Below are 72,089 nucleotides of genomic sequence, written 5' to 3'. Positions count from 1 at the left end.
TCGGGAGAGATGGGTGGCCCTGAAAAGGGCCGTTTTGATGATTACATGCAGGTACACGCAACGGTGCAAAGGCACGGCGGACAGTCATTTGGTGTCTGACAGGACACTTACTGGTGTGCGTGAAACGACGCATGTAGGTGTCCTTCAGCACAGTGCCGCAAAAAACGCACTTGAAAGTCCCATCCCGTGCCCTGTACCAAGGGCATAGACAGGCAGGCACCCTTGGCATCTGGCACATTGCCATGGTGGAGACAATGGTGGTGATGTTTCTTTCCACAGGGGCAATGGCTGTGTCACTGTGGCGATCTCTAGATCCCAGTTTTCAGACATGTTGTTGCTGCTGCTGCTCATGATGATGATGATTTCTTTTTACAAGGGACACTGATCCACTCGAATCCACTCTTGTTTTATAGGAGGCACTGACACCCTGCTTTCTGGTTGGTTCGCCAGGCAGCAGCTCCGATTGGTTCGTTCCGGTGCCTGGTCAGCACCTCTGTTTTCCAAAACGGACCGACCCCTGTGTTTCTTTTCGATAGGAAATGGATTTTACCATGGGAGAGAAAGCACAAACCCCGGTTCGGCAATTCAGAGCCAAGCATGGCACGAGCGCCGCCTCTGATTGGTCGACAACCCAGGCTTCGGATTGGTCCGATTTCGATCCGGTTTTTTTCTTGCGTAGCCTTGGTATTTTTTAGATAGACGGTCGTCTGAATGCTAAAGGTAGGCATGAACGTGGGAATGCCTACGTGATGTATGTTGTGTCACCCCCATGCCAATCGGAATATCATGTGTGTGTGTGTGTGTGTGTGTGTGTGTGTGTGTGTGTGTGTGTGTGTGAGTGTGTATGTCTTCAAACAGACGTTGACGTTGATCCATAGAATGATGATGCCATGCCTACGCGATGTACGTCATGTTGCCAGACACGTGTTGTCAGGCAAAACGTGATGTCATGTGTGTGTGTGACTACAAACATTGATTTAGTATTGAGATGGATAGAGAAAGATCGATACACATGCGTGACGTTTGCACACGTGATGTACTTCGTGTTGACACTCGTTTAGGTCCACAGACGTACTGTGACGTGTTTTCATGCACGCGTGTTGTTTGACGTGGTGTACTACGTGTCTCTATTGATGTATTTATATATCTATTTATTTTATTTTGAGACGTACCATGGTGATGTCACGCGTAGACGTATGCCTCCAAGAGACCTAGGGCAGGGTGTGGGTTCTTTGTTTTGGATTGTGGGGTTGGCAAAGCAAAGGATGAAAGTTGTCTTTTGGGTGAGATGGGTGGCCCTGAAAAGGGCCGTTTTGGGGAAGAAAAACTTTTCTGCTGCTGTCCAAGAAGAACCATCATGTCCAAGCTTAATGACAAGACAAGGATCGTCGAAGCGGTACTTGTAGTCATCTAGGTATGTCATCTGGGTGCCCTACGTGGCACCACTTGTGGGCCCAACAAAGAAAATAAAATAATTCTTGAACAGGAACTTGAACGGGAACATGAACAGGAACTTGAACGGGAACTTGAACAGGAACGCAGGACACGGAAACGTCCTCCTAGGCAGCCGGTCGTGCTACGTCATTCGTGTACCTCTGTTTCTCTTCGCAGAGATAGTGTAGTTGTAGCTTCTTCTTGTGTTTCACCAGACCGGTTAGCTTGAGGTAGTCGCAGTCTGGGGACCACTTGTAATGTGCCGCCCAAGGATCGTCGTGGGACGCCCATTGTCTCAGCCGCACACCACATTGGAAACAGCACACGCCATCGGCACCCTGAGTGTAGACAAAGCCCGCATGGGCCATCTCTTCAGCAGTCTGATACATTTGCGTTGGCCACGCCTCAAACGAAGCGAGCCTTCTTTCAAAGCGTAGATAATAGTGCGATGGCGTGTGACTGAGCAGTGACAGCGCATCCTCAGCATCCGTACTCTTACTCCAACATCCACAAGTATCTGCATTATCCATCACCACATCTCCGTCACGAGTCGTCGTACCACTCTTCTTTGTTTCAAGCATTCTTGATTTTATAAAATAAATTTTACAAGTGACACTGATCCACTCGAATCCACTCTTGTTTTATAGGAGAAGAACCGGATAGAAAATCGCCGCTTCCTGGTTGGTCCAAAACGCAATGCACTGATTGGTTTGTTCCGGTGCCTGGCCTGCACCTCGGTTTTCTAAAACGACTCGACACTTGTGTTTCTTTTCCATAGGAAATGGATTTTACCATGGGAGAGAAAGCACAACTCGGCTCAGGTGCTGTCTTCTGATTGGTCGGTGCTGTCTTCTGATTGGTCGACAACCCAGGCTTCGGATTGGTCCGATTTCGATCCTGTTTTGAGGAAGGGTTGTCCATAAATCAGACGTTCAGTCCATCTTAGAGTACAGACGTTCATCAGACACGCATCGCTATCATGACGAGCAACCAGAGTACGCCCTATCGTTTTGAGAGGAAAGACACCATACGCTCCAGACGGTTAAGAACTGCTATTCATACCTATCGTTTGACTTCAATCCAGACTACTTGGACACTATACCACCGGACCGCGTTCCCATGGAACTGCCGGCTTTATTTGACAGAGTGATCGATGACTTTTATCAACAGATGTCAGGACATGTCTAGGTATCGATCATCCCGCTTTAGACACTCCCATACGGATTCCCTTTCGTCGCTTTGAAGATCTCCATGGGCTAAATATTTTGCATGGCGTGTAAAAAGTCCAACAGTCCAACAAAGACCTGAACATCGATGCCACCATGGTTGTGACTTAAGAACACGTAGCAGATCCCGACAGGCGAGGATCGGGCAGTGGTGCTCCCCGGCTGAAAAACGTGATTGGACTCGAAGCTTTTTTAACACGCAAAAGGTGCATTGTACGGATCAAGAACGAAGTTCAATCCTGTTTGGCACGGGCCCTGGTGGTGGCACAGCATTATGCCCAGAAGCCCCACCCTCTGACCCAAGAATGGAAAACCCAGCGAGTGAGACTGACGAGAACGGATCGCGTTGACGTTCAAGGCATACCGGCACGGGGCTTGTTTCGACGCCTTGGCCTGCCTGAAGGTCCCTGTCAGGGCCTGGATGACCTCGCACGTGTGGGACGGGCCTTGGCCCACCTGAATTATCATCTGAAAGTCTACAGTCAAGAGGTGGACCAGAGACTGTTGTACAAGTGTGATGAGGCTCCACCCCACGCCACTGTGCTACATTTATATCATCATGATCAGCACTACGATGTCAACACTTCCATGTCACCTTTTTATGGCTCTAACCATTACTGCGAACACTGCAACAAACGTTACGACCATCCCGAAAAACACCCCTGCACCAAACAATACCACTCTAGCTATTGCGGACCCAAGGAAGAGCACGGGATCCCTTGCTTGACATGTCAACGTTGGTTCCCAAACCAACAGTGTTATACCCGACATCTCCAGTCACCGTCAGAGGGAAAACCCAGCGCATGTCAATCGATTCACAGGTGCCCGACCTGTTTTCAGTTGGTCCGCATCTTAGAGACTCCCATGGTTCATCACGAGTGCTCAGATGAAGAACATCCCTGCTTGGTGTGCCGAGAACCCATGACCCCAGACCATCGCTACATGACACCTCTCCGTGAAGAAAACGAGGATGAGGAAGAGGAAGAGGAAGAAGGGGAAGAGGGGGAAGAGGAACAACATCACCTACGAGACAATCTCCAATACGTCTTCTACGATTTTGAATGCATGCAAGACACGGGGGAACACATTCCAAATTTGTGCATGGTGCAGTTCGGATGTGGACGGTGCATCTGTGAATTGAGCAAGGACTTGTGCGAACACTGTCCATGGAGAGAAGAAGGGTATGGTCCCAGCCGTGAGATCGTGTTTCGAGGCCCCACCACGCGACATGATGTTTGTGTGTGGTTGACCACGCTGGCTGAAACACCCAAGAAGAAGAAGAAGAAGAACCAAGAGGAAGAGGAGGGCAGCACACCAAAGGGCACAACAGCACGCCTTGGGAAAAGAAAATGGGATGGAACCCCCTCAAGAAACCATGCTCCAAAAGGTCAACGACATTCATCACCCCAGCAGGAGGAAGAGGAAGAGGTGGAGGGGGAAGATGTCATGGAAGTGGAGAAAACAAAGAAGCCAAAGAACAAGAACACCAACACCAATACAGTCCAGGAGGAGGATCGCATTTATGTGATGGCCCATAATGCACGATCCTATGATTTACACTTGATCCTAAAGGGTCTGTCCCCGCTCCTGGTGAAACTCCCCACCAAGATTCGAAATGGTCAACAAATTTTGCAGGTGACCCTCGGACGGTTGTGTTTCGAAGACAGCTTAAATTTCATACCTTACCCCCGGAAAGCCTTTCCCAAGAGCTTTGGGCTGAAAGAACTGAAGAAGGGTATTTTCCGCACTTTTTCAATACCGAAGCCAACGAGACCTACAGAGGTCCCTATCCACCAGCCGTCATGTACGATCCCGATGGCATGTCTCCCGCGGAACGCACAGTCTTCCTCCAGTGGCATGCCCAAAAAGTGCAAGAAGGAACCTTGTTTGACTTACAAGGAGAACTCTTAGCCTACTGTCAGAGCGATGTGGACATTTTGAGAGGAGGATGCGCTGAGACTCTTGAGTCAACACCCTGAGGTGAAACGGATCGTCACCCTGTGGGAGCACGAGTTTATGAAAATGCAACAGGGGGACTCTGCTCTGCGTGCTTTCTTGCAGGGGTCCCACTGTATCCACGTCCCTGGGCCACTCAACACTCGCGACGCACCTATGGAGGACGCACCAATGCCACGCGATTATGCTACGAAGCCCAAGAAGGTGAAACCATCAAATACATCGATATTTGTTCCCTTTATCCATTCATTTGTAAGACCAGAGCATTTCCCACGGGACACCCGACCCTTCTCCATCAACCCCCTGTGGACACGTTGTTTGACCTGAAAGGCCTGATCCAATGCCGTGTCCTACCCCCAAAACGACTCTACCATCCGCTACTGCCTTACAGATCGGGTGGCAAACTGCTCTGTCCTTTGTGCCGTACGTGTGCCGATACCCGGTCAGACTCCCCCTGCAAGCACACGGACGAAGAGAGGTCATGGGTGGGTACGTACGCCACCGTAGAACTCCAGGAAGCCGTGAAGAAGTATAACTATCAGGTGCTTCAGATCTATGACGTTTGGCATTTTGACACCTTTGCACAGCATGACCCCGACACCCAGCAAGTAGGACTCTTTGATACTTATATCGATCGACATTTTAAGGAGAAGCTCGAATCCAGCGGATACCCCGAAGATGTACGGATCACGACGCTTACATCCAGGAGATCTACGACAAAGAAGGCATTGGGTTGGACAAGGACCGCATCCAAAAAAATCCCGGACGTCGCACGATTGCCAAGATGCAACTGAATTCGCTCTAGGGCAAGTTTGGACAACGGGTAGACTGCAGTCAGAACATCTATAAGAACGATCCTGTACAGTACTTTGCCTTGTGGAGGAATGAACGCAATACCATCGAGGATGTTACCGTTGTCAACGAACACATGGTGGAAGTGACCTATACCCAGCAGAAAGAACTCCATTCTCATTTCAATGTCGCCATCGCTGCTTGGGTCACCGCCCAAGCACGTCTCAAGCTGTACGAGACCCTTGCCCTGGTTGGCCGCAGGGTCTTGTACTTTGACACGGACAGCGTCATTTACATTTATCGACCCCACGACGCGAATCCAGAGCTGGGCCATTCGTTGGGTGAGTTTACAGATGAACTGGACGGAAACACCATCAAGACCTTTGTGTCAGGAGGCCCCAAAAACTATGGCTATGAGTTAATGAACCCCAGATCCGATGGAACGTGCACGACCTGCAAAGTGCGAGGGTTCACTTTGAATTACCGAAACCAACAACATCTCCACTTTGACACCATGAAAGGACTGATACTGGGACAACGGCCTGGGAAAGAAGGGGGGAAAATCAGTTTGGATTACCCTCATCAGATCATTCGTAAAGGACCTCGGCACGAAAACGCTCTTGTGACCCGACCCACTCGAAAAGACTATCTTACCATGTACGACAAGCAACGTCTCGTCTACGATGAAACCACAGGGCTGCCTGTAGACACGCTGCCCTTTGGGTACAGAGACGACTTTCTATTATTTTTTCATGACAGCAGATCGAAACTGAATCGACATTGACCCCTACAGAAAAAACGGATCGAAATCGGACCAATCAGAAGCCTGGGTTGTCGACCAATCAGAGGCCGCTCGGGCCATGGTGGGCTCTGATTGGTCGAACCGAGGTTGTGCTTTCTCTCTCACGCTACAAGCCTAACCCTATGGAAAAGAAACACAAGGGTCGGTCCAGTTTGGAAAAATTGAGACTCAGACCACACACCGGAACGGGCCAATCAGAAACCAGGACCTCCGTGGCTTTTAATACGACCAACACTCTCCGGTCATCACTTTTCACTGAACGGACCAAGCAACAACATCGTCCCTCTGATTGATGATCCTCACGTTGTGTTGGTTGTTGGCGTTTTATCTGGAAGAAACACGTGTTTGGAGAGAGTACCATCAAGTGTTGACACACATCCGTGAAGACTTGGAAAGAAAAAACAACGAACAGAAAATCCAGACAACATCATGTCGAAACGGTTGAATGCCAAGACACGGAGCGACATGGGTGGTAAAAGAAGCAGGGGAGATGAGAACGTTGACATGACTGCTGAACTGTGGGGTGAAGTGTACGACATGTTGTGTGGCAAGATAAAGGCCGACGACGTGTACGCCAAGATACGTTCAAAGATGAGGAAGCTGACTGAACCCAAGAAAGTAGCACCGAAGAAGACGATAAAGAAGATCCAGAAGAAAAAACCCAGCAAACCAGCAGCAGCAGCAGCATCCACCACCACCACCACAGCAGCTGTTGTCACCACAGCAGCAGCAACACCCACCACCACCACCACCCTCACAACAGCACCAGTCACCACCACTACAGCAGCAACAACAGCAGCGGCAACAGACACCGAAACGACATCCTTTTTGAAACCTGCAACACCTGCAACATCTGCAAAAAGACGATCACGGAAGAAATTATCTCTGAAGATCTCTCCTCAAGAACAGCTGTAAGTACCATGCTCTTCTTTGTCTCAGTCATTCTTGATGTGACGATGATGTTGATGTTGATGCCGATGTTGATGATGAATATGCCTATTCATATGATTGACTCTGTCCTATGATTGACAGGACCCCTGATGTCAGTTCAGCCCAGTCGGTGCTAGAACAGTGGTGGGAACAAACCCCTCGGGAGCCTACCTATTCACCGAATGCACCTGTGACGATGATGACGGGTGACAGTGATGATCATGAAGCGCTCAAGCTGGCAACTCTCCCTTCCATGGAATCTGGACACCCACCCCCTGCTTGATGCTTCTTGGTCACCAGCATCACCGGAAGATGTTCATGTCTTCTCCTCAGGTTTGCCCATGGTTTGCGACGATGACAACGTTGACCAGGATCCTTATGGAGAAGCTCAACTCACTCCCCTACAACGTGAATGTAGTGTTTGCCGACACAACAACATGTTAAGATACATCAGCTGCAACAGCGGGCAAGTGATGTGTCATGTCTGTTGTCTGGAGGCCATAGACTGTACTTGTTTTACTGATGGACCTCTCGCATGTTCGGGACCTGTTTGGGACAGTATGATGGAGGGTCACATCTTATGGTGATCCTCATCTTCACTCGAAGAGCTTTACAACACGTAAGCTGCAACAGTGGTCAAGTGATGTGTCATGTCTGTTTCAGGGAAGCCATAGACTGTACTGATGGGCCTCTCACATGTTTGATGGAGGACCACATCTTATGGGATTGAAGATAGAAGAGCTTGAAGATGAAAGAGGAAAACGTTGTCGCGTTATTGTTGTTGTAGGAACATGCAAAGCACTCCCTCCTCCATTGTCTTTTCGTATTTCCAATGTATCTGGTTGTGATTGTTCATTATTAAACAGTGATTGATTGAACTGACTCTTTGTGTCTTGATTGATCTCAACTCCAATAGAGTGCCAAACCAAGGGTAGAGGTTGAGTTGAGATGTCGTCTACGTTGTCTGTCTGTCTGTCTGTCTGTGCACACCAAAGTGTAAAAGAGAACGATAAAAGAGAAAGGCCATGCTTGAAAGATCAGCTGCCTGGTGTCAGTCATTCCAGTACACATCACCACTACCACCGGATGACGTCACGTGATGAGGTGGAAGAGGTGGAAGCTAAGGTCATGACCTTCCGTTGAAGGGGGTAGGGTGGAGAGTTTCATAAAAGCAGGCGAACCCTCAGACCTTCTTTCAGTGAAGTCACAGTCATCATGGAGCAAAGACGGTCTATGAATGCCATGTCATCCTCCCGAGATGTCGTCCCCGATTCCGAGTGGGTGTCTGAAAAGGTGGGAGAACAAGAAGCGAGAAAACGTCCACTCTTTATGGACGACACAATCTTGATGGATGACACATGGCGACTCAGTGACATTCTGGAGAGACCTTTTCCATGACATGGCCATGGCTGTCTATTTCTATCCAGGACGAGGTGACTGTGTTACCTGTTATTGCTGCGGTGTGGCACTCCGCCAGTGGGAAGCCACAGACCAACCCTGGAAAGAACATCTGAAGCACGCCAAAGTCCCCTGCGAATACTTGTGTGTGTTTTGTCCTGATGGAGAAGTGAACGAAAAATGCAGACGTTTGGTGTCCCAAGAAGCACGGAAGAGAAGAGTCGAGTGTCTTGTTCACCCCAAGTGACAAAGTTTCTTTTTTTTCAAAGTGTACAGACGTTCATACCCTCGTGGTCACCCCCGTGGTCACCCCTCGTGTTCACAAAAATCACAGGGATGTCCCCCCTCATCCTGTGACTTTTGTTTTGTTGTGTTAGTTCATGTGATCAGGGGGATTAAAAAAAGTTGAACCCATAGTAGTGTTATGTTGTGTGTAGGATGAAAAAACAAACAAACAGGATCGAAATGCACACCCCGATAAAAAACGGATCGAAATCGGACCAATCCGAAGCCTGGGTTGTCGACCAATCAGAGACCTCGTCTAGAGAAAAGAAAACAGAAGCCCCTCAAGAAAACACGCTTCAAAGCGCCGACGACACCTTCAGTCCGAGGATGAGATGGAAGTAGAGGATGAAGAAGATAGATCATCTGAACAAAGTGACTAACGCATGGGCCATGCTGCTCCACTGTTTTTACCCGTTTCCCATCGATTGCAGTTTTTCCAGTGTTCCAGTGTTCCAGTGTTCCTGCCGTTTCCTGTCATTTCCAGTTTCCAGTTTGTTTTCCAACGGCCTTTTTCAGGGCCACCCATCTCTCTCGAAAGAACGCTTTCATCCTTTGCTTTGACGACCCTCAAACCCCCACACCGTGAACCCGCATCCTTCTTCCTTCGCTTCCTCCCTCCCTTCACCACCACCCTCCCTTCACCACCACTACCACCACCACCACCACCAGTCTATGTTTAGAACACGACAACAACATCAAAACTCTTTTCTTGTTCACCTTTTACGACAGCTCCCTGGGGTTTTTTCCCCTTCCCTCCCTCCTCCTCCTCACCCGGAAAACGGAGGCAACGTCCTCTTGGAGGTGCACGCACCACCGGACACGGAGGCGACGCCCTCTTGGAGGTGCGCGCGACACCGGACACGGAGGCGACGCCCACTTGGAGGCGCACGCCACCGGAAACGGAGGCGCAGCCCTCTTGGAGGTGTGCACGCCACCGGAAACGGATGCGACGCCCTCTTGGAGGCGCACGCCACCGGAAACGGATGGGACGCCCTCTTGGAGGCGCGCGCCACCGGAAACGGATGTGCCGCCATCTTGGTACTGTAATCCTGAGCGGTACTGTAATCCTGAGCGGTACTACGCTGATGTAGACAACTACTTACACTGATGGATCCAAGAATCCTATCAACAACAGTACTGGTTACGGGATCTATATCCACAGCTACAAACCCCAAGCACATTCGGTCAGCATGCCTGATGGTCAGTCAGTAATCACTGTTGAAATTCAACATACCGGCAATTCATACCGGAACTACAGGTAGACAAAGCAGAGATACAGCCTATTCCCTTTAGTATAGAAGAGATAAAGTGCAAAATCAAAATCAATGCCTCCAAAGCCCAAAGATGGCAGGCCCAGTGGGACGCTAGTAGGATCGTCAAAATTCAACCCAAGATCCACCAAGAGCCAAACTCACACTCCAAAGAAAGGAAAGCTGAAATTGCCGTCTCGCGCTTCAGACTCGGTCACAAAAAGCACGATGTCCATCAGGCTTAATCCATTGCTCACTTGTAACTGAAATGTTAAGACCAAGTCCCATCCGGTGCTCGGTCAAAACAAGAATTGCCTTTAGTTCCTCTATCTGTCGTAGATCACCCAAAGCCGAGAGATGCAAAAGGGAAGGCCAAACTAACTCTATTTTTGAGAGATGGACAGCTGCTCGAACGTATATAAACAGAGCAGCCAACGACAAAAATGAAATTATATCAACATACGAAAAGAGAAATCATATCAATACAAAAACAGAAATTATGTTAAATCTGAATTCACAATAGATATGTGTAGTTACTCAAATACATGACTCCCCAAAGAGGGACAGGTCAGTCGAAATTGCTAAGGCAGAAGGGGACCTCTTAAACGCTTAAAGCAGCAACAATAACAACAACAATAAAACCTTGACAGCAAGAGAGGAGGATACTTAACACAAACCCAGCACTTCATGAGAGGACAGTTTACAAGAAGAAATTACGACAGGAGAGGAGATCGGTTCAGACAACACATTGACTTTAGTATAGGTAAAAGTAAGGAGTAATAGATCATGTCTTAAAGAGAGAAGAATGGATAACAAAACACAAGGCATTCGGGGGAGGAGAACAATCAACACAATATACCTGGCGGTATGAGGAGGGGAAACGGTAAAGGAGATTTGTTAACACTGCAGCAGGTCGTCCTGGAGGAGAATAGTTAACACGACACATGAGAAAGTATAGTTAACATAAAACCTTGACCAAAAGAGACGAGAATACTTAAGACAACACTATGACTTCATTAGAGTGAGAGACCCGTGAAGATCCGGGGAAGAATTTGTCTTCCGGTAAATGGCTACTATGCTTGTCGTAAAAGGCGACTGGCGGGATCGGGTGGTCAGGCTCGCTGACTTGGTTGATGAGAGGAGAATAGTTAACATAACGTGTTGACTCGAGGAGATGTGATATAAGGTGAGGTGAGGTGTGATGGTGTATAACGTCGCGTTCAAGATTATTACACTTACATAGCGACGTGTATGTACGTGTGCGTGCGTGTGTGTGACTGCTTGTTCCAGTCCGGATTAATGCCTACGTTATAGTGCGAGCACACTGAGATACCATGCCACAGTATAACATGAATACCCCACTCAGACACAGTATACTGACTCCGAGCTGACCAGTCCTTGTTTAAGTCCCTCAATTCCGAGCGCAAGACACGGTGCAACAATATGTACCATCTTTTGACGTTTTTCGATATAACGTGGCTAGGAATGGAACGCCTGACCTTCCGCTCTGCCGGCAGATACTCTATCCACTTTAACACTGGACCATAAGAGGAGGATTGTTAACAGAACACCTTTATGTCACAAAAGAATAGCTGACACAATACCTTGGAAACACAGGAAGTCAGGAGCATAGAATACTTAACACAATACAAGACACCCTCTTAACTGGAGGAGAATAGTTAAACTACCCTTGGCCATCAGAGGAGATAAACAGTTATCACATCGTGACTTCAAAAGTGAACATAAGTTAACACTACAAACTGACTTCATGCGAGAAAAACACCTTGTGGACAGGCTAGGAGAAACTTTAACACTGCAGCAGACCTTCATAAGAGGAGAATAGTGAACACGCCACCTTGACATCACAAGAGGAGAATAGTGAACACGCCACCTTGACATCACAAGAGGAGAATAGTGAACATGCCACCTTGACATCACAAGAGGAGAATAGTGAACACGCCACCTTGACATGACAAGAGGAGAATAGTGAACACGCCACCTTGACATGACAAGAGGAGAATAGTGAACATGCCACCTTGACATCACAAGAGGAGAATAGTGAACATGCCACCTTGACATCACAAGAGGAGAATAGTGAACACGCCACCTTGACATCACAAGAGGAGAATAGTGAACACGCCACCTTGACATCACAAGAGGAGAATAGTGAACACGCCACCTTGACATCACAAGAGGATAATAGTGAACACGCCACCTTGACATCATAAGAGGAGAATAGTGAACACGCCACCTTGACATCACAAGAGGAGAATAGTTAAAACAACACCTTGACGACAGAAAAGCAGAATAGTCAACAAAACACCATGGCGAGAGGAGAGGAGAATAGTTGACACAACACTGTGACCTCGTTGTAGGAGAATAGTGACCACGGCTAATGGACTTCATGAGAGGAGAACAGTTAAATCAACGGGTGGATTTCAGGTGAGTAGAATACTTAACATTACATCATACCTTCTCGTGACATTAGGAACGAAGAATGCTTATGTAGAATCAGGGATTGTAATCAGTCTTACCTTTCCAATATCATGGAAGAACACCACCAACGTATGTTATGTCTTTTGTTGTGTAGAACGGAATAATATATGGGTAGGGTTGCACAGTGCACCGCGATTGGATGGTAAATATGAACAACAGCTTGTCGTTTCAGACTAACTAGTCATATAATATCTATGTTCATATCAATAACACACGAAAGAACATTAATTTATGATAATTTCACGTCTTTATTTTAGCGTAATTCCTCCTTTTTGTTACAGATTATTGTAGTGTTTGTCAAGCAAGGCTGAGCAATGTTTGTTTGTGTGTTTGTTAGAGTGACGCCGCACTCAGTAATATTCCAGCTATAAATGACTATTTATGATAACTCCTTTTTATACTCAAACGCAAAAGCAACGCAAGTGGTTTTAAGCAAATAGGTAACAAACCCGGAACCATAAATTGATACGAGTTTTAGCATGTAGTGAAGCCTGATGGTGTTATTAATATTTGTGGTTGCATTTTGGAAGCCCCGAGTAAAAACGCAACCTAAAAAAACAATCGCCGAAACGCACCATTTAAATCAATATGTGGGTATCATGCACCCATTTCTCGCGAAACTGTAGTGGGTATAAAACTGTGGCCGATTCTTAGACCTACCACTCCTTGGTCAACAATGCCACGCCTAACTCAAATTCAGTGAAACCAGGCTATCGGACGTTTGGAAGATGGAGAGTCTGTCCAAGATATTTCCCGTCATTTCAACGTTAACATTTACCGTCTCCTGCATCGATACAATGCTACACAGACCACAAATGACCTTCCTCGGAGCGGTCGTCCTAGGGTCGCCACACCTCGACAAGATCGGCAGATTACCCGTCAACACCAGCGACATCCGTTCCTAACTGCAAGTGAAAGTGCTGACAGACCATAGGAACACATAATCGACACATAAGCCGGGACACTGTGATCCGACGTCTCCGTTTCAACAACCTCAGATGTCGCCGACCAGCATGTCGTCCTGTTCTCCAACCACTGCATCGACAAGCACGACTTCAGTGGGCACAGGGCCTTCACAATTGGCGTCATCGTGACTGGAGGCGTGTCATCTTCTCTGATGAAAGTCGCTTTTGTGTCTCCCATGCAGGCGGAAGAGTCAGAATTTGGCAGTGTCGAGGTGATCGCTGACAGAAACGTTGTTGAAAGGGATCCATGGGGTGGACCTAGCGTCATGATATGGGCAGGGATTGGACTTAGTGCGAGACTCGGACCCATGTGCTTTCTAAATGTTGGTCAACAGCACAGCATCAACAACACATTTTCCAGCAGGACAACGCTCGTCCCCATGTTGCCAGAGCTACCATGGCCTTTCTGCAACAACACAACATCCGTGTTCTACCGTTGCCAGCCCTCGGTCCTGATCTGAACCCCATCGAACACTCATGGGATGAGGTTCAAAGGCGTCTGCAAAATGTGCGCCCAGACACTACAACTGCCGATGAACTACGCACAGCTGCTCTGGGTGTGTGCAGGAGGAACCCTAGGGCCTTCACAAATCGTCGTATCCACTCAATGTACAGGAGATGTGTGGCAGTGATCAATGCTAATGGTAGTCACACCAGGTATTGACTGACATTTTGGGTATTGACCCGAAACTGTGTAAGCCCTTAACATTTGAAAAAAACCCAATTATGTCATCTGCCTTTTAATCCATTAAACAGTCTTCAGTCAATTTTTTGTCAATCTTGCCCTATTAGTATTTCTGGTCTTTACTGTTGAAAATAAATAACATGTTTATTGCATACTCGACTTGCGTTTCTTTTGCGTGTGGGTATGTTTTAAAGTAATTCCCACTAAGTACAGATACTTGTTATGTTGTCAAGCAAGGCTGAGTAATGTTTGTTTGTTTGTTTGTGTGTTTGTTAGTGTAACGCCGCACTCAGCAATGTTCCAACTATATTACGGCGGTCTGTAGATAATCAAGTCTGGAGCAGAATATCCAGTGATTGACAACATGAGCATCGTTCCACGCAATTGGGTTGGTTGGTTTGTTGTTTAACGCAGCACTCAGCAATATTCCAGCTATATATGACGGCAGTCTGTAAATAATCGAGCCTGGACCAGACAATCAAGTGATTAATATAACACTGCAAACGCGAAAACGTCGTTTTTTTCCGTATATGGTCATTGGACGGGAAAACGACTAAAAATTCATTAAAATTGATTAATTGGTCAGCGTCTAGAAAGTGTCCAGAAAAGCGTCGAGGTTTTCAAGCGTAAAATGGACGGAACACGATGCTGTTTGCTCCGCCTTGTACAACTGTTAACGGCCAATCAGATGGCGCTCGTCCCCCGACGCACGTGATGTCCAAGACTTCCTTTCGGAAGCTTTAGGCTTCGTATTTCTGGCATACCTCGCTCTAGTATCTCTTGCGCGCAGTGCAGCGAGATTTGCTGATAAGCTAGTTTTAGGATATGCTACATGTTAATGGAATTCAGACACGCGCCAAGAAGTCAAACCAAACAATGTTACTAAGTTTATTGTGGTAACGGCTATGTACAGTTACCCCTATCGGATAATGGGTTGTGTTTCATTTGGTTATAACAATAACTATTTTTTTAATGTGAAGTTTACAAGATATACGACTTGGACGCGAGGTCGGTCTCATGACGTTCTTCACGTGACTGTATTCTTGAAAATGCGTAAACACTCACTACTTCCACATTCCTGGGGAAAACCCTTGGAATTCCCTGGTACGAATTCACACAGAAGCGTGGTTGCAAGCCCATTTAAGGATACCCTCGCTACAACCCATCCCAGAGAGAAAAAACACGAAAAAAAATCCAAACTGTCGCAGTGACAATTTACAGAAATCTATGAATTTACCTTAGTATCTATTTGACACATCTTCACAAACACCTTTCAATGATCGGCCAATTGATCAGTGATGCCCAAGGCTTGAAATAGCCACAGGTTAATTAACAACTTCGAAAATATCTCCCGTCATGTTGTCGTGTCGGCCATTTTGACGTATAGTACTTGATGTAAATGTATTATGACGCTCTGTCATTGTAATTGACTCACTGAGGTAATTCTGTAAAATATCTTCTCGTCTAATGAGGATATTGTTTGGAATATATTTCTTGTAAACATACTAAAACATATGTTCCTCGCTTTGGGGGGAACTATTTTATTCCGGGGTGGCCCATTAAATCTAGTAGTAAGTCAAGGCACCATGCGTGATCTGTTATTTTATGTGTTTAAATTACGATTTGGGGCGTTAATAAAATACACTGACGCAAGTATATTCTATTCAAATCAATTGGCTAATTGAATATGCTTTCTTTATGAAAATATGAACAGTTGCAGCAACACACTACGGTAATCGCATTAAACATCATTTTCAACTGTACAGTATATCAGTATTTCAGTTATACCATGGTGTATCAGACTGATGTGGGATAAAAATCCGAAGTGGTTCAGGTCATCCAATGGGTGTTCGGGAAAAGGTGAGCGTATCCTGCCACACAAGTGGCACCCGTCACAAACACATGCAAGGACAAGTGAACTGTTCACCTGAACAAAGCACGGAAACACACAATGATGCCCGTCCTCAGTTTTACCGAGCATGTAAATTATGTTGTCCGTCAAAAACATGGACGAGTATAAACAATATGTTCATTCACGTAATACATGTCATACATTTGACAAAATGTATTGACTCGGAGCATTATTGTTAATCACAGCGTATGCAGTTGAACTCATCACCCATCCCATTATTGATAACCCTTCTTGAAGATCTATGAAATCAGAAGCTGCAACACTCTATCTTTTAACTGGCATGTCAGGCTTCTATTTCATTACTCAGTTTTATTTGCACGGATTACTATGGAAGGTACATTGTCTCGTTGTCGCATTGTCGCATTGACGCCTTTACAAAAACAAGCAAAACGTGTCAAAATTAACAAAAGCGCGACAATTGACCATTTGTCGCATTGTCGCTCTTTGATAATCCTTTTCTTTATTTTACAAAAGGGCGACGATGCCGTAACGCGACATTTTCAAGGTCAAAATATGTCTCGTTGTCGCATTGTCGCCCCATCACAAAAGGGGTAAAGTTCAGTTATTGTTACAGTTAGGAAGTTCAACCTGATAAATATACGTCTTGAAATGAAAACACAAGTCCGTCCGCGAGTCCATAGCGTTTTATTGTGAGCTCTTCTCTAAAAGTGCTTAGTGTTCAACTCCCAGTTCCAAACACGTAGTACCTCCTCAATAATCCACATACCTCCAGTGAAGTGGTCTTCCGGAAGATCTTACTCTTGACCGTATTAGACAACTGACGAGGGCATTGCCTAACATGTAACATGTAAAAGAGCAATCGTTAAACGAAATAAGATTTGAAACGTATCAAACCCTTCTAGCTCTCGCGATACAAATTTCCATCTGTCGGCATAGTGTTTATATTTATAGGATAGTACTATATCTATGTAAATACCACTTAATAATGTCACTGTTCATCGTGTATAAAGCAGACACGTTGGTTAAAGTAGACCTCTTCTCCCCATACTCTCAACAGTCTCACAAGTGTTCGGTCCGACTTGGCCCGGGCTGTCAAAATCAACTTAAACCTCACAGATGTAACATGAAATGGATTCACACCTATAGATTAGTATTATATCTACCTAAATATCTCTTTATAGTGTCTCAGATCGCGGTTTTTAAAGAAACCAAGGTGCTCAAAGTGAAGCCCTTTTCCCTCTACATTCTCAACATAGTCTCTATCAGAAGGTTACTCGGTCCGACTTGTCCCGGGCTGTCAAAATCAATTATACACGCAGATGTATCATCAAATGTGTTAATATCTGTAGCTTAGTATTGTATCTACCTATAAAACACTTTATAATGTCACAGTACATCGTATTTAAAGAAAACAAGGTGCTCAAAGTGAAGCCCTTTCCCCTCTAGATTCTCAACATAGTCTCTATCAAAAGTGTTTGGCTTGTGTTGGGTCCGACTTGGCCCGGGCTGTCAAAATCAACTTTAAACACACAGCTGTATCATCAATGTAGAGGGAAAAGGGCTTCACTTTGAGCACCAAGTTTTCTTTACATACCGCGATCTGAGACACTATAAAATGGTATACAGGTAGATATTATATCATTTTGTCTTGGAACATCAATAAGATGTACAGCTACATGTATTTACCAAAAGAAAGAATCTACGTCTTTACTTCATTAAATAAACATTCACTCATTGAACATCTCCAACAGTTTTGTCCATGTTGAGATCCACTGAAATGGTTAGTTCACTTGTTACATTTATATAGAACATAACGATATTTGTGATTAAATATGATTGTGGATACATTTACCTTGGCTATATTTTAAAATTCAACAATAGCTTGCGTGCGGTTTGTTTGGAAGCATAAAATCAACTATTGTTTGTAAAAAACATTTGTGTGTGTTAATATATATGTTTTTTAAAGGAAGAGGTGTTTGAATAAATAATTATTTGTGTGTTCACAAACCCCTATCATGTAATTATATTTTCCTGAATAACATGTTGTTTGCATGAAAAATAAATGTCCATGTTCACCTTTGTAGAAAGTCGATAAGCGAAATAAAACTGAGTAACAGACTGTGTATTATAGATCCATAGAAATACGATTGCATAGACGATCAATTCAGAATACAACAGCTGTAAGGTGTGGCTAATTGACATGTATCTCGATGACTAATTGAAATGTATTTCGCAGGTAATAATCAATAAACATTGTGACAGAAAAACAAGTGAAGGATTGAGTTGAATTTTAGTTTTGCGAAAAAGGTCCCTGGTTTCTGTGGATGAAACTTAGTCTGACAATGTTGCAAATGATCACTTTCTTTGACTTCATTACGGATTCCTCAACCTGTATCGAGGAGAATTGTTTACAGTTAAGAAAAATTCTAATTAAGATTTCTTAAAGCTGTCACGGTGGCAAATTCAAACTTCGATATCATGGTACACAGTTCTATTGTAAAGTCAGATTGGGAGTTCGAATTGGCGCTATGTATTTTTATCTCGAATTTGAAATAAGCGGTTAAATTTATATGTTTTGTTTGTTTGTTTGTTTTTTTGTTTAACGCCACACTCAGCAATATGCCAGCTATATGACGGAGGTCATACAAATAATCAAGTCTGGACATGACAATCCAGTGATTGACATCACGAGCATCAATCCAAACAATTGGGATAAGATGATATGCATCCAATCAACCATCTATCGACAACCATAGTCACCTTTTAATATAAGCATTGGTTGCTGAAGATCTGTTCTAACCCTGATCTTCACAGGTCCAAATCTATATGTATTTTTATGGTGAGGCGGTCGTGATCGGAGAATAGGTTCGAGCGTTCGGTACACACATTCGTGGTCAATATCTCGGCTTGGACACTCGCCCCCTGCAAACGTGTCCTTCCAAGCTCGCTACCCACGCTCAACTATGAGAGACATCGCTCTGTCGCTACCGAGGGAGCTAGTTGCAATCCTGGAGCCCTTGCTGGCTTTCAGGGTTGGGGACTACTCCCTCAGGACTTCCTACAAGTCCAACTCCTCCACCCTCTCCATCTCCTTTGACTTAGGTCAAAGGAAAAGACCTCTGGTCAAAGCTCCGGCCAAGACCAAGCCTAAGGAGAAAACCACCCCGGCCCCTGCTGCACCACGCCCACAGTGAAGAAGGTTCCACCAGTCGCCGCCATGGAGATCCAGGAGAGCCTACCCACCACCCCTCCGCCCCCAACAGCAGCATTGGAACTCGCTCCCCTCGAATCCAGAGGGGAGGAGCCCTTTCGCACGCCTGTAGGTACAGGACACAGAAGGATTAAGAGAAAAAGGAAAAGTATCTTCACCCCTGATCCCCCCCCCTCCCATCACCACCTACAAGCAAGACCACGGAAACACAGACCGCCGTAACACCAGGCCCCTCCCTCAACACCAGCCAAGTCCAAGCCGTCCCGGTTCCGGAACCAGTTGTTGAGGAAGACGTCCGTGTCGACCTTGCCCAGAAGGCCAGCCTCATCCTGGAGCAGCACAAGGTCCACCCTAACCCCTGCTACCAGCATGAGAGCGGCAAGGTATACCCCAGCAACCGCCAACCCCCATCCATGGTGCTGGTGCAGTACTGGGGAGAAGAGAGATTTGAACATGAAATCCACAGCTACCAGGATCTCTCGGATTTCCTGGTCGACTGCGATCTTCAAGTCATCACCAACGCCGCCGCCCGCCTCACCACCGCACTGTTCCAAGCTCTCCCTCCAGGGGAGCTTGACCTAGACAGGAGGCTCTTGGCTGGGGAGAAACAGTAAGCTCCAGCTTCCACCACCACCCTTGCTCGCCAGCCGACACCGCGCCTTCCCACGCCTGACCCCCCGCCCCCCTCCAAGCCCAACTTTTCCATATTATTATTATTCTCTTATCACCCCCTCCTTCCCAGCAAAAAAACACACACCCCTATATTATCATTTTAGGTTTACCTAATTTACATTTTTTGGGGTCGCACTTCTTTATTTATTCATTATGCTTTTTTCCCCCAATAGAATAAGTGTTTCCCCGTGTGCGAGGTACGCTAAAGTGTAATTTATTACACACGGAAAGCGCACGTTAAATCTCCGAATGAACGAACGAGCACAGACAAGACACTGACTTTTCTACGAGACTCACGGTATGTAGTCATAATCATCAGTTTATTACATTGTTGAAGGTGCATTTTTTTTCAAACTCAATTAAATGAGCAAAACTATACGTTTGTGGACATTAGAGATCTGCCTAGATATGCGCGTTTCGTTTTATTATTCTGCAATCTATTTTTAGGATTACCCGCTGGCCCGGCTCGGCCCGACTTTTCTTGGCCCGACATTTAGGCAATCCCCCCACTGACGAGTGCACGCCTGACCTGTGACCTCGTTGCAACCCTCGTGATGTGTTTGCCGAAGGGAGAGGTGTAGGAAATGTGTGCTCCAGCCCAGTGCAGAGCTCGCGACACACTGTATACTGATGTATACAGTATATTGCAGTTGATATACTGTATACTGCATGTGATACATATTTGCGGAAATGTTACAACTTTCAAGATTCAAGATTCAATTTGCATATATTTCATATACAACATAGATACAGGTAGATATTATATCATTTTGTCTTGGAACATCAATAAGATGTACAGCTACATGTATTTACCAAAAGAAAGAATCTACGTCTTTACTTCATTAAATAAACATTCACTCATTGAACATCTCCAACAGTTTTGTCCATGTTGAGATCCACTGAAATGGTTAGTTCACTTGTTACATTTATATAGAACATAACGATATTTGTGATTAAATATGATTGTGGATACATTTACCTTGGCTATATTTTAAAATTCAACAATAGCTTGCGTGCGGTTTGTTTGGAAGCATAAAATCAACTATTGTTTGTAAAAAACATTTGTGTGTGTTAATATATATGTTTTTTAAAGGAAGAGGTGTTTGAATAAATAATTATTTGTGTGTTCACAAACCCCTATCATGTAATTATATTTTCCTGAATAACATGTTGTTTGCATGAAAAATAAATGTCCATGTTCACCTTTGTAGAAAGTCGATAAGCGAAATAAAACTGAGTAACAGACTGTGTATTATAGATCCATAGAAATACGATTGCATAGACGATCAATTCAGAATACAACAGCTGTAAGGTGTGGCTAATTGACATGTATCTCGATGACTAATTGAAATGTATTTCGCAGGTAATAATCAATAAACATTGTGACAGAAAAACAAGTGAAGGATTGAGTTGAATTTTAGTTTTGCGAAAAAGGTCCCTGGTTTCTGTGGATGAAACTTAGTCTGACAATGTTGCAAATGATCACTTTCTTTGACTTCATTACGGATTCCTCAACCTGTATCGAGGAGAATTGTTTACAGTTAAGAAAAATTCTAATTAAGATTTCTTAAAGCTGTCACGGTGGCAAATTCAAACTTCGATATCATGGTACACAGTTCTATTGTAAAGTCAGATTGGGAGTTCGAATTGGCGCTATGTATTTTTATCTCGAATTTGAAATAAGCGGTTAAATTTATATGTTTTGTTTGTTTGTTTGTTTTTTTGTTTAACGCCACACTCAGCAATATGCCAGCTATATGACGGAGGTCATACAAATAATCAAGTCTGGACATGACAATCCAGTGATTGACATCACGAGCATCAATCCAAACAATTGGGATAAGATGATATGCATCCAATCAACCATCTATCGACAACCATAGTCACCTTTTAATATAAGCATTGGTTGCTGAAGATCTGTTCTAACCCTGATCTTCACAGGTCCAAATCTATATGTATTTTTATGGTGAGGCGGTCGTGATCGGAGAATAGGTTCGAGCGTTCGGTACACACATTCGTGGTCAATATCTCGGCTTGGACACTCGCCCCCTGCAAACGTGTCCTTCCAAGCTCGCTACCCACGCTCAACTATGAGAGACATCGCTCTGTCGCTACCGAGGGAGCTAGTTGCAATCCTGGAGCCCTTGCTGGCTTTCAGGGTTGGGGACTACTCCCTCAGGACTTCCTACAAGTCCAACTCCTCCACCCTCTCCATCTCCTTTGACTTAGGTCAAAGGAAAAGACCTCTGGTCAAAGCTCCGGCCAAGACCAAGCCTAAGGAGAAAACCACCCCGGCCCCTGCTGCACCACGCCCACAGTGAAGAAGGTTCCACCAGTCGCCGCCATGGAGATCCAGGAGAGCCTACCCACCACCCCTCCGCCCCCAACAGCAGCATTGGAACTCGCTCCCCTCGAATCCAGAGGGGAGGAGCCCTTTCGCACGCCTGTAGGTACAGGACACAGAAGGATTAAGAGAAAAAGGAAAAGTATCTTCACCCCTGATCCCCCCCCTCCCATCACCACCTACAAGCAAGACCACGGAAACACAGACCGCCGTAACACCAGGCCCCTCCCTCAACACCAGCCAAGTCCAAGCCGTCCCGGTTCCGGAACCAGTTGTTGAGGAAGACGTCCGTGTCGACCTTGCCCAGAAGGCCAGCCTCATCCTGGAGCAGCACAAGGTCCACCCTAACCCCTGCTACCAGCATGAGAGCGGCAAGGTATACCCCAGCAACCGCCAACCCCCATCCATGGTGCTGGTGCAGTACTGGGGAGAAGAGAGATTTGAACATGAAATCCACAGCTACCAGGATCTCTCGGATTTCCTGGTCGACTGCGATCTTCAAGTCATCACCAACGCCGCCGCCCGCCTCACCACCGCACTGTTCCAAGCTCTCCCTCCAGGGGAGCTTGACCTAGACAGGAGGCTCTTGGCTGGGGAGAAACAGTAAGCTCCAGCTTCCACCACCACCCTTGCTCGCCAGCCGACACCGCGCCTTCCCACGCCTGACCCCCCGCCCCCCTCCAAGCCCAACTTTTCCATATTATTATTATTCTCTTATCACCCCCTCCTTCCCAGCAAAAAAACACACACCCCTATATTATCATTTTAGGTTTACCTAATTTACATTTTTTGGGGTCGCACTTCTTTATTTATTCATTATGCTTTTTTCCCCCAATAGTATAAGTGTTTCCCCGTGTGCGAGGTACGCTAAAGTGTAATTTATTACACACGGAAAGCGCACGTTAAATCTCCGAATGAACGAACGAGCACAGACAAGACACTGACTTTTCTACGAGACTCACGGTATGTAGTCATAATCATCAGTTTATTACATTGTTGAAGGTGCATTTTTTTTCAAACTCAATTAAATGAGCAAAACTATACGTTTGTGGACATTAGAGATCTGCCTAGATATGCGCGTTTCGTTTTATTATTCTGCAATCTATTTTTAGGATTACCCGCTGGCCCGGCTCGGCCCGACTTTTCTTGGCCCGACATTTAGGCAATCCCCCCACTGACGAGTGCACGCCTGACCTGTGACCTCGTTGCAACCCTCGTGATGTGTTTGCCGAAGGGAGAGGTGTAGGAAATGTGTGCTCCAGCCCAGTGCAGAGCTCGCGACACACTGTATACTGATGTATACAGTATATTGCAGTTGATATACTGTATACTGCATGTGATACATATTTGCGGAAATGTTACAACTTTCAAGATTCAAGATTCAATTTGCATATATTTCATATACAACACACCGCCGTCATATATCACTGGAATACTGCTGAGAGCGGCGTTAAAACAAATTGTTTTCATAATGGAGCGCTGCAGTCATTTAAAATAGAACCGTATACATATGTACATGTAGTACCAACTCACTCTATTTGTTTCGAATATTCAGCAGAAAATATATTATTAACCAGGTCTTTGGGAAAAGATATCAGATTTTTATAAGCAGCCACATAGGGATGATAACGGACCCCTCGCTGATTAGGTTCTTGTTTACTTAAGAGCAGAGTTGGCGATGGGCGGGGGGCAAGCTGGTCTTGTTAGTGTATGGTATGAGCTGTGACGTTGACCCAAGAGAATAATGTAAAACATGAGACCAACTCAAGTCTATAATGATTGGGAAAGTCTAGATTTCCACAGCTCTAGCCTGAAATTAAGAACTGTTCTATGCTCCATTTTAATTGTATTATTTTCATTTTGTAGACATGGATGGACCAACCAGGAAAGAAATTGATGGAATATTGATTTCACATTTTACCACTGATCCAGTTAAATTCATCACACAATAATAAACTAGCATTTGACATTACGGCATTTGATTATTAGGGCATGATCGTGTACATGTTCACTGTAGTAATGTACACACCAGTCAACTTGATTATAATTTTCATCAAAGTCAGAGACCATATAATCTATTATATGGTCTCTGTCAAAGTGTAGTGCGGCATCAACGATTACTTTATGATATCCTCACTTGTCATCGATGTATGGACATCGAACAATGGACGGCAATTTGAAATTCTTATGGATAGCTTCAATAGGGACAGCGCCGGTGTCAGTACAATTTTCCTAGTTAAAATAAGTATCTACAAAATATAATCTGAAGCAGACAAGAACAATATTTTTTTATTAATGATTACTTTCATGGATAGAATTAAGGCAATCTAGGCTTGCCAAATCGTTCTAGACTTGAGCTGGATTCCTTTTAAATTTATTCTGTATGGTCATGGAGACGAACGGGCGTCAGTATGCATGGAAAACTGGGACAGCCTTAATCAGTGTAATCGGATATGTTGTGGAGTTTCGGTTTTGGGCTGTTTGCTGAATATATAGACTTGCGAGTTATGTATACTCTGTATTCTTTCGTCATGGTAGCATATATATTTTCTATGTTGCTTATTGAATTATCCACAAATAATGAGAACTACAATGTAAACCTCTCTCTGGAGATATGCAATAATACTACTGAAGGGCATATCTGAAAAATGGGACTTCTCGACAAATATTTCTTTCTTAAATACTACCCGTTACAGGCATTCTGATCATTATATCATACGTTGTACAGTTTAAAAGTCAAATAATGGCAAATTGTGTATCTTTCTACATTTTGAATTAATTATATTTTCTGAAATAAAACCTGAGCATCAGATAGTGATATACACGAATATGATCTATACTATTATAAATGAATAATCAATTTCGTATTATGAATTAGATAACCAGAAATATGATAGTAAAACAAATAATTTTAATCTATTCTTGCGAGTAGGTAACGAGAGATCTAGGCAACGCACTGACGTAGCCATTTATGAAAAATGAAATATTAAAAAAGTTTAGGGGTTTGAACATGTACATTGAATGACAGGGAAGAAAGCAACGCAATAATTAAATTATTAATCAAATTATGTTATAAATATAACAGAATATTCAGAAAATATAAGTTTAATTTCTCATTCACAGCAAAAAAAGTGTAGGTTTCCGTCTTCCGGAAACCTTCCGGATACCTACCCATTTTGGATCAGGCCCGGATACCTTCCGGAAACCTTCCCAAAAAAATGTCAAAATTTGGGGGGTGCATTTTGTTCACTTAAGTGTGAAACACATAACAAAATTAACTTGAAAATACCAAGCAATTTGAAGGTTGTTGAAGGCATCTGGAAGGTTTCCGGAAGGTTTCCGGAAGGTATCCGGATGCAAATTTTCTTCATAACTTGCTTCTGGTAAAAAATGTTAGCCTGTGCATTACAGGTAGCTGTTCTAATATTCTGGGTTACTTTAATGGTAAATATCCTCCTAAAACATTTTTGGAGAAGACAATTGTTCAATTTCATATATTGTCCTTTTCAGATGTTAATGCTATTTAATGAACAAACATCAATTCTCGTATAATGATATCCTTAAATTTTATGTCCAGACTTCCAGTTTGTACTGAGAAAAAGAAAAAGTCATTGACAATGTGCTCACTTGGGCCTTTAGTCCTAGTGAGATGTGATAAGACTATTTGTAACGGTACATGTACTTGTTATATCCAAAATACTAACTTCATTGAAATTTGCCTAACCCTAGTTGTATGGTACTACAGTAAGCTCTTCCTCAGTTACTGTGAATTCTTTTATTAAAAGGGATTGAGAGTTAATTTGACACTGGAGTTGTAACCACTGCACATATATGTGTATTCAAATAATATAACAACTATGTGCTTAATACTTCACAAATATCTCCAGAAATAGGCATTTTAGTTATAATTGCAGAAATACTTTATGAATGACCCCTTCACTATTGCCTTGATCTTGCACTTCAACCCTTCAAGAGTTATCACTTTTGAGTGTGAATTTGACCTTCAATATCAGTGATAAATATTTCAAAAACATTGCAAAGAGCTATCCAGCACATAAACCAAATATGCAGTCCTTTGGTAGAATTCAACATATCATTGACCAAAATATGGAAGTAATGTAACCAGTATATGTATAAGAGTTACTAAGACTTCTGCAGAAAAGGCAATTTAGGGGAAAATGTATCATATATAGATCACACACGACCTTCTTCCAACTTCGACCCCTGTCCAAAGGAAGAGTTAGACCACAAACAAACTTTTTGTCTGGTTGTGACTTTGACCTTTGACATAACAGATCAATGTGTCATCAGACGTTTTCAGAGGAAAGGAAACGTGTTATTTATCTTGAGATGCCCAGGCAATGCATGGTTTCATAAGATAAGTGTGGCTATTAAACTGAGGCAAAATCATGAAACATCCCAATTTACACAGCTGGCAAATGAAACATAAGCAACAATCAAATTATCAATTTCTTTTATTCATATGCCTATAGTATATTGCACATTGAACAGTGTTCACATGATGGTTCCTGATGCAGTATGCAATTTCATCCTATTCTTCAATACTCATAACAGAGTGTGATAACTGTTTGCTTGACAGTACCTACGGAGTATGTTCACCAGTTCAGAGAACTTACTTTCCCTCAATCCTCCTTTTCTTTCTATATTGCCATGGATGAACAGGAACCAGGATAAGGGGATACCAGTTAGACTCTATCTCTGCTGCATTGTGTTAGATGAATTGTGAACTTTTCATTTGGTGTCTGGGTCCACATTTAAAGACAATAAGTCCCATTTATCATTCCTTTCAAGTGTTTACCATATGGCTCAAGACAAGAATTTCCTGAATGTCCTGGAAGAATTCCACTCCAGCTTGGCATTGGTTGGTCTTCTCACATTAGCCAGACCAGCCTTTGTGTGTCCCAGTACCATTTGGAATACAACTTCTCGGTCGGCCTCCATTGAAATAACAGGACCCTCGTCATCGCTGTCTGCAAATCACCTCTGATATCTGAAGGGGTGCAGCCTCTGTTTAGGACTCCCTTGTCTCGTCCTTCCAGACTGTCAACCTGGAGTACTCATCCAGGGATCTCAAGCAGGACTTCAGTTTCTGCAGCATTATGTAAAAAGATTTTAGCAATCAAAAAGAATTGTTGCCACATGTACTTACAGATAGAAGGCAGCAAAATCACTTAAGTTGTCATATGTGAGTCTTGTTATATGCTAAACATTTAAGATAATCACATCTCAAATCTCAACCAGACAAACCAGTGACTAATGTTATGACCTCGGTCCAGACAAACCGATGATAACTATTATGGACAATATCCCACATCACTGTGGTATGATTACATGCGATCAATGAGCCTACTCAATCACTACCTTATCTATTAATTAGGCTTGGAATGCTGGGAATCTTTTCATGAGATGTCATTTAGTGATTGTTTCAACTCATCAACATGGAAAAATATATATTTACAATCCTTGTCATATAGCCAAACTATTGCTGGATGCAGTGTTAAATAAATGAGTTGGCTTTAACACTGCTTTGAACAGTATTCCAGATATATCACCGCATGTTAACTTGATGTGGGAAGAAAGCCCTAACAGATGCAGGTCTTTGATGAATCCCACGAGCATTTGTATAATGCTGACAAACCTAGCAACATAATCGGGGAGAACCAGGATTTGAACCCATGACTATAGGTTTCTGCTAAGCCCAAGAGATGCAACTCTGAACAGAAAATTGTAGTGCCTTAGATAATAGGACATCCGTGCCCACAGCGATAAGGAACAAACTGAGGACATATTTGCAAAATAACCATATGAACCAAACAGAATAATTTCAAAATATTTACCAGTCACTGTTGCTCTTCTATGGTCTTTCTTTGCATTGATGCTGCACAGATGACTGTCTCTTTTATTCATCCGGACATTCTACAAACATAAGTAGCATTCACATCACAGAAAAATGTCCAAACTGTACATGTTGTACATTTGATTCAAATGAAAAGACCCCGGTTGTGATTCCGACTTAGAACTACCCTAATCATAATATTTCATGTCAAACATTCAGAGATGACATTTATCCCCATATTTAACAAATGTCAAAACAATATTTTGACAACAAAGTCAGGGTCATTCAACAGATACATTACATAGGAAATAACTTGTTCGAGGTGAATATCATTCCATGAATTATTGCCAAATTTTCTTGAAATGAAGATTAATGCAATGCAGTATTTACTTTTATTTCTAGGCTATTTGTTTGGCTTTTCCATGGCACTGTTTTGACAGAGATCTAACCTTGATATGACACTTTGTTCAGAAATGATATAAATAAGAGAATACTTTATTATTCCCGAGAAAATTTGGGTTACATTGTAAAAGCATGGAGAAACAAGCATAAGATTCTTGATTTAAGTTAAATACACTCGACCCGTGAAGATTCCGGGGTAGAATAGGTCTTCAGCAACCCATGCTTGCCGTAAAAGGCCATTATGCTTGTCGTAAAAGGCGACTAATGGGATCGGGTGGTCAGGCTCGCTGACTTGGTTGATGCATGTCATTGATCTCGATTCCGTGGCTCGATGCTCATGATATCAATCACTGGGTTGTCTGGTCCAGACTCGATTATTTACAGACCGCCGTCATATAGCTGGAAATTTTGCTGAGTGCGGCGTTAAACAACAAACCAACCAAAATACACACATACATACACACACACAAACACAACATCCAAACACGCGGGTTAGAAATTGGCACTAGTCATTTTGACATTTTAAAGGTTTTGCTATATGCTATCATTTTAGGACTAGTGGACTGAAAGTGTTAGTTCCTACCGCTGCAAACACTAATCAACTAATGAATTGGGTGGTCAGACTAGGTTGTCATCATACTCTGAGGGCATGGATCTTTGCTGATAATAACAATCACTAGATTGCCTGGTCCATGTTCAATTATTTACAAGCTGCCATCACAGAGCTGGACTATTGTGAGTGTGATGTTTCACATTGCATTGAAATATACCATGATGAATACATGTAGTTTGTATTTATCACAAACAAAAATACTCACTCAATACTTGGTATCCTCCCTGAGGATGTCTGTGAACCTCCCCACAAACCCTGAACATACTGAAACAGAAAACAACTAACTTGTCTTTATCCTTTCAATGTTTCAGTGTGAATTTGTTAAAGATTGATAAGCTGTCATTGTTCATTGTGATCCATATCTCACTTTCAGGCGGTTCAGGTGGCAACACATGATTGGAATTGAATGCCACATTTTGTTTGACCTGCACTTTGCCAGATTTATACCCTTGGTAACTAACCCTCATAATCAAATCCCAGCGTTATGAGAATAAGGACACGACCCTTAAAAGTCCTGCACCTGTAGCTCTTATGCAAGCCCAAATAGAAATACCATGTCACAACAAACACTTGATCATATTAATAACAAAGGGTTTCCGAAAACAACGAAACTAAAAGGTCCTCGACGTTTACAGTAGTAACATGGAGATCAGGAAAATATCCAAATCAATCCATTCCGTAAGATCTCTGTATAAAAATCATGGAACAATATGTCTCGAAGCCCTGCTACGTACCTGGCATCTGCAAGCTGCTCTTCCTTCCTTCGGCTGTCAATCGAGTTTTCGAAATACTTGACGTCCTCGTTGTGGATGGCTCAGGTGGATTTCGACCAGGATTTCCGTGTTAGAGGTGATTGAGAACAATGTATTGATACACGAGGTAAGCATATCGCAATCAAGCATCACGGTGTACATCGATTACACGAGGTTTAAGTGTTTGTTTACATTTGTGTTCCAAAATGGCGCCCTCGGTCATACAGGGATTTATGGGTAGACTTGCTTGTCCCGGAATAACACGAGTTGGTCACGAATGACGAGCAGTCATTTCTACAGCAGTTACGGAAAGAGACGAGGTTGGCCGATTACAGTTCATGCAGGCCATATTGGCAGCCGCGGGGATTTCGACAGTGTGTATTAGGAAGTATATCTATGTGGTGTATGGAATATGCGTTTGCCTACCATGCCAGGCAGTGTGACAAGGGATATCCCAGCGGATGTAATATTCCTACAGCAGAAATGTTTCACAACCTCGATTGCAGGGAGCTGAAGACGTGACATATTCAGACAGAGACCATAATACATAGACTGTTATATGGTCTCTGATTCAGGTAAGGAATATGTTAATAATATTGATCACGTATAAAAGTTATTTATCTTCTGTAAGCCACTTATTCTGTTTTATATATGTTAGTTAATGTGTGATTTAATTTTTGTAGGATAAGCAATCTACCTAACTTATGTTAATCCTTGCTAATGTATATGATGTAGAAATATGTTTGCTTACTTATATTCCTTTATCTAGATACTCTAAAGTGTCTCATTTTTTTAGTTCATACCGTACCGACTAAACTTACTTTTGCAGGTGTGAAGAATCAAGAACAAATTAAATGACAGGAGTTTTGCAACAGTGAACATTGTGAAGTGGAAGATAAGACATTTGAAAGGTATGGATATTTTCACTTGAACTTGTTGAAGAACACCGTGATGACAACTTTATCATGTTTGGAGTTTTCGAGGTGGGGTAGCCTAGTGGTTGAAGTGCTGAAGACAAAGGTTCGATTCTTGTCATGGGTACAATGTGTGAAGTCTATGTCAGGTGTCCCTTGCTGTGGTATTGCTAAAAACAGCGTAAAACCATACCCACTCATGTGGGGATTCCGGGTTGGAATTGGTCCCCATCAACCTACCGGTGTGCTAGTTGTAAGAGAGGGTTATACTATAGAGGGAAATAGCACCTTGCCTACTATTGCCTGGTGAAAACAGCACCTTGTTACTGTTTTTACCTTGGGTCTGAATATGCCCAAATACATGAAATTAAACTTGCATGGTCACTTGTAAACACAAATAACTGAGAAATTCAGACAGAGACCATAATACATAGACTGTTATATGGTCTCTGATTCAGGTAAGGAATATGTTAATAATATTGATCACATATTAAAGTTATTTATCTTCTGTAAGCCACTTATTCTGTTGTATATATGTTAGTAAATGTGTGATTTAATTTTTGTAGGATAAGCAATCTACCTAACTTATGTTAATCCTTGCTAATGTTCAAAAAGGTTTACATTAAAAACTAGCATCTACTCGCCGACTCTGATTTGGAGATGCAACTAAACTTATTGTGAAAATGTAATATGCTTTGATTTCTTTGAAGTAAAATAAATGCAATTAAACTTGCAAACACAAATAATTGTTAGATGTTAATCACCTAAAAATAGTTTACATTAGAAATTAGCCTCTGCTCAAATTTACTCATGATTCTGATTGGGAGGTGCAACTAAACTTATCATTGAAAGATCACATGCTTTGAGGTCTTAAGTAGCTTTACTCAGATTAGCTCAATGTCAAGCTGAAACTGAGTCTGGCGAAAATGTCAAGAAACTGGACAACTGGTATACTATATATGTCATATTTATTTTAGTAAGTAGGAAATAAATAGTAATTTTATAGAAATGTCATTTATATATCTTTCGGCCAAGATTCAACATGTCTCTCCAGATAACAGACAACAATTAGTAGCCCTTTTTGCCAAAACAAGGTGCTGTTTTCGTCCGAGAAATCAGTGACATTTTGCGGAGGTGCCGTTTTAGCCTCACCCATAAGAGATAACCTAATAGATCAGGTGATCAGGCTCGGTGACCTGGTTCATGGCATCTGACAGTAACCATCTAACAGTGTGGATTGATGTTCACAATATCAATCACTGGATTGTCCAGAATATTGGCCCTACCTTTAGAATACAGTACCTAACTTTTCAAACAGGTCACAGTACCCTGTGCTATGTAAAGTCACAAAACCTATTGGATAGCTGAATGTAGTCTTGTACTGATTTAAGAATTTCTAAGTTTATTTTTGACGTCCTTTCAGGATTACCTAAAAGAACTGAATTTAGATCATATCCCTTAACATAATAGTACATATTCTGTCTTAAATCATTGTAATTTGGGCATATGAGAAAGAAGTGAAGTGCATCTTCAGTGTGATGGCCACAGCTACATGCAGGATTATCTTATAACTATTGCCTGCGGATGCACATTTTATAACAAGTGCTTGTTTATTTTCTATATGCTTTTATTTCATTTTTTACTTATTCAGTGGTTAAAATGATTTTAAATATAAATTGAAACTTATAATGTGCGGGTTATAGCTGAAACGACATCTTAGCAAAACGGCACTGACTGGCGAAATACTCGCCGAAAGCGAAAACGGCGATTATTACTTGACGAAAAAGATACCTTTTTTTTTTTACCTTGGTAAAATAAATGAAATTTAACTTGGATTGATAACTTGCAATGACCAATAATTATGAAATGTTAAAACAAGTTTACATTAGAAATTAGCCTCTACTCCAACTTATCCTATACCCGACTCAATTTATTGTGATAACATGCTTTGAAGTAAAATATATGGAATTAAACACACATCGTCTTATACAAACACAAATACATGTAGTTGTTAAACGTTGAAACAAGTTTACCTTCGAAATTAGTCCCCTACTCCAATTTACTCACCGACTCTGATTGGCAGACACAGCTCACTTGTTGTGAATGTATTTTTCACTTTAAAGTTTAAAGTACCCAATGTCAAGCTGAAACTGTATTTAAGAATCCTAACATGGTGCTGTCAGATTACAATTTTTCACAATGGCCTTTCAATGTGTCATTTGAACATGTTGAAAGGTTTTACAAGGGATATTTGTCAGTAATAACTGATGCTATTTCTGCCCTTACATTACAACAAATAAATCCGCCAATATGGAACTATTTTATTGATATGTGGCAACAAACATACTTCAGGCTGTACAGTTTACAAATGGGTTAATATCTATGTCATCTTGTTCCTCCTTATGTCTGGGCAGTTGCTCGCTACAATTTCGGAACTTCTTTACAGTTACAGACAGAAAATACCAGAACTGTTAACAACTACAAATCAAATACTGTATGGGTTTCACTGAAAGTGTCGCCACAACTGAAAATCTTCAAATACCTGTATTTGGCTATAACTTTGTCTATTTTTTTTCTGTTCCTGCCTATTATCTATTCCTGCCTCAGGTAAGGATGCAGTGATTTATTTAAGTGCACACATATATCACAGATAAACTCCTGCAGTCTATAAAAGTTATTTACAAGTTATACACATAAGGACTAAGGTGGAGAATGTATTAATGTCAACTTCTTTATTATGATGATCACAACATTTCGGGGTATGTACTTACTCCTTCATTAGGTGAATATTCACAATTCTGCTCCAAATGCTTAGATCAATGTTCATATTGTCAACCATATTTGCCATTTTTATATCATATTCATGTGTATAATACATTTTATTTCTAATAATGGCGTAATTGGGACACACAATATAAAGTTACCCAATACTTTCCTTAACGGGCGACAATGCTTGTCTAAAGAGTTGAATAACGCCATCAGGTGGCGATCAGGCTCGGTGACTTGGTTGATGCATGTCATTGATCCCAATTGTGTGGGTCGATGCTCATGATGACAATCACTGGACTGTCTGGTCCAGACTCGATTATTTACATATAGCCGGAATATTGCTTGAGTGCGGCATAAAACAACAAACCAATTCATAAGTGCGGGATGAGTGATTTGAAATTAGCAAGTTTTATGTGACCTTCAATCACTACAACCTGATCTGAGTCTTGAAAAGATATGACTTTGATTCAGTGAAAATTTGCATCATGATAGTTTCAACTGTAGATACAGTTAATCTGTTTTTTGTACAGTTTCTGTTTATTCAATGTATATGTTGTTCAAATAAGCTTTGCCTCTTCACCAACCCTATTCCTCTTTTGGAATAAATAGTGTCTAATAATTCAAACTCCATCACTACTAATCATCCTAGTAAACACAACAAAGAAATGCACATCAAAAACGTCATGATTATTATTTCTGATCTCTGATAAATTAGAAAAAACTGTTATCCAGCAAGATACATTTCCTTGGTCCCAAGAAGCATGTTACATAGTAAACTGACTCGATAAGTTGAATAGCAGTCAGCGTGGTTGTAAAGGCACAACTGACTAAGCCGTCACTACTCAATTAAGTAATTAACAGACAATTGCAAGTACTAATACCCACCCGACACTAATTGCCCTGTTAATCCCTAGTCCACAATGAGTTGACATTGAGTTCATTTTGCTAATTAGCTGTTTTTAGAGTAGCAAGGTAATAAACATCAAAGGTGGGGCAGGCTTTGATCATGTGTTCTGTAGAAGAGATGATGTCACTTGTTTTATGTTTATTTAGGATTAGCTACATCCCTTGATGCTACCAAGGCAGCCCTTGAGATTATCAGACAGTTTGGCTAGACACAAAGTGATGTCTCCCTTGTAGCACACTATGTGTCAGACAAGGACTTTGACCACTCTGTGCAGATGCATATCAATGCATAAAGAACATTGGGTAGATGGTACAACAATGCCACACAAGTCAAAGTTGGGTTTCACTGTATTTAGAAACAGATGATGGATCCAAAATTTTATAACAGTAATTATGATTAATTTAAACTTTGCCAGGCCAATATTTTGGCAGATTTGCATGTTATTGTTAATCTTCATTTAGTTAATTTTCCAAAAAGATAGGATAAATTATAAAATATGATAATGAGTCATGAATATTTGAATTCAGATCAGAACAAACAGGGAGGGTCACCCCAAAATGTGAGAGTCACTAGGGGAGGCTTTTGACAAAATGGACAATAAAATATAAAGTGCTTTGCATTTTCTTGCAGGGAGGGTTGTCCAGACTTCCAGTTTGTACTGAGAAAAAGAAAAAGTCATTGACAATGTGCTCACTTGGGCCTTTAGTCCTAGTGAGATGTGATAAGACTATTTGTAACGGTACATGTACTTGTTATATCCAAAATACTAACTTCATTGAAATTTGCCTAACCCTAGTTGTATGGTACTACAGTAAGCTCTTCCTCAGTTACTGTGAATTCTTTTATTAAAAGGGATTGAGAGTTAATTTGACACTGGAGTTGTAACCACTGCACATATATGTGTATTCAAATAATATAACAACTATGTGCTTAATACTTCACAAATATCTCCAGAAATAGGCATTTTAGTTATAATTGCAGAAATACTTTATGAATGACCCCTTCACTATTGCCTTGATCTTGCACTTCAACCCTTCAAGAGTTATCACTTTTGAGTGTGAATTTGACCTTCAATATCAGTGATAAATATTTCAAAAACATTGCAAAGAGCTATCCAGCACATAAACCAAATATGCAGTCCTTTGGTAGAATTCAACATATCATTGACCAAAATATGGAAGTAATGTAACCAGTATATGTATAAGAGTTACTAAGACTTCTGCAGAAAAGGCAATTTAGGGGAAAATGTATCATATATAGATCACACACGACCTTCTTCCAACTTCGACCCCTGTCCAAAGGAAGAGTTAGACCACAAACAAACTTTTTGTCTGGTTGTGACTTTGACCTTTGACATAACAGATCAATGTGTCATCAGACGTTTTCAGAGGAAAGGAAACGTGTTATTTATCTTGAGATGCCCAGGCAATGCATGGTTTCATAAGATAAGTGTGGCTATTAAACTGAGGCAAAATCATGAAACATCCCAATTTACACAGCTGGCAAATGAAACATAAGCAACAATCAAATTATCAATTTCTTTTATTCATATGCCTATAGTATATTGCACATTGAACAGTGTTCACATGATGGTTCCTGATGCAGTATGCAATTTCATCCTATTCTTCAATACTCATAACAGAGTGTGATAACTGTTTGCTTGACAGTACCTACGGAGTATGTTCACCAGTTCAGAGAACTTACTTTCCCTCAATCCTCCTTTTCTTTCTATATTGCCATGGATGAACAGGAACCAGGATAAGGGGATACCAGTTAGACTCTATCTCTGCTGCATTGTGTTAGATGAATTGTGAACTTTTCATTTGGTGTCTGGGTCCACATTTAAAGACAATAAGTCCCATTTATCATTCCTTTCAAGTGTTTACCATATGGCTCAAGACAAGAATTTCCTGAATGTCCTGGAAGAATTCCACTCCAGCTTGGCATTGGTTGGTCTTCTCACATTAGCCAGACCAGCCTTTGTGTGTCCCAGTACCATTTGGAATACAACTTCTCGGTCGGCCTCCATTGAAATAACAGGACCCTCGTCATCGCTGTCTGCAAATCACCTCTGATATCTGAAGGGGTGCAGCCTCTGTTTAGGACTCCCTTGTCTCGTCCTTCCAGACTGTCAACCTGGAGTACTCATCCAGGGATCTCAAGCAGGACTTCAGTTTCTGCAGCATTATGTAAAAAGATTTTAGCAATCAAAAAGAATTGTTGCCACATGTACTTACAGATAGAAGGCAGCAAAATCACTTAAGTTGTCATATGTGAGTCTTGTTATATGCTAAACATTTAAGATAATCACATCTCAAATCTCAACCAGACAAACCAGTGACTAATGTTATGACCTCGGTCCAGACAAACCGATGATAACTATTATGGACAATATCCCACATCACTGTGGTATGATTACATGCGATCAATGAGCCTACTCAATCACTACCTTATCTATTAATTAGGCTTGGAATGCTGGGAATCTTTTCATGAGATGTCATTTAGTGATTGTTTCAACTCATCAACATGGAAAAATATATATTTACAATCCTTGTCATATAGCCAAACTATTGCTGGATGCAGTGTTAAATAAATGAGTTGGCTTTAACACTGCTTTGAACAGTATTCCAGATATATCACCGCATGTTAACTTGATGTGGGAAGAAAGCCCTAACAGATGCAGGTCTTTGATGAATCCCACGAGCATTTGTATAATGCTGACAAACCTAGCAACATAATCGGGGAGAACCAGGATTTGAACCCATGACTATAGGTTTCTGCTAAGCCCAAGAGATGCAACTCTGAACAGAAAATTGTAGTGCCTTAGATAATAGGACATCCGTGCCCACAGCGATAAGGAACAAACTGAGGACATATTTGCAAAATAACCATATGAACCAAACAGAATAATTTCAAAATATTTACCAGTCACTGTTGCTCTTCTATGGTCTTTCTTTGCATTGATGCTGCACAGATGACTGTCTCTTTTATTCATCCGGACATTCTACAAACATAAGTAGCATTCACATCACAGAAAAATGTCCAAACTGTACATGTTGTACATTTGATTCAAATGAAAAGACCCCGGTTGTGATTCCGACTTAGAACTACCCTAATCATAATATTTCATGTCAAACATTCAGAGATGACATTTATCCCCATATTTAACAAATGTCAAAACAATATTTTGACAACAAAGTCAGGGTCATTCAACAGATACATTACATAGGAAATAACTTGTTCGAGGTGAATATCATTCCATGAATTATTGCCAAATTTTCTTGAAATGAAGATTAATGCAATGCAGTATTTACTTTTATTTCTAGGCTATTTGTTTGGCTTTTCCATGGCACTGTTTTGACAGAGATCTAACCTTGATATGACACTTTGTTCAGAAATGATATAAATAAGAGAATACTTTATTATTCCCGAGAAAATTTGGGTTACATTGTAAAAGCATGGAGAAACAAGCATAAGATTCTTGATTTAAGTTGAATACACTCGACCCGTGAAGATTCCGGGGTAGAATAGGTCTTCAGCAACCCATGCTTGCCGTAAAAGGCCATTATGCTTGTCGTAAAAGGCGACTAATGGGATCGGGTGGTCAGGCTCGCTGACTTGGTTGATGCATGTCATTGATCTCGATTCCGTGGCTCGATGCTCATGATATCAATCACTGGGTTGTCTGGTCCAGACTCGATTATTTACAGACCGCCGTCATATAGCTGGAAATTTTGCTGAGTGCGGCGTTAAACAACAAACCAACCAAAATACACACATACATACACACACACAAACACAACATCCAAACACGCGGGTTAGAAATTGGCACTAGTCATTTTGACATTTTAAAGGTTTTGCTATATGCTATCATTTTAGGACTAGTGGACTGAAAGTGTTAGTTCCTACCGCTGCAAACACTAATCAACTAATGAATTGGGTGGTCAGACTAGGTTGTCATCATACTCTGAGGGCATGGATCTTTGCTGATAATAACAATCACTAGATTGCCTGGTCCATGTTCAATTATTTACAAGCTGCCATCACAGAGCTGGACTATTGTGAGTGTGATGTTTCACATTGCATTGAAATATACCATGATGAATACATGTAGTTTGTATTTATCACAAACAAAAATACTCACTCAATACTTGGTATCCTCCCTGAGGATGTCTGTGAACCTCCCCACAAACCCTGAACATACTGAAACAGAAAACAACTAACTTGTCTTTATCCTTTCAATGTTTCAGTGTGAATTTGTTAAAGATTGATAAGCTGTCATTGTTCATTGTGATCCATATCTCACTTTCAGGCGGTTCAGGTGGCAACACATGATTGGAATTGAATGCCACATTTTGTTTGACCTGCACTTTGCCAGATTTATACCCTTGGTAACTAACCCTCATAATCAAATCCCAGCGTTATGAGAATAAGGACACGACCCTTAAAAGTCCTGCACCTGTAGCTCTTATGCAAGCCCAAATAGAAATACCATGTCACAACAAACACTTGATCATATTAATAACAAAGGGTTTCCGAAAACAACGAAACTAAAAGGTCCTCGACGTTTACAGTAGTAACATGGAGATCAGGAAAATATCCAAATCAATCCATTCCGTAAGATCTCTGTATAAAAATCATGGAACAATATGTCTCGAAGCCCTGCTACGTACCTGGCATCTGCAAGCTGCTCTTCCTTCCTTCGGCTGTCAATCGAGTTTTCGAAATACTTGACGTCCTCGTTGTGGATGGCTCAGGTGGATTTCGACCAGGATTTCCGTGTTAGAGGTGATTGAGAACAATGTATTGATACACGAGGTAAGCATATCGCAATCAAGCATCACGGTGTACATCGATTACACGAGGTTTAAGTGTTTGTTTACATTTGTGTTCCAAAATGGCGCCCTCGGTCATACAGGGATTTATGGGTAGACTTGCTTGTCCCGGAATAACACGAGTTGGTCACGAATGACGAGCAGTCATTTCTACAGCAGTTACGGAAAGAGACGAGGTTGGCCGATTACAGTTCATGCAGGCCATATTGGCAGCCGCGGGGATTTCGACAGTGTGTATTAGGAAGTATATCTATGTGGTGTATGGAATATGCGTTTGCCTACCATGCCAGGCAGTGTGACAAGGGATATCCCAGCGGATGTAATATTCCTACAGCAGAAATGTTTCACAACCTCGATTGCAGGGAGCTGAAGACGTGACATATTCAGACAGAGACCATAATACATAGACTGTTATATGGTCTCTGATTCAGGTAAGGAATATGTTAATAATATTGATCACGTATAAAAGTTATTTATCTTCTGTAAGCCACTTATTCTGTTTTATATATGTTAGTTAATGTGTGATTTAATTTTTGTAGGATAAGCAATCTACCTAACTTATGTTAATCCTTGCTAATGTATATGATGTAGAAATATGTTTGCTTACTTATATTCCTTTATCTAGATACTCTAAAGTGTCTCATTTTTTTAGTTCATACCGTACCGACTAAACTTACTTTTGCAGGTGTGAAGAATCAAGAACAAATTAAATGACAGGAGTTTTGCAACAGTGAACATTGTGAAGTGGAAGATAAGACATTTGAAAGGTATGGATATTTTCACTTGAACTTGTTGAAGAACACCGTGATGACAACTTTATCATGTTTGGAGTTTTCGAGGTGGGGTAGCCTAGTGGTTGAAGTGCTGAAGACAAAGGTTCGATTCTTGTCATGGGTACAATGTGTGAAGTCTATGTCAGGTGTCCCTTGCTGTGGTATTGCTAAAAACAGCGTAAAACCATACCCACTCATGTGGGGATTCCGGGTTGGAATTGGTCCCCATCAACCTACCGGTGTGCTAGTTGTAAGAGAGGGTTATACTATAGAGGGAAATAGCACCTTGCCTACTATTGCCTGGTGAAAACAGCACCTTGTTACTGTTTTTACCTTGGGTCTGAATATGCCCAAATACATGAAATTAAACTTGCATGGTCACTTGTAAACACAAATAACTGAGAAATTCAGACAGAGACCATAATACATAGACTGTTATATGGTCTCTGATTCAGGTAAGGAATATGTTAATAATATTGATCACATATTAAAGTTATTTATCTTCTGTAAGCCACTTATTCTGTTGTATATATGTTAGTAAATGTGTGATTTAATTTTTGTAGGATAAGCAATCTACCTAACTTATGTTAATCCTTGCTAATGTTCAAAAAGGTTTACATTAAAAACTAGCATCTACTCGCCGACTCTGATTTGGAGATGCAACTAAACTTATTGTGAAAATGTAATATGCTTTGATTTCTTTGAAGTAAAATAAATGCAATTAAACTTGCAAACACAAATAATTGTTAGATGTTAATCACCTAAAAATAGTTTACATTAGAAATTAGCCTCTGCTCAAATTTACTCATGATTCTGATTGGGAGGTGCAACTAAACTTATCATTGAAAGATCACATGCTTTGAGGTCTTAAGTAGCTTTACTCAGATTAGCTCAATGTCAAGCTGAAACTGAGTCTGGCGAAAATGTCAAGAAACTGGACAACTGGTATACTATATATGTCATATTTATTTTAGTAAGTAGGAAATAAATAGTAATTTTATAGAAATGTCATTTATATATCTTTCGGCCAAGATTCAACATGTCTCTCCAGATAACAGACAACAATTAGTAGCCCTTTTTGCCAAAACAAGGTGCTGTTTTCGTCCGAGAAATCAGTGACATTTTGCGGAGGTGCCGTTTTAGCCTCACCCATAAGAGATAACCTAATAGATCAGGTGATCAGGCTCGGTGACCTGGTTCATGGCATCTGACAGTAACCATCTAACAGTGTGGATTGATGTTCACAATATCAATCACTGGATTGTCCAGAATATTGGCCCTACCTTTAGAATACAGTACCTAACTTTTCAAACAGGTCACAGTACCCTGTGCTATGTAAAGTCACAAAACCTATTGGATAGCTGAATGTAGTCTTGTACTGATTTAAGAATTTCTAAGTTTATTTTTGACGTCCTTTCAGGATTACCTAAAAGAACTGAATTTAGATCATATCCCTTAACATAATAGTACATATTCTGTCTTAAATCATTGTAATTTGGGCATATGAGAAAGAAGTGAAGTGCATCTTCAGTGTGATGGCCACAGCTACATGCAGGATTATCTTATAACTATTGCCTGCGGATGCACATTTTATAACAAGTGCTTGTTTATTTTCTATATGCTTTTATTTCATTTTTTACTTATTCAGTGGTTAAAATGATTTTAAATATAAATTGAAACTTATAATGTGCGGGTTATAGCTGAAACGACATCTTAGCAAAACGGCACTGACTGGCGAAATACTCGCCGAAAGCGAAAACGGCGATTATTACTTGACGAAAAAGATACCTTTTTTTTTTTACCTTGGTAAAATAAATGAAATTTAACTTGGATTGATAACTTGCAATGACCAATAATTATGAAATGTTAAAACAAGTTTACATTAGAAATTAGCCTCTACTCCAACTTATCCTATACCCGACTCAATTTATTGTGATAACATGCTTTGAAGTAAAATATATGGAATTAAACACACATCGTCTTATACAAACACAAATACATGTAGTTGTTAAACGTTGAAACAAGTTTACCTTCGAAATTAGTCCCCTACTCCAATTTACTCACCGACTCTGATTGGCAGACACAGCTCACTTGTTGTGAATGTATTTTTCACTTTAAAGTTTAAAGTACCCAATGTCAAGCTGAAACTGTATTTAAGAATCCTAACATGGTGCTGTCAGATTACAATTTTTCACAATGGCCTTTCAATGTGTCATTTGAACATGTTGAAAGGTTTTACAAGGGATATTTGTCAGTAATAACTGATGCTATTTCTGCCCTTACATTACAACAAATAAATCCGCCAATATGGAACTATTTTATTGATATGTGGCAACAAACATACTTCAGGCTGTACAGTTTACAAATGGGTTAATATCTATGTCATCTTGTTCCTCCTTATGTCTGGGCAGTTGCTCGCTACAATTTCGGAACTTCTTTACAGTTACAGACAGAAAATACCAGAACTGTTAACAACTACAAATCAAATACTGTATGGGTTTCACTGAAAGTGTCGCCACAACTGAAAATCTTCAAATACCTGTATTTGGCTATAACTTTGTCTATTTTTTTTCTGTTCCTGCCTATTATCTATTCCTGCCTCAGGTAAGGATGCAGTGATTTATTTAAGTGCACACATATATCACAGATAAACTCCTGCAGTCTATAAAAGTTATTTACAAGTTATACACATAAGGACTAAGGTGGAGAATGTATTAATGTCAACTTCTTTATTATGATGATCACAACATTTCGGGGTATGTACTTACTCCTTCATTAGGTGAATATTCACAATTCTGCTCCAAATGCTTAGATCAATGCTCATATTGTCAACCATATTTGCCATTTTTATATCATATTCATGTGTATAATACATTTTATTTCTAATAATGGCGTAATTGGGACACACAATATAAAGTTACCCAATACTTTCCTTAACGGGCGACAATGCTTGTCTAAAGAGTTGAATAACGCCATCAGGTGGCGATCAGGCTCGGTGACTTGGTTGATGCATGTCATTGATCCCAATTGTGTGGGTCGATGCTCATGATGACAATCACTGGACTGTCTGGTCCAGACTCGATTATTTACATATAGCCGGAATATTGCTTGAGTGCGGCATAAAACAACAAACCAATTCATAAGTGCGGGATGAGTGATTTGAAATTAGCAAGTTTTATGTGACCTTCAATCACTACAACCTGATCTGAGTCTTGAAAAGATATGACTTTGATTCAGTGAAAATTTGCATCATGATAGTTTCAACTGTAGATACAGTTAATCTGTTTTTTGTACAGTTTCTGTTTATTCAATGTATATGTTGTTCAAATAAGCTTTGCCTCTTCACCAACCCTATTCCTCTTTTGGAATAAATAGTGTCTAATAATTCAAACTCCATCACTACTAATCATCCTAGTAAACACAACAAAGAAATGCACATCAAAAACGTCATGATTATTATTTCTGATCTCTGATAAATTAGAAAAAACTGTTATCCAGCAAGATACATTTCCTTGGTCCCAAGAAGCATGTTACATAGTAAACTGACTCGATAAGTTGAATAGCAGTCAGCGTGGTTGTAAAGGCACAACTGACTAAGCCGTCACTACTCAATTAAGTAATTAACAGACAATTGCAAGTACTAATACCCACCCGACACTAATTGCCCTGTTAATCCCTAGTCCACAATGAGTTGACATTGAGTTCATTTTGCTAATTAGCTGTTTTTAGAGTAGCAAGGTAATAAACATCAAAGGTGGGGCAGGCTTTGATCATGTGTTCTGTAGAAGGATGATGTCACTTGTTTTATGTTTATTTAGGATTAGCTACATCCCTTGATGCTACCAAGGCAGCCCTTGAGATTATCAGACAGTTTGGCTAGACACAAAGTGATGTCTCCCTTGTAGCACACTATGTGTCAGACAAGGACTTTGACCACTCTGTGCAGATGCATATCAATGCATAAAGAACATTGGGTAGATGGTACAACAATGCCACACAAGTCAAAGTTGGGTTTCACTGTATTTAGAAACAGATGATGGATCCAAAATTTTATAACAGTAATTATGATTAATTTAAACTTTGCCAGGCCAATATTTTGGCAGATTTGCATGTTATTGTTAATCTTCATTTAGTTAATTTTCCAAAAAGATAGGATAAATTATAAAATATGATAATGAGTCATGAATATTTGAATTCAGATCAGAACAAACAGGGAGGGTCACCCCAAAATGTGAGAGTCACTAGGGGAGGCTTTTGACAAAATGGACAATAAAATATAAAGTGCTTTGCATTTTCTTTCAGGGAGGGTTGTGTCAAAAAATGAACGAGAGCATACCGGTAATACATGACCGGCCCCTTTAATGTAATATACATAGTTTTTAGTTGATGGTTCAGGTTGTACTTTTCAGTTGAATTTCTTATCACTGTCTATGATGGACTACCAATTAACGGTACTTATTAAATATCCATAATAACTTAGATAAATGCTTCTACAGTGTCATCCTAATTTGTCAAAATTTGAATTTCAATATAGCTTCCATTAATGAATTAATGAATTTGGTGAGAATATCTATTGTCTGAATTCCTAATATACTTTCTTTTGTTTTTGGTGTGCAAGGGTAGCCTAGTGGGTGCAACAGTCTCTGAAACCCGGGTTCAATTCACCACATGGGTACAATGTGTGAAGCCCATAGCTGGAATATTGCTAACATGCTGCATGAAACTATACCAACTCACGCGCTCATTATGTTGTATTTTGAGATCACTTACATGACATGTGTTTTGATAATTATGAATAGTTGCATTATGTATTTATGTATAAGAACATATGTAACTTAGTTTTGCATAGTCTTGTTTACCCTTCCTTACATTTTGATGTAATGCAAACATTCAAGCAAAATTCAGGTGAACCTTGTGGTATTGTTTTAGAAGACCGGATACATTTTTGTATTTTCTGAACACTTTTCTGTTTGCAATGGCTTATTTACATGTTCAAAGATTGGTTAAATATCAGTTGCAAGATAAATTGTCAATACCTCACTGTTCGAGAAAACAACTTTAAACATTTGTAAATATGTGTGTGTTCCATAACTTTTGACTAACACGTTTCTAAAGATGTTATGAAATGTTTCAGGTACCTGGATTTCACAATCTGACACCAGCTACATTTAAGAAGATCTTGCTCACACAAATCAGACAAGGGACTCGCCGGGTGATGAACAGTACTCCTGATAACAACCAACAGATTCACCTCAGAAAGTGATGATTCTGAATGAATAATGCCACACCAGTGTTACTGTAGGTGGTTTTATTATGACACTAATGAAGTTTGAATGAATTTATGCCAAAGCACTGTGACTATGTCCAGTTTGTGTACACCGATGCTGACTATACAAATCTGAATGACTTTTGTGGTTTACTGCAGAAACATAATTGACTTTAGATATTCTTCTTCAATAAAATTCTTCTGAGATTTGACTGATTTGTTTATTTAGAAAATGGCATTGAATCGTCTGTTCTGTAAGGCCTTGCAAACACCACTGGTTACTTTATGCTAGTTCCTCTTCTTGCTTGATCAAATTTCAATTTGTGATATGTACCAATGAAATGCCATATAATCAATAAATACGATTTTTTTTCCAAAAACATGATTTGTTTTGCTTCATTAGCATAAAGAAATATAATACTGATCAGCCATAACATAGGTGCTGAACAAATATAAAATGTACTAATGCCCTGAATGTTTTCCTACTATAAATACAGCTCACTTAACAACAGTTGTAGTTCCACCTTAGCAGACAAATGACATTGATATTTTTTCTGTACTTTATTTAGGTGTTTTCTATGGATGCCATTAGTCTTATGCACCAATTTGGGACAATTGTATTCTGTTTTATATTCCCATGAAACTACACTGTCCCGATATAAGTACTAATACCGTTCCAAACTAATCTGTTTATCTCACCAGGGCCAAATGCCAAAGCACATAGCCAATGACTTTCCATTTTTTTCTGAGTGAGAATGCTGTTTTGCCACTTTTAGCAATATTGCAACAATATCATGGTGGGGGACACTAGCAATAATCTTCACACATTGGACCCATGTCGCAAGACAACTTGTGAACAATGCATGCCCACATATCTCAGTTTGAGGAGGATATTTACAACTATATTTTTTATGTGTTGCACACTTAAGTGAACAAAATGCACCCCCCAAATTTTGACATTTTTTTTGGAAGGTTTCCGGAAGGTATCCGGGCCGGATCCAAAATGGGTAGGTATCCGGAAGGTTTCCGGAAGACAGAAACCTACACTTTTTTGCTGTGACTATGAAACGTGAAATAAACATGATCGACGACCTCGAGTTCGCCAAGCCACGCATGGACTGAGCAAATTTGCAAAAAGTACCCTGACGTGTTCATGGTATGCGGTTATGCGATACAAAATTTCTGTCATTGAATGTACTGTCACATTGTACCTATATGCCGACGAGGTTATGAAGAAGAAGAAGGCCTTATTTGTACTAAGGCCACTGGCCCATATACAATACATACATTTGAAATAGTGTGGTACATGAAAAAAGGTAATGTCAGGTACAAATTTACAGATTTAAAGGGTTTTTCATAATTACGTCTTCTTTCGTAGCTGTAATACAGGTATTTACATAGTTTTCCAAGTAATTGTTTACATGAAGATGACAGCAACGTTTTAAATTTATGCATAGTAGTCTAATATCGTTGTAATATTCACATTCTAAAGTAAAATTATATTCATTTTCTATACTTGGTTCACATATTGGGCAGAGTCGTAAACGTATATCAATATCAGCCCATCTACCTTCGTTTACCTTAAGTTTTAGTAGCCCGGCTCTAAGCCTTATCATAACATTTCGATACTTTATTTCAGTAATAATGGAAAGGTATTTTTCTGGTTCCAGGAGACTTTTAAACTCTTTATACAGGATGTACCTAGAACAAGCCTTGATAGTACTATTCCATGATTGGTAGAACATATTTATCAAAAAATATTTTTAAAACTATTCATGAATGATGGTTTGTCGCGAACAGCTTGACTGAGCCAAACTACTCCAAATCCGTGAGAAAATAATATGGAACGAATAGAAGAAGCAAAGTTATGATGACCACACTTGTCGTTATGTAAAAGCATATTATAAGATTTTCTTGGTATCCTATCTTCATCAATTTCAATCACTTTTAGCCAATACTTGAGAGAACGACACATAGCCTTCACATGTAGAGGGTACCGACCGCATTCCCCATACACAATAGCATTTGGAGTTTGCAAACCAACGTTAAGTAACTTCTTACAAGCCATAATATGCACTTATTCTTATTTTCAAATCTGTCTACACCCCATATTTGCGCACCATATAAAAGAATAGGTTGAATCTGAGTATCAAATATTTTAAAGAAAACTGAAGTGTCAACAAAACCAATCTTCCGTAGATTGCGAAATATTTCCATTAAAGCTCGTTTACCCCTTGATGCTAGATCTGAAACACATTGGTTCATCTTTGATGTATATGAGAATACAAACCCAAGATATCTGTAGGAGTTGGCGGTTGAAACACGTTTGCCTTTATAGAACCATTTCTCATGAACAGATAAACGCCCCTCTCGTCTAAATACAACAACACTCGTTTTATCTAAATTTACCTTTAATCCATGTGAATCTGCAAACTTTTCAAGAATATTAAGTTGGTTTTGTAAACCAGTTACTGTGTCAGAGACAAGAATAACATCATCGACAAACAATAATATTATTATTTCAAACAAGTCTCGAAACAATTGTACGCCGTGTTTCCCATGTGATGAAACACCATTTGACAGTTCATTGATGAAAAAGGAAAATAATAGAGGGCTTAATATACAGCCTTGTTTAACTCCGTTAGGACAATCAAAATATTCTGTATAAATGTTATCATTACATCTCACACACGCTTTCACGGAGGCATAGATTTCCTTAAGTGCTCTCATCATCTTTCCACCCTAGCCTACATCATGCAGACACTCCCATAGCTTAAGGTGATTTACTGAATGAAACGCTTTTTTAAAATCAACAAAAGCAACGTATAATTTCCCTTTTCTTTTCGATAAACATTTGTTAACAATTGCATTCAACGTGAATATGTGATCAACAGGAGAATATCCCTGTCTAAAGCCTGCTTGTGTCTCGGGTAGTTTACTTCTTATATTAGCCCAGTTTGTAAGTTTAGAGTTTAAGACACTTGTGTAAACCTTACTAATTGTACACAATAGAGATATCCCTCTAAAGTTATCTGGATTATTTTTGTTACCTTTCTTATGTAGTGGAAGGATGATAGCTTTCGTCCCGTTCTCAGGAAATAATCCAGAATCAAATAACTCATTGAACAAATTTCGTAGGAAAGGAGTTTTAACATTCTTATAAAGGTTTATAGCTTTGTTTGCCATTCTTTAAACGATTTATAGCCTTGTGGATTTCTGAGTCGGTAATGGGCGACTCAAAAATACACTGGTCAATCCCATCAAGTATAAAATCTTCATGACATTGACATTCGACTTCAGCTTGTAATACATCTGTACACTGAAAAACGTTTGTAAAATGATCAAACCAGCACTCTTTACTTATGTTATTCTTTGTTTCCCTACGACCTGATATACTCCGTAACTCTTTCCAAAATGTGGTTAAATCAGACAGAGATAGCTTTAGTTTTGTTCGTGTCATAAATTGATAGTTTGATTTTGCTGTTCTGCAATCATGTTTATACTTGTTTCTCATTTTACAAAAGATTAATTTATTTTCGTTAGATTTCTTCTCTTTGAATTTCCTCATGTATCGCCTTGCTTCCAGTTTTGCTATGATAAAACAATCTATTTCTGAAATACGTATCTCGAAATGCACCTTTCGATTCACTTCCGGGATCCTGACATCAAAATGCTAATTCCAGTGTATTACAGGAATATTTTAGTTGGACCTCAGGATTAAATGTGCAATATCTGCTGTATTAGACACAGAGGATACCATTTTTAGTTTGAAAATGACCATCAGAGAAATGCACAACATGCTCTCTGTTCCCTATAAGCTGATGCGACTCGCACTGCATGGAGCTATGCTCTCCAAGCTTTGTTTTCGATCCAAGATTGCGAAAGTGTGAGAGAGACTCGAGAGACAGTGTAATACCAGGTACCCATTGTCAAAACGAGGTACATTTATAAATATATCTTTATGGTGGGAATGGATGCAGTATTAAGTATACATTTTTACACAAATATACAAAGTTATGACACAAGACACAGAGTTACTTCACTGACAAACACAGATTTCTCGTTGTATGATCATTATAAGCCGACATTTGACAAAATGACGATTCTAAAAACGATATATGCTACATCTGATTTACCTTTCTTAAAATAGTATGTATCTATGTGCAAATGTGTTTTACATTGAACTAAAGAAAGTGCACTTACATAAAAGACTACTTTCTGAAACAATATACTCGCAAGTACACCTTTCACAAGTAGGTGTTTTCAGAGCTAACTATAAAACAAACGATACTTACGAAAATGTTCTCATATGAAATAATTTGTGAGTGGTTAAATCTGGTACGTATGCATTACTCCGACGCCCGAGATATATGTCTGAGCCCAACAGCTCAACACACTTACTTAACACTACCAGACTATACAAGGAACCATATTAATGAGTCAGATCCTGAATCCGAGCTGTGAGTGAGTCTTGTTTGATTATTTACCATGGACACTATCACAGCCACATACCAGAAGGTTTTTGAATAACAACCCAGGCTAATGTTTCATTTCAAACCTACCAATGTGTTTAAGTGTGTGAAGGTTGTTTTAATGTGTAGTGGGTAATATCACAGCTGTATATTAACCTGTCTAGACAAACCAATGGTTGATAGCAGAAGCAAATCATTATATCATGACAATATTATATGATACAAAATACACATTAAATGCATGATGTAATGAATTGCAATCATGTCGCATTTATCACATCTTCACGAAATAACAACGCGAGACGAAATATTGTTTTCGTGTCGTGTAATTATTTCGTGACGTTTTCGTACAGTTTGTGACCATGCGAGAGAATGCGAGCCATTATTCATCAACATGAACTTAAACACTTTTAAAAACAAACAATACACTGTATTATAATATATTCAACAACAAAACAATGCGCGATTTGGTACATGTGTATATCGTCACGGGTGACAAGACTGTTGATCCTTTAACTTACCTCAACATGACCTTAAAAACATTAAAAACACACAATACACTGTCATATAGGTGTATCTATTGTAAGCACCTGTAAGTTATCTTTTATCTAAGTTTACACCAAGATAGGATTTTAGCGAGTCAAGAATTTCTGTACACTATCAATATGTTAAGATCACAATGGAAGTAGTGCATGAAAAAATGAACAGCTGATACTACTACTTATAAACTGATTAAGTTATGGAAAAAATAAGTTACTGAAAAGAGCAATATATTTAATTAGGTCCCATAATTATAATAAAGTTAACATCTAGCATAACAGTGACTCACTAAAATATTCTACACATATCCTTTTTGCAGTACGACTGCACAGATATATAAATTTCCCTGTGCTATATGTTATACTTCCTTGTGGAGTCTTGCCTTTATGTCTTCAGAACAAAATCACATGTGGCACTCTTACTGCAACAATAAAAGCTACAATCCCCTTTCCACTCTCATAAGAAATTTCTGTCAAAAACAGAGTCGATTATACGATTCCGAGTATATCATGGACATGTGTTTATGAATCACTGTGAAATAATTATGATACCAGGTGTTCGCGAAAAGGTGAAGCGTATCCTGCCCCACCAGTGGCACCTGTCACAGACACATGCAAAGGCAAGTCAATTGTTCATCTGAAAAAAACGCGGGAACATATGGTAAAGTCGAAATAGGGAATTGCATCGGGCATACATTTTTTAACCGATGTGTCAAAGTTTTTCTGACTTAAGAATCTCGACTGTACGACTCCGACCATATCATGAGCATGTGATGACACCAGATGTTCGAGAAAAGTTGAGCGTATCCTGTCCAAACCCACAAGGAAGGTTTAAATTATATCAGTATGGCCACCTGTCAAAATCAGATAGATTACAGCGCACAGTTTGCGCAGACATCCCTGAGGATGTATAAATAGTGAATGATCTTATATACGTGAACCAACATTACTCACAAACTAGAGTTAAAGACAACGAGAAATATTGTAAATAGAATCGACAAAACCTGTTCCTTAGTCATAAAAATATCTGCTTCAAGCAGACACTGGAAATGTATTTGTATGACATATATATAAAGGGCCCGTGAACTATTGTGGGATCTCAAGTTTGGCTTTTTTTCGAATCCAGTTCAATTAAATATGTCTAGTTTCCAATACCACACAATGACACGTCTAGTTACTAATCTCACTCAATAACCTGTGAGTAGGTTTTGACCTCACTTAATAACCTAAGTCTAGGTTTTGATCCCACTTAATAACCTAAGTCTAGGTTTTGATCCCATTTAATAACCTAAGTCTAGGTTTTGATCCCACTTAATAACCTAAGTCTAGGTTTTGATCCCATTTAATAACCTAAGTCTAGGTTTTGATCCAACTTAATAACCTGGGGCGGTCGTGTAGTCCAGGTGTTAAAGCGTTCGCTCGTCACGCGGAAGACCCGGGTTCGATTCCAGACTTGGGTACAATGTGTGAAGCCCATTTCTGGTGTCCCCCGCCGTGATATTGCTGGAATATTACTAAAAGCGCGTAAAACCATACTCACTCACTCACTCACTCACTTAATAACCTAAGTCTAGGTTTTGATCCTACTAAATAACCTAAGTCAATGTTTTGATCTCACTTAATATCCCATGTCTGGTTTAGAATCCCATTCAGTCACCTAAGTTTAGTTTTTTCACTTCCTCTCACTGACTGACTTATGACTGATTTCACCGTGTGTATATTTGTAACCTTCACCGTGTGTCATTGTACCCTTCACTGTGTGTCATTGTTCCCTTCACTGTGTGTCATTGTACCCTTCACCGTGTGTCATTGTACCCTTCACCGTGTGTCATTGTACCCTTCACCCTGTGTCATTGTACCCTTAACCTTGTGTCATTGTACCCTTAACCGTGTATCATTTTACCCTTCACTGTGTGTGTCATTGTACCCTTCACCGTGTGTGTCATTGTACCCTTCACCGTGTGTCATTGTACCCTTCACCGTGTGTATCATTGTACCCTTCACCGTGTGTCATTGTACCCTTCACCGTGTGTCATTGTACCCTTCACTGTGTGTCATTGTACCCTTAACCTTGTGTCATTGTACCCTTCACCGTGTGTGTCATTGTACCCTTCACCGTGTGCCATTGTACCCTTCACCGTGTGTGTCATTGTACCCTTCACCGTGTGCCATTGTACCCTTCACCGTGTGCCATTGTACCCTTCACCGTGTGTGTCATTGTACCCTTCACTGTGTATCATTGTACCCTTCACCGTGTGCCATTGTACCCTCAACCTTGTGTCATTGTACCCTTCACCGTGTGTGTCATTGTACCCTTAACCTTGTGTCATTGTACCCTTCACCGTGTGTGTCTTTGTACCCTTCACCGTGTGCCATTGTATCCTTCACCGTGTGTGTCATTGTACCCTTCACCGTGTACCAATGTACCCTTAACCTTGTGTCATTGTACCCTTAACCTTGTGTCATTGTACCCTTCACTGTGTGTCATTGTACCCTTCACCGTGTGTCATTGTACCTTTAACCTTGTGTCATTGTACCCTTCACTGTGTGTGTCATTGTACCCTTCACCTTGTGTCATTGTACCCTTAACCTTGTGTCATTGTACCCTTCACTGTGTGTCATTGTACCCTTCACCCTGTGTCATTGTACCCTTCACTGTATGTCATTGTACCCTTAACCTTGTGTCATTGTACCCTTCACTGTGTGTCATTGTACCCTTAACCTTGTGTCATTGTACCCTTCACTGTGTGTGTCATTGTACCCTTCACCGTGTGTCATTGTACCCTTAACCTTGTGTCATTGTACCCTTCACCGTGTGTGTCATTGTACCCTTCACCGTGTGCCATTGTACCCTTCACCGTGTGTGTCATTGTACCCTTCACTGTGTGAGTCATTGTACCCTTCACTGTGTGTCATTGTACCCTTCACCGTGTACCAATGTACCCTTAACCTTGTGTCATTGTACCCTTAACCTTGTGTCATTGTACCCTTCACTGTGTGTCATTGTACCCTTCACCGTGTGTCATTGTACCCTTAACCTTGTGTCATTGTACCCTTCACTGTGTGTGTCATTGTACCCTTCACCGTGTGTCATTGTACCCTTAACCTTGTGTCATTGTACCCTTCACTGTGTGTCATTGTACCCTTCACCCTGTGTCATTGTACCCTTCACTGTATGTCATTGTACCCTTAACCTTGTGTCATTGTACCCTTCACTGTGTGTCATTGTACCCTTAACCTTGTGTCATTGTACCCTTCACTGTGTGTGTCATTGTACCCTTCACCGTGTGTCATTGTACCCTTAACATTGTGTCATTCTACCCTTCACTGTATGTCATTGTACCCTTCACTGTGTGTCATTGGACCGCCTCCGTGGTCTTGTGGTAGAGCGTCCGCCCGGAGAGCCGAAGGTCCAGGGTTCGATCCTGGGCCGCGTCATACAAAAAGACGTTAAAAGATTGTACTTGTTGTTACCCTGTCTGGCGCTCGGCATTAAGGGGCTAAAACAAGGACTGGTCGGCTCGGAGTCAGTATACCGTGTCTGAGTGGGGTATTCATGTTAAACTGCGGCATGGTATCTCAGTGAGCTAGCACTATAAATTGGCATCAGTCCGGACTAGTACAAGCAGCCACACACACACATACACGTGCATGCGCGTCGCTATATAAGGGCAATAATCTTGGACGCGACGTTAAACCCAATTTCACCTCTCCTCACCTGTGTGTCATTGTACCATTCACTGTGTGTCATTATACCCTTCACCGTGTGTCATTGTACCCTTCACCGTGTGTCATTGTACCCTTCACCGTGTGCCATTGTACCCTTAACCTTGTGTCATTGTACCCTTCACCATGTGCCATTGTACCCTTCACCGTGTGTCATTGTACCCTTCACTGTGTGTCATTGTACCCTTCACCTTGTGTCATTGTACCCTTCACTGTGTGTCATTGTACCCTTCACTGTGTGTGTCATTGGACCCTTCACCGTGTGTGTCATTGTACCCTTCGCCGTGTGTCATTGTACCCTTCACCGTGAGTGTTATTGTACCCTTCACCGTGTGTGTCATTGTACCCTTCACTCTGTGTGTCATTGTAGCCTTCACCGTGTGTGTCATTGTAAAGTTCACCGTGTGTGTCATTGTACCATTCACTGTGTGTGTCATTGTACCCTTCACTGTGTGTGTCATTGTGCCCTTCACCGTGTGCCATTGTACCCTTAACCTTGTGTCATTGTACCCTTCACTGTGAGTGTCATTGTACCTTTCACCGTGTGTCATTGTACCCTTAACCTTGTGTCATTGTACCCTTCACTGTGTGTGTCATTGTACCCTTCTCCGTGTGTCATTGTACCCTTCTCCGTGTGTCATTGTACCCTTCACTGTGTGTCATTGTACCCTTCAATGTGTGTCATTGTACACTTCACTGTGTGTGTCAATGTACCCTTCAATGTGTGTCATTTCTGCAGCTGTTATACATCAGGTGTGGAGACTGACAGGGAATAACAAGGATGTGCACCAGTGGTGGATGTGTATGTTCTGTAGCTGTTATACACCAGGTGTTGAGACTGACAGGTAATAAATAACAAGGATTTGCACCAGTAGTTCATGTGTATGTTCTGTAGCTGTTATACAACAGGTGTTGAGACTGACAGGGAATAACAAGGATGTGCACCAGTAGTGGATGTGTATGTTCTGTAGCTGGTATACACCAGGTGTTGAGACTGACAGGGAATAACAAGGATGTGCACCAGTAGTGGATGTGTATGTTCTGCAGCTGGTATACACCAGGTGTTGAGACTGACAGGGAACAAATAACAAGGTTTTGCACCAGTAGTTGATGTGTATGATATGTAGCTGTTATTCATCAGGCGTGGAGACTGACAGGGAATAAATAACAAAGTTGTGCACCAGTAGTGGATGTGTATGTTCTGCAGCTGTTATTCATCAGGTGTGGAGACTGACAGGGAATAACAAGGATGTGCACCAGTAGTGGATGTGTATGTTCTGTAGCTGTTATTCATCAGGCGTGGCGACTGACAGGGAATAACAAGGATGTGCACCAGTAGTGGATGTGTATGTTCTGTAGCTGTTATTCATCAGGTGTGGAGACTGACAGGGAATAACAAGGATGTGCACCAGTAGTGGATGTGTATGTTCTGTAGCTGTTATTCATCAGGTGTGGAGACTGACAGGGAATAACAAGGATGTGCACCAGTAGTGGATGTGTATGTTCTGCAGCTGTTATACATCAGGTGTGGAGACTGACAGGGAATAACAAGGATGTGCACCAGTAGTTGATGTGTATGTTCTGTAGCTGTTATTCATCAGGTTTGGAGACTGACAGGGAATAACAAGGATGTGCACCTGTATCGGATGTGTATGTTCTGCAGCTGTTATACATCAGGTGTGGAGACTGACAGGGAATAACAAGGATGTGCACCAGTAGTGGTTGTGTATGTTCTGTAGCTGTTATACAACAGGTGTGGAGACTGACAGGGAATAAATAACAAGGATTTGCACCAGTGGTGGATGTGTATGTTCTGTAGCTGTTATACAACAGGTGTTGAGACTGACAGGGAATAACAAGGATGTGCACCAGTAGTGGATGTGTATGTTCTGCAGCTGGTATACACCAGGTGTTGAGACTGACAGGGAATAACAAGGATGTGCACCAGTAGTGGATGTGTATGTTCTGCAGCTGGTATACACCAGGTGTTGAGACTGACAGGGAACAAATAACAAGGTTTTGCACCAGTAGTTGATGTGTATGATATGTAGCTGTTATTCATCAGGCGTGGAGACTGACAGGGAATAACAAGGATGTGCACCAGTAGTGGAAGTGTATGTTCTGTAGCTGTTATACACCAGGTGTTGAGACTGACAGGGAATAACAAGGATGTGCACCAGTAGTGGATGTGTATGTTCTGCAGCTGGTATACACCAGGTGTTGAGACTGACAGGGAATAACAAGGATGTGCACCAGTAGTGGATGTGTATGTTCTGCAGCTGGTATACACCAGGTGTTGAGACTGACAGGGAACAAATAACAAGGTTTTGCACCAGTAGTTCATGTGTATGATATGTAGCTGTTATTCATCAGGTGTGGAGACTGACAGGGAATAACAAGGATGTGCACCAGTATTGGATGTGTATGTTCTGTAGCTGTTATACACCAGGTGTGGAGACTGACAGGGAATAACAAGGATGTGCACCAGTAGTGGATGTGTATGTTCTGTAGCTGTTATTCATCAGGTTTGGAGACTGACAGGGAATAACAAGGATGTGCACCAGTAGTGGATGTGTATGTTCTGTAGCTGTTATTCATCAGGCGTGGAGACTGACAGGGAATAACAAGGATGTGCACCTGTAGTGGATGTGTATGTTCTGTAGCTGTTATTCATCAGGTTTGGAGACTGACAGGGAATAACAAGGATGTGCACCTGTATCGGATGTGTATGTTCTGCAGCTGTTATACATCAGGTGTGGAGACTGACAGGGAATAACAAGGATGTGCACCAGTAGTGGATGTGTATGTTCTGTAGCTGTTATACAACAGGTGTGGAGACTGACAGGGAATAAATAACAAGGACTGCACCAGTAGTGGATGTGTATGTTCTGCAGCTGTTATACATCAGGTGTGGAGACTGACAGGGAATAACAAGGATGTGCACCAGTGGTGGATGTGTATGTTCTGTAGCTGTTATACACCAGGTGTTGAGACTGACAGGTAATAAATAACAAGGATTTGCACCAGTAGTTGATGTGTATGTTCTGTAGCTGTTATACAACAGGTGTTGAGACTGACAGGTAATAAATAACAAGGATTTGCACCAGTAGTTGATGTGTATGTTCTGTAGCTGTTATACAACAGGTGTTGAGACTGACAGGGAATAACAAGGATGTGCACCAGTAGTGGATGTGTATGTTCTGCAGCTGGTATACACCAGGTGTTGAGACTGACAGGGAACAAATAACAAGGTTTTGCACCAGTAGTTGATGTGTATGATATGTAGCTGTTATTCATCAGGCGTGGAGACTGACAGGGAATAACAAGGATGTGCACCAGTAGTGGATGTGTATGTTCTGCAGCTGGTATACACCAGGTGTTGAGACTGACAGGGAACAAATAACAAGGTTTTGCACCAGTAGTTGATGTGTATGATATGTAGCTGTTATTCATCAGGCGTGGAGACTGACAGGGAATAACAAGGATGTGCACCAGTAGTGGATGTGTATGTTCTGCAGCTGGTATACACCAGGTGTTGAGACTGACAGGGAACAAATAACAAGGTTTTGCACCAGTAGTTCATGTGTATGATATGTAGCTGTTATTCATCAGGCGTGGAGACTGACAGGGAATAACAAGGATGTGCACCAGTAGTGGAAGTGTATGTTCTGTAGCTGTTATACACCAGGTGTTGAGACTGACAGGGAATAACAAGGATGTGCACCAGTAGTGGATGTGTATGTTCTGTAGCTGTTATTCATCAGGTTTGGAGACTGACAGGGAATAACAAGGATGTGCACCTGTATCGGATGTGTATGTTCTGCAGCTGTTATACATCAGGTGTGGAGACTGACAGGGAATAACAAGGATGTGCACCAGTAGTGGATGTGTATGTTCTGTAGCTGTTATACAACAGGTGTGGAGACTGACAGGGAATAAATAACAAGGACTGCACCAGTAGTTCATGTGTATGTTCTGCAGCTGTTATACATCAGGTGTGGAGACTGACAGGGAATAACAAGGATGTGCACCAGTGGTGGATGTGTATGTTCTGTAACTGTTATACACCAGGTGTTGAGACTGACAGGTAATAAATAACAAGGATTTGCACCAGTAGTTGATGTGTATGTTCTGTAGCTGTTATACAACAGGTGTGGAGACTGACAGGGAACAACAAGGATGTGCACCAGTAGTGGATGTGTATGTTCTGTAGCTGGTATACACCAGGGCCCACTTGCACAGAACAATCTTAGTTACAATCGATCTTAGGCGGCTACAATCAACTTTACAATCACCATACAATTGTCCTATTCCACTTGCACAAACCGATCTTAGCGCGATTGTAAGACGGCTTGGAGTTAAGATCGCGATCTTAGCTAAGATTGAAATCTTCAACTGTGGAGGTACGAATATGTTAAACTCCTGTCTACAGTTGTCTGCAAATGGGCATAGTTTGCTGCGCATACAATAAGTGGAACCGGTAACGACACGCAACATGTACCTCCCTCCATCGCACTTTGCACAGTTTAAAAAAAGGTCCCAATTATTTGAAGGAAACGATTACTAGAATGAAGGCATATATTCTTGTCGGCATTAATACTGTCTTGATTTGGGAATTGTTTTCTATTTAAACAAGAGAAATACCTACTCATGTTTTTATTCAAAGTATTGAAATACGAATAAAAACATTTATTATGAAAATTAAAATAAATAATGATAATATTTCCTAAAACCGTAACGTCTAAATGCATGATCGTCATCTATTTGGGGGAGCTTTTCGTAAAATCCTAAATATATCCTTCATGTTTTCGTTTCGTTGCTACAACAAAGGATGTTATGACTACCATTTCAAAACACAGAAAGACGGGAACTTTCAAAGACGCATAGGCGGGAAATAAGAATAATGAATAATGTTTCGAGAAAGCAATTGTTTATATATATTCCCTAGGTATTAATTTTTTTATTTTTATTTTTTTAAATGTGAATTTTATTTTTGCTATTTATGGGATATTTTGTAAAAAAATCAAATGTTTCATCATGTATATTTGCTTGTTTGATGAATACTTGTATTTTTTTCTTTTAAACTGTGATATTTAACCGCTCGTCCCCGTCCCATTTGATTTTAGATTTAAACATTTATGATTTGCTCTTCAGCTTGTATTTATTTGTAGATTAATTTCATGATAAACTAAAGACAAAATAACTGACACGAATGTGACCCAAAAGAAATATAGGGGGAGCTCGGCGATTCAACAACATTGATACACTGGGTATGGTAGAGTGGACTCTACGGGCTTATGCAAAGGGAAACCACTCCCATCTAGAGTATAAACAAAGATTAGCTGCCCTTGATTTATCGAAAAGGTCACGGACGTTACAAATCGCTTGCGGGACGACTTAGGTTTTTATCATTCCCTTGTTTAGCGAAAAGGTATGTTGTTTCACATTTCTTTCATTATTGAGTCCGATGGGAATATTCCTTTTAGCTATCGACTCGATAGTTACGTGTTTAACTATGGTAATTAACGATATTTCTGACGTTCAATCTGTGGTGCGTTCTTCATGTTGTTAAAGTGTCGATTCGAATGATAACGTTTAGCAAAAAAAGAAGCAATGTTTGAACGTAAAGCAGATTATTTATGTGAAACAGACTAAGCCTTGCACGCCATTTTGTCAAGTTTATTCAGGGACTACAACGATCTTAGCTACTTAAGATTGGTCCGGACCAATTGTAAGTTTCAATTGTAGCTTACAATGATCTTAGCCTACAATCGCTTTGTGCAAGTGGATGACGATTGTAGCCGAAGCCTAAGATCGCGATCTTAAGGATTTACAATAATTGTAGCGCTAAGATCGCTTTGTGCAAGTGGACCCAGGTGTTGAGACTGACAGGGAATAACAAGGATGTGCACCAGTAGTGGATGTGTATGTTCTGCAGCTGGTATACACCAGGTGTTGAGACTGACAGGGAACAAATAACAAGGTTTTGCACCAGTAGTTCATGTGTATGATATGTAGCTGTTATTCATCAGGCGTGGAGACTGACAGGGAATAACAAGGATGTGCACCAGTAGTGGATGTGTATGTTCTGTAGCTGGTATACACCAGGTGTTGAGACTAACAGGGAATAACAAGGATGTGCACCAGTAGTGGATGTGTATGTTCTGTAGCTGTTATTCATCAGGTTTGGAGACTGACAGGGAATAACAAGGATGTGCACCAGTAGTGGATGTGTATGTTCTGTAGCTGTTATTCATCAGGCGTGGAGACTGACAGGGAATAACAAGGATGTGCACCAGTAGTGGATGTGTATGTTCTGTAGCTGATATTCATCAGGTTTGGAGACTGACAGGGAATAACAAGGATGTGCACCTGTATCGGATGTGTATGTTCTGCAGCTGTTATACATCAGGTGTGGAGACTGACAGGGAATAACAAGGATGTGCACCAGTAGTGGATGTGTATGTTCTGTAGCTGTTATACACCAGGGCCCACTTGCACAAAGCGATCTTAGCGCTAAGATGATCGTAACTCCCATACTTTAACATAGGCTTACAATAGTTGTAGCGCTAAGATCGCTTTGTGCAAGTGGGCCCTGGTGTTGAGACTGACAGGGAATAACAAGGATGTGCACCAGTAGTGGATGTGTATGTTCTGCAGCTGGTATACACCAGTTGTTGAGACTGACAGGGAATAACAAGGATGTGCACCAGTAGTGGATGTGTATGTTCTGCAGCTGGTATACACCAGGTGTTGAGACTGACAGGGAACAAATAACAAGGTTTTGCACCAGTAGTTGATGTGTATGATATGTAGCTGTTATTCATCAGGCGTGGAGACTGACAGGGAATAACAAGGATGTGCACCAGTAGTGGATGTGTATGTTCTGCAGCTGGTATACACCAGGTGTTGAGACTGACAGGGAACAAATAACAAGGTTTTGCACCAGTAGTTGATGTGTATGATATGTAGCTGTTATTCATCAGGTGTTGAGACTGACAGGGAATAACAAGTATGTGCACCAGTAGTTGATGTGTATGTTCTGTAGCTGTTATTCATCAGGCGTGGAGACTGACAGGGAATAACAAGGATTTGCACCAGTAGTGGATGTGTATGTTCTGTAGCTGATATACACCAGGTGTTGAGACTGACAGGGAATAAATTACAAGGATTTGCACCAGTAGTTGATGTGTATGTTCTGTAGCTGTTATTCATCAGGCGTGGAGACTGACAGGGAATAACAAGGATGTGCACCAGTGGCGGATGTGTATGTTTCTATAGCTGTTATACATCAGGTGTGGAGACTGACAGGGAATAACAAGGATGTGCACCAGTAGTGGATGTGTATGTTCTGTAGCTGTTATTCTTTAGGCGTGGAGACTGACAGGGAATAAATAACAAAGTTGTGCACCAGTAGTGGATGTGTATGTTCTGTAGCTGTTATTCATCAGGTGTGGAGACTGACAGGGAATAACAAGGATGTGCACCAGTAGTGGATGTGTATGTTCTGTAGCTGTTATTCATCAGGCGTGGAGACTGACTGGGAATAACAAGGATGTGCACCAGTAGTGGATGTGTATGTTCTGTAGCTGTTATTCATCAGGTTTGGAGACTGACAGGGAATAACAAGGATGTTCACCTGTATCGGATGTGTATGTTCTGCAGCTGTTATACATCAGGTGTGGAGACTGACAGGGAATAACAAGGATGTGCACCAGTAGTGGATGTGTATGTTCTGCAGCTGTTATACAACAGGCGTGGAGACTGACAGGGGATAACAAGGATGTGCACCAGTAGTGGATGTGTATGTTCTGTAGCTGTTATACAACAGGTGTTGAGACTGACAGGGGATAACAAGGCGGACACCAGAAATACGTTTCAGTCTTTGTACATATGTGGGGAATCGAATTATTTTGCTTTTGCCACTTGGCTATCCCACCGTTTCAATGAGCAAAGACACCAGTACGAATCAGATTTGAAGTGTCCTTTTTGGGAAAAATATGAGGATTTAAATCTACTTTTTTCCACGTTTTTGCTTGACGTTTACCTTTGAATCGGCCAAGTGTTGCTGCTTTATTTGAATCGCTATTGAGTATTTAAGCTCACTTGGTTCGAAGGACCAACGTGAGCTAATGCCACACCGTGGCGTCTGTCGAAACTAACGAAATTTGACTGGAAGCATCCCCAGGTGGGGGGAATCAAAATGGTACAAATGGTGGGGCTGACCCCCCAAGGGGCTTTGAGGCGGGGCCAAATAGAGGTACATTGGCTGTATTGCTTTAAGCGACTTCTCTGGAACGAGGGTATAGATATCAACCATATTTGTTTGGAAGAATTCCCCGGGAGTGAGGATTCAAATTTGTACAATTTGACCCCCTAAGGGGCTGAGGGGCGGGGCCAAATAGGGGTAATTTGGTGTTATTGCTTCTTCTCTGGAACTCAGAGATGGACATCAACCATATTTTGTTGGAAGGTATTCTCAGGTGATAGAAATTCACAATTGCACAAATGGACTGACTACGTAAATATCCAGGTGAGCGACACTGGCGATATGGGCCTCTTGTTTTGTTATTGGAATAGGGCCGCCTCCGTGGTCTAGAGCGGTGAGCGGAAGGCCTGGGGTTTGATCCCCGGCAGCGTCATACCAAAAGACGTTAAAAAGATGGTTCTTGGTGTTACCCTGTCTGGCGCTCGGCATTACGATCTAAACCAAGGACTGGTCGGCATGGTATCTCAGTGAACTAGCACTATTAATCGGCATCAGTCCGGACTAGTACAAGCAGCCACACACACGCACGCACACACGCACGCACGCACGCACACACACACACAGGCACACGCACGCACGCACGCACGCACGCACGCACGCACGCACGCACACACACACACACGCACACACACACACACACATACATGCACGTCGCTTTATAAGTGCAATAATCTTGGACACGACGTTAAACCCCATTTCACCTCACCTGTTATTGGAATGCAATTTTTCTTTGCTATCGCTGGCACCAGTCAAAGCTCCCCACTGTGTTAGGTGACCACAACCATGCAACCGGCAACCGACTGACCGTTTTGTTTATAAACAAGTAATGACTTCAGTGACAATGAATATACACTTACCCCAGCTAATTATTAATGTTTCGTCAATTTGAATTGTAAGTCGTATCAACTATCATATAATTGGTACGGAAGGAATGCAAGGGGGAAGTTGGGTGATTTTATTAAACTGGTTCCATTGTTGGTACGCAACGCAAGTTTAGCGCGATTTAGTTTAGGTAGACAGGAACCCAGTCTAGTGATTTCATGTTAGCCTGCAATCTCGAGAGAGTGAAGAGCTTTGTCATCGCGTTTTGATTGGCTGGCTAAAAATAATTGACGGCACTATTTTCGGATCGGGGACTCGTCTGGTACAGGAAATCCCCAGCTGTCAAAACATTACCGTAGTGATGATGTTTCCATCTCCCTAAGTTGGTGACCGAGAGTAAATTTGTGGGGGAGGAAGGTGTGTGATATGTGGAGATGTATCAGAGAATTTCGGCTTCCCAATGTACGAGATTCAGTTGCAGAAAGACGGTAACCGAAGCGAGATACCGCATCGATATCACGGGACCAGGTGATCAACTCTGGTACATTCTTTACAGGGCGTTTTCAAGACTGATAAAACAGCTAAAGAAACAGTTGATTAACTCATGAAAAAAATACTGCTAAAATAGTGTACAAACCATATTGTTTTTGTTATTTTCAAAATATATAACCATCAACCACATAAGAAATTTCACGTTATAACGAAGGTTTGATCTTGAGCCGTTGGATCAAAAATATATTTCATAGTTATATTAAAATAATCAAGACTTAAATTTCTTATTTGAAGAAAATAAACACGCAAATCATTGGGATCTAAAGCAATAATCAATGTTAATGCAGGGAGCGATCAATCTTTGCCGGATGGACGGTTGGACCGTACATCTCACAACCAAGATATTTTGCAACCACAGCAGTTGTTTCCCCTTTCTACAGGTGGAGTTTATCCAGATCAATATAGTTAATTAATTGTTGCCTTTAATTATTTGGTGTTTTTTTTTTTTTTAACATGAAGACTTCAATTATTTAAACATACTATCTCAGGACAATTAAGAAACTCACTTTCTATCACCACGTTTAAACTTGAATGTATTAAGTCATACCTTGATCTATGTAAACTCAAGTATGTAATATATGTATTTATATTTTGATTTCTAATAGGGAGCAGACAAACTGATGAAGATAAAGATGGTGAGCACCAAATCAACCTTATTAGGTGTTTTTTTTCAACATTAATTTTTTCAACAATTATTTACATTTATGCATCTTAAAATATATGTTGTATTTTAGATACGATGAAATAATCTCAAAATTAATTTCATATTATTATTTTTAGGTAGAAATTCAATATTACAGTTAATTATTTTCAGAATTAACAGAAAATAAAGAGTATTAAAGACATGTAGAATTATGTTTGTCTCAAGTATGTTCTTTAAACCAACGATTTATTATTTACCATGTTTACTGAAAAAAACACACACTTCTTTAATAATGCAATTGTCATATTATCATAGCAGATAAAGAGACCAAATATGCATAGCTAGCTTAATTTTAATGATAATTATTTAGCATTTCTTGGGGTGATAAACTGGTCATATGACAAAATAAGCAATGTATTTTTTATGTATTATTCCCCCATTACAGGTTTACAGTGGTCTATTTTTTCACATACTCTAATTGGCTGCCTGAGAATGGAAAGCTGTGTCGCTGGTAAGAAAAACTCAAATTTATGGGTGATGAAGAAATAACCAACAGTACGCGGGATTGTGCGAGGTGACTTTCGTTGATTCACGGATCGTATATACATAAATGTGACATGTAAGTAATCAGAAACATTCTGACAATCTGTTTACTGTTATTTGTTGTTATATTTCCATTAAAACCAACGGAAATAGTCAGAAATTCCGATAAATACCGTTGTCAAGGCATCACACAGGACGGTATCTTTGACAATTTCGGTTGAAAATATCAAATGATAGCAATGTGTCTATTTTCAATTCCCTAATTCGTCCTATGATCCTCATGCATATTCTGAACGAATGGACGAATGGATAGCTCAAAATAGGGGAAAATGCATCACTATAAAATCTGTATTTTGCTTTGTTTACATTTCAAACAAGTGCAGTTTTTCGAGCACAGCGTTCGTTTTCACACCTAACTTATTTTCTTTGATTTTATCTAGGCACTTTGTATTGGTGTCAGAGACCATGTAAGGATGTATGTATCGCAGCTGAGTTTGAAATACACGTAATGTTACACGCGTCTCATTTCCGGTACACGTGTTACGTGATTTTGTAAACACTATCTAATATGGCGGAAACATCACAGTACACAAAACTGTGAAGTGTATCTGCGTGTCTGATGAATTTTGAATTTTATTCGACTTCAACGCGAGGTTTGGTGTCCCTCTGGCATCCTGCCCCTGGGTATAAAAAAACAACAACAAATAACCAAAAGCCTATCTATAGCTCTGAATTCATCTGTGAAATCTGGTCAGTCGTAAGAGCCTGATTGAAATGATGAAATGGGAGAGAGAAAATAAATATCTCGCCAATCAGAAATATTTCTTTTTAAAGTTTAGCAGCAATAATATGCATCACATCTCTATAGAAACAGATGTATATTTTGCCTTTGTTAAACTATATCGCCCACATGAGTGCTGTACTTGCATCCTATTTAGCAGAGAAAACAGCCGGCAGCTTTAGTGTTTAGACCTTAGCCGGAATGCCGTGACGTCATCGATTAATTAAAAATTCATGACGTACAATTGACACAGAAATATATAACGACATGCATGAATATATCACGAGGTGCAGTGCTTAAAATACCAATGACACATCATCTCTATTTACCCTTAGTCGACAATGTTCCAAACACAACAAATGCCAAAATGTCTGAAAACATTTTTACAAGTTGTATATTGACATCCAAAAACAACAAACAGTTTCACGTAAATAAAAACATATTTATACACGACGACGTGAACGGCAAACAACGTCACTGTCACGTCACCTCCACTGACGTCACTGAGCGCCTTGGGACACGAGGAGATCCGCCACTCGCCTATGTTTCCTGAGTCTCGCCAGGTCCAACGCTGACATCCCAGTGCTGTCCCTGGCGTTGATGTCAACCACGTTCAGAGACAGCACGAACCTCGCCGTCTCGAAAACTCCTCCCAGACCGACATAGTGAAGGATGTTGCGATCTTCATCGTCCACCAGTGACGCATCAGCTCCTTTACATAACAAGAACTCCACCATGTATTTGTGTCCCACTCCTGCTGCCCACATCACCGGTGTCAGGCCCCACAAATACCTACAGTTAATGTCGATGTTCAGAGACAGGAGCCACTTCACCTCCTCCAGGTTCCCGTGCTCGCTGGCCCCAAAGAGGTCCGCGCAGTCTGCTGGTGATAGAGTCGCTGTAACACAAAGTAAACTCTCTACACATCCAGACATCTTCGTCATACATCTACATTGTTCACACCTCGAAGTGTTGATACGTGACACGGTACGTTATCAAACGCTTGCAACATGGCTGGCAATACAACGATCAAGGGGAAGGACGACAGCTGGTTCATGTAATCAAGCATTACGTATTCAATGTTTAGAATCTTTGTCACTTCCAGTTGTTGTAACATCAGTCTCTGTATGGCTGGAGAGTGTCAACGTTTGATGGACTGAGCTTTATAAGATGATGCTGTCAGTACAATTGCTGTTTGGAAATATTAGGATAATAAGACATGACATTGGTTTATGTCAGTCTGTTTGTTTGTTGTCTTGCGCCGCTCTCAACAGGAGTCCAGCAATAAGATGGCGGAGTCTGATACAGACAGTCCAGTGGTTGACAACATGAGCACCGATCGACACAACTGGGATACGATAACATGCAAGAAGCAAGTCAGAACCCTCACGGGTCTATACCCCAGCTTGTTAATTGTTAGAGGGATTAAAGTGTGGGCTTTCTACCTGCTGGGTACTCCCACCTACCCCGTGTAGCAGGCATTCTTCTTGTCGTTACTGATGTCCTCGCGGTCCGACTCAGATCACGCAAAGCTGAAACACAGAACATGCTGTTCAGAAAACTATACAAACCACATAAGCAATATACATACTATATGTTCGAAAAAGTTTGTGTATTTAAAATTTTGACTGATGAATACAATTTCAAAAGCATTCACCTTACTAGAGGTATAAATATAAGGTCGTCTGACTATCCACGGGTGCTGAGGTTTGCAGATTATGTTACTGAACAGTGGGTGGAGAGTGATGGCCGCAGCATGTGGAACCACTTCGAGACAGTGGGTTCCAGAACCACAAACACTTTGGAAGGCTGGCATTGGAAGCTAGGCAATCGGACGTAGCCATCCAAATATATTCAAATCCATTAACATTATGAAAAAGAACAGTGTTATGTAGAGTCACGGCTCCTGCAGATCCAAGCTGGTGGGCGACTTCCTCCAAAGAGGAGGAAGTTGGCAGGGCTCAAGTCTGTGGCAAGTGAATTTAAATGTATGTGAAGTGTAAATAATTCATTTAATTTCTTACTCTAAGTTTATATATTTTGTATGTATGAACAAATGTATGATTTGTAATGTATGCTGTATGTACATGAGAAATAAAATAACAAAAGCCATGTTGCCCTCTTTTAAATCCCTTTTTAATCATCATAATCCCTCTATTGTACACTTGTCAGTAATGGTTGTGTAATGTTTAACCCAGAACAATAGGTGCCGGAAAACCGAGGTGTCCCCAGCCAAAATGTTACGGGTCTACATGTCTCCGGACGGGGCTCCCAAGGTCAAGATCACAAGTTTTAATCCGCTTAACATAGCATTGTTGGGCGGCCATCTCTTGAGCGATGTTACCATGCAGCAAACGCTGTTTCATATTAATTAGTGAGAGATGTTATTCGATATTTAAATTAGCGTTTTAGTGTATGGCATTGAAATCATGGTAGCTTAGCTGACAAACAAAATGGCTTCTGCTAAAAAAGAATCACTTTTGATCCTGTGCTTTGTTTTTTATAATCTACAGCTGTAAGCTTGCGGAAACTAGACTGTCTCTAGTATAAATTGCAACAGTTGCAATAGTAACTATGCAAACACTGCAAACAACCAGAAACCCCAGAACACGCACTCATCCACTGCACACACTACCTAACACATCGAACCTCATTACAAACCACCCTCAATCTAAACAAGGCTCTAACTCTAGAAGCAATACTAAACCCACAAAATAAACTAGAAAACTTCAAGGCCTTAGGCGTATTCTTAATAAAAACAGAACTAATAAAACGCATCTAAAAACACAATAACCTACCAAATCAAAATCACATAAACAAACAAACATCCACCATACCCAGCTCCCTTAGTTCTCCTCCCCAATCCCATCGGCATCTATTCCAAATTTCAAAATTCCCAAATTCTATATAAGCAGCCCCTAAAACCCCCCTCTTGGGTTGCACAGACCACTTTCGCCCCTTTCGGAAACACATTAAATGGACTGGCCGGGCCCGTGTGCGAAATACGCATCAGTCGGAAAGTGCACGTTAAATCTCCAAAGTAAGTAAGTAAGTAAGTATAGTAACTATGAAAACGTGTGTTTGTGTGTGTCTGTGTGTCTGTGTAGTCCAGTCTCCAGTCAGAATTTTTTGGAGTCAGTTTTATGTAAGATCTCATGATCGATCCAGTTACTAACCATGGCCACTGCTAGTTATTTGCGCAAACATATCAGATGAAATAAACATACAATACATTCTCGTTTAGTAGAAACCTTTAAGTAGAATGAGACCCTGATGTAGAGACCTTCCTTTGTCCCGGGCATGAGATGTGTTATTTATTTTTCTAAATAACCTTTCTTCATTCATTGTGACCAGTTATAAAGTGTGTATGACTAATGTATTGCCAGATTTTAACAACAGATGAAAACAAACCATTTTCACTAATATAACTAACTCTACACAATTAACAACGTCCTCAATAGATTATAGGAACGCATTTCTGTTAACATTACCGTTTTTACCGCAATGAATATTCCAAAGCTTCATTTGGCATATCTTCAGTTAGGGTTGGCATCTTTGCGGACTAAGTGGGGGATGACGAGACATTTCATCTCAACACTAATATATACACGTAGCTCCAAATATGTTTTAAATTCCATCATACAGAAAATTGTTAACCCAATTATTACTGCTTGACGGTGTATGTCAAAGGTACAATATTATTTCAAGCGAGACATGTAAATCTGTAAGCCACACGTTGAGGTGCCCTATACACACCATCATGACATGTCCTGTAAACCCTATGTTTACACGCCCAGTTAACTCTTTGCTGACATGCTCAGTAAGATCTATGCTGACATGCCCTGTAAACCTTATCTCGATATGCTCAGTAAGTCTTATCTTGACATGCCCTGTAAACCCTTTCTTGACATGCTATGTAAGGCCTATGTTGACATGCCCACTAAGCCCCATGAAAAGATGTTCTGTAAGCCACATTGTTGACATGTCAAACAGACCCTATGTCGACATGTTGACATGCCCATAAGCCCTATGTTGCCATGCTCTGTAAACTTCATGTTGACATACACTGTTAACCCTATGTCGACATGCCCAGTAAACCCTATGTCAAAATGCTCTGTAAATCTGCTGTCATTTTTAATGCTACATACATTTTTTTTAAATGAGCTTAATTTACGGTCTCCACATTTAAACATAGAAAGTTTAGACACACTTTTAAAGGCTGAAGAAGGCATATCCTTTGCATAAATTCGATTGATTGAAATTCAAGACATACATATATGCTTTTTTTCAAAGGAAATAATATATATATAAACATCTATCGCATTGCATGTTAAGGGAGACGGTTGTAAATTCAGCGACAAAACTGTTTCCCTAATCATAAGAAATCTCTGCTAAAAGTCTCACCTCCTGCAGCACCAGGAAACAAAGGGGGCGATGTAGACAGCAACGTTTCATTAACATCGTTCTTTTTAATCCCTTCTCTCATCACAAAGCTTGTCTTCAGCGCCATTATGTCCTCTGTAAGGCCAGTGATTCTTTGCTCTGAATCATGCAGATCATCAATGGTCCGATTTAAGTGATTGTTTAAACTCTGAATGTCAGTACTGAACTTTTTCTGCATTCCCCGCAAGCCCTCCCTGCATGATTGTTTTTCATTGATGAGTCGTTTAGTCACTTGGCTCATCTTCACACAGCTTGTATTCAGTGTCATCAGATCCTGTCTGAGAACAGTGTTCACTCTCTTTGCAACACGAAGACCAGCTACCGTCTCATTCAGCTGCAGCTGTAAACTATGGACGTTTTTGGTCTGCTCGCCACGTAGTTTTACAAAACTGTCTTTGAATGTGTCTCTTTCTCGTTCAACATGCCTGAACTGCTGCGTTTCTGCCTGAAGTTGTGTCTTCGTGTTGCGTACAGTCGCTTTTAGGTTGTTGACTTCATCCAGAACACTTCCGCTAATAATATCCTCAATGTAACCTTCTTTCAGAATGCCAGTAATCGCTTGTTTCACTAGACCCTTCATAAAGGCAGGAATGAACGTGTTAGTTAAGCTCTCTGTCAGTGATGACTCCAACGTGCTAAATTTATATTTCATTTTAGTCTCAAGATTAACAGCTGTTTGTTCCCAAGCGTTGATCTCCCCATCTAGTAGCTTCGGTTGGCCAGTGACAGCTGTCAAACTGGTGTCAGCGTGTACGTCACTGACACCACACAACGACACAAGACCGATGACTATTGCAATGGATACCGTCTCCATGGCGCAGTTTACTGTATACGGCTGCACTGATGCGGGATATATATATACCATGGTCCGACTCAAGTGTTTGGCCGAAAGCCAGCTCAGGGAAACAGATGCTCTATAAGTACTTGTCTGTACATGAGGCATCATTACAGCAAACATGACTAACAGCTTCCTCAGAATATTGTGTTTGATACACGGAATACTTCTGACGTTTGCGAATTTGTATTGTAAACAGGCTGCGCGAAACACACTCAAACAATATCGTGTACTTTAATAGACAGTACATATTTACATTCTCTCACAATACTTTATCGTGGATCCAACAAACAAGCCGACTTACTAAACCATCCTATATAAGAAATTCACGTGGCAGCGTGAACCGTTTGACTTTGCAAGGATTATGATTTAGTTCAGTTTACATGAATTGTTAGTGGTAATATCAGAGCATCAGTCATTGCAGAAAGTCCCCGTTTAGGCAAGTTGAGTTCATGGCAAGCCAAGCCGATGTCAGTGTGACCTTACATGAGAACCACAGTTAGAAAAAAAATAAGACAGGTCATAATAGTTTATGTAAATAAAAAACTCGGCCTCTACGTGCTTGTAAATAAATGTCATCTCCACTGACATAAATTCTTCCATCTGCTCAGAAAAGTTGGAATTAGCTTTCTCCTGTGAACATGATCTCTTTCAGGTGAATAATTGACATGCCTATGCATGCGTTTGTTACTGGGGTCAACTTGTGGGGCTCATCGTTTCATCACTATTTGATAGTGATTCATAAACACATGCTCAGGATATAGTCTGAATCGTACAATCGACTCTTATTTCTTATGAATATGGAAAGGGTTTTGTGGCATTCATGTTCCATGATTGTAACAACTCATGTGCCTCAATTTGTAAAAGTGTTCTTTGCCTCTACGCCAAAGATTTCATAGGTCAGGCAGTTTTAATGTGAAGTTTCAACAGCTAAGAAGTATATTTACTGTTATAAAATTCTCTTAGTATTTATATTACACAAAGAATAGCATTTATCGCTGTTTGTACCCAGTATGTATGCGGGAGAACACCGTTCCCACCTTTATGATATATTTGT

General features: G+C 40.9%; 3 protein-coding genes and 4 long non-coding RNA genes across 10 annotated transcripts; 3 read left to right on the top strand and 4 right to left on the bottom strand.

The window, feature by feature from the left end:
• Positions 1-1,559: 1,559 nt before the first annotated feature.
• LOC125383509 (baculoviral IAP repeat-containing protein 7-like) lies at positions 1,560-2,015 on the bottom strand. Its single transcript, XM_048401831.1, has one exon. The coding sequence runs from the start codon at positions 2,013-2,015 to the stop codon at positions 1,560-1,562; it is 456 nt and encodes a 151-aa protein (XP_048257788.1).
• Positions 2,016-6,639: 4,624 nt separating this feature from the next.
• Positions 6,640-7,423, top strand: LOC125383508 (integumentary mucin A.1-like). Its single transcript, XM_048401830.1, has 2 exons — positions 6,640-7,121; positions 7,243-7,423. Exons 1-2 carry the CDS (start codon positions 6,640-6,642, stop codon positions 7,421-7,423), a joined length of 663 nt encoding a protein of 220 aa, XP_048257787.1.
• Positions 7,424-26,781: 19,358 nt separating this feature from the next.
• Positions 26,782-30,175, bottom strand: LOC125383555. Of its 2 annotated transcripts, XR_007222799.1 has the most exons (4): positions 29,926-30,175; positions 29,397-29,455; positions 28,185-28,256; positions 26,782-27,429 (listed from the first exon to the last, which is right to left on the bottom strand). It is a non-coding gene; the product is annotated as an uncharacterized LOC125383555 (long non-coding RNA). The 2 variants fall into 2 exon arrangements; XR_007222798.1 differs by lacking the exon at positions 29,926-30,175 and having other exon boundaries at positions 29,397-29,610.
• Positions 30,176-30,298: 123 nt separating this feature from the next.
• Positions 30,299-34,715, top strand: LOC125383556. The gene is made up of 3 exons (XR_007222800.1): positions 30,299-30,518; positions 30,773-30,854; positions 34,680-34,715. It is a non-coding gene; the product is annotated as an uncharacterized LOC125383556 (long non-coding RNA).
• Positions 34,716-36,062: 1,347 nt separating this feature from the next.
• Positions 36,063-39,456, bottom strand: LOC125383553. 2 transcript variants are annotated; one of them, XR_007222796.1, is made up of 4 exons: positions 39,207-39,456; positions 38,678-38,736; positions 37,466-37,537; positions 36,063-36,710 (listed from the first exon to the last, which is right to left on the bottom strand). It is a non-coding gene; the product is annotated as an uncharacterized LOC125383553 (long non-coding RNA). The 2 variants fall into 2 exon arrangements; XR_007222795.1 differs by lacking the exon at positions 39,207-39,456 and having other exon boundaries at positions 38,678-38,891.
• Positions 39,457-39,583: 127 nt separating this feature from the next.
• LOC125383554 lies at positions 39,584-45,332 on the top strand. Its single transcript, XR_007222797.1, has 3 exons — positions 39,584-39,799; positions 40,054-40,135; positions 45,276-45,332. It is a non-coding gene; the product is annotated as an uncharacterized LOC125383554 (long non-coding RNA).
• A 20,850-nt stretch (positions 45,333-66,182) lies between these two features.
• On the bottom strand, positions 66,183-71,120 carry LOC125383522. 2 transcript variants are annotated; one of them, XM_048401848.1, is made up of 3 exons: positions 70,159-71,120; positions 67,200-67,286; positions 66,183-66,652 (listed from the first exon to the last, which is right to left on the bottom strand). In XM_048401848.1, exons 1-3 carry the CDS (start codon positions 71,060-71,062, stop codon positions 66,255-66,257), a joined length of 1,389 nt encoding a protein of 462 aa, XP_048257805.1. In that variant the 5' UTR covers positions 71,063-71,120; the 3' UTR covers positions 66,183-66,254. The 2 variants fall into 2 exon arrangements, with proteins under 2 accessions (XP_048257805.1, XP_048257806.1); XM_048401849.1 differs by having other exon boundaries at positions 67,221-67,286.
• Between the last annotated feature and the right edge of the window lie 969 nt (positions 71,121-72,089).

Source organism: Haliotis rufescens, unplaced genomic scaffold, assembly GCF_023055435.1.
Source record: "Haliotis rufescens isolate VD_foot unplaced genomic scaffold, xgHalRufe1.0.p SCAF_24, whole genome shotgun sequence".
NCBI classification, from domain to species: Eukaryota; Metazoa; Mollusca; class Gastropoda; order Lepetellida; family Haliotidae; genus Haliotis; species Haliotis rufescens.
The sequence above is the reverse complement of the archived record's forward strand: the minus strand, read 5'-3'. Positions and strand labels throughout refer to the sequence as shown.

Bases quoted from the DNA above. Each gene is read 5' to 3' on its own strand.
- LOC125383509 (XM_048401831.1), bottom strand. From the start codon at position 2,015: ATGCTTGAAACAAAGAAGAGTGGTACGACGACTCGTGACGGAGATGTG.
- LOC125383508 (XM_048401830.1), top strand. From the start codon at position 6,640: ATGTCGAAACGGTTGAATGCCAAGACACGGAGCGACATGGGTGGTAAA. The intron at 7,122-7,242 runs GTAAGTACCATG...TATGATTGACAG, and splicing joins ATCTCTCCTCAAGAACAGCT to GACCCCTGATGTCAGTTCAG.
- LOC125383522 (XM_048401848.1), bottom strand. From the start codon at position 71,062: ATGGTATATATATATCCCGCATCAGTGCAGCCGTATACAGTAAACTGC. The intron at 67,287-70,158 runs GTGAGACTTTTA...TCTGTGTTTCAG, and splicing joins GTTTCCTGGTGCTGCAGGAG to CTTTGCGTGATCTGAGTCGG. The intron at 66,653-67,199 runs GTAGAAAGCCCA...TTTGTGTTACAG, and splicing joins TAGGTGGGAGTACCCAGCAG to CGACTCTATCACCAGCAGAC.